General features: G+C 46.9%; 1 long non-coding RNA gene across 1 annotated transcript; it reads left to right on the forward strand.

Annotated features, from left to right (window-relative positions):
* Positions 1-13,878: 13,878 nt before the first annotated feature.
* Positions 13,879-50,205, forward strand: LOC130362925 (uncharacterized). The gene is made up of 3 exons (XR_008891633.1): positions 13,879-13,957; positions 14,412-14,541; positions 49,983-50,205. It is a non-coding gene; the product is annotated as an uncharacterized LOC130362925 (long non-coding RNA).
* The last annotated feature ends 21,884 nt before the right edge of the window (positions 50,206-72,089 follow it).

Consider the following 72,089-nt stretch of genomic DNA (forward strand, 5'->3'; position numbering starts at 1 on the left):
TCTCTGAAAAATTCCGATTTTGAAATTTTTGTTAAAAATTGCTGCTGAACTTTGAAGCCCTCTGATGTCCTCAAAAAGTAAAAACATGTCAACTTTATGATGCAAACATAAAGAAGCCATATTGTATTTGTATCCTTACAAGCAGAGAGCTTCAAAGTTAGAAAAAGGCAAAATTTTCTAATTTTTCATCAAATTTTTGAATTTTTCACCAAGAAATGATGCAAGTATCGACAAAAATTTACCACTACCATAAAGTAGAATATGTCACGAAAAAACAATCTCGGAATCAAATTTATAAGTAAAAGCATCCCAGAGTTATTAATGCTTAAAGTGACAGTGGTCATATTTGCAAAAAATGCTCCCATCCTTAGGGTCATAATGGGCTCCGTCCCCAAGGGGTTAAGATTTCCCATGAAATCCACATCCTTGATATTTGCGACATTGTCTGACAGAAACAATCAAAAAAAGCTGCATATCCTCTTTGCTTACTCAGGCCGCTCACGTGTTGCCTAGCAACTGCAAGGGCCCGAAGATAAAAGATTTCTAACCAGATACGGCAAAGAAATAAAGCTGGCAGATGCCCCTATGTCCCGCAGAATGGTGTATATTCCAGTTGATAGCCACTTTAACCCCTTAACGACAATGGACGTAAATGTACGTCATGGTGACGTGGTACTTAGCGCACCATGACGTACATTTACGCGCCGACATGATCGCGAGCACTGGAGCGGTGCGTCATGTCCGGCAGGTCCCGGCTGCTATCAGAAGCCAGGGACCCGCCGGTAATGGCGGGCATCCGCGATCGCGCGGATGTCCGCCATTAACCCCTCCGATGCCGTGATCAATACAGATCACGGCATCTGCAGTTGTGCGGTACTTTGCACAGATGATCGGATCGCCCGCAGCGCTGCCGCGGGGATCCGATCATCCAGCACGTCGGCCGAGGGTCCCCTCACCTGGCTCTGGCCATCTCCCGGGGTCTTCTGCTCTGGTCTGCGAGCGAGCAGACCAGAGCAGAAGATGACCGATAATACTGAGCAGTGCTGTGTCCTATGCATAGCACTGAACAGCATTAGCAATCGAATGATTGATATAAATAGTCCCCTATGGAGACATAAAAAGTGTAAAAAAAAAAAAAAAAAAAGTAAAAAAATGTAAAATAAAAAAGTAAAAAAATTAGAAAAATCCCCTCCCCCAATAAAAAGGTAAAACGTCTGTTTTTCCCATTTAACCCCCCCCCCCCCCCAAAAAAAAATTATTAATACACATATTTGGTATCACCGCATGCATAAAAAGTCTGAACTATTAAAATATATCGTTAATTATCCCGTATGGTGAACGGCGTAAACGTAAAAAAATTTAAAAAAGTCCCAAATTGCTGCTTTTTTGTCACATTTTATTCCAAAAAATGCTATAAAAATGAATAAAAAGTAAAACCTAATCAAATGTGGTACTGATAAAAACTACAGATCATGGCGCAAAAAATGAACCCTCATATCGCCCCATATACGGAAAAATTTGAAAGTTATAGGTGGTCAAAATAGGGCAATTTCAAACATACTAATTTTGTTAAAATGGTTTGAGATTTTATTTAAGCGGTACAATTATAGAAAAGCATATAATGATGGGCATCATTTTATTCGTATTGACCCACACAATAACAAAAACATGTCATTTTTACTGGAAAGTGTACAGCGTGAAAACAAAACCTTCCAAACTTTGCAAAATTTCGGTTTTCTTTTCAATTTTCCCACATAAATAATATTTGTTTGGTTGCGCCGTACATTTTATGGTAAAATAAGTGATCTAGTTACAAAGTAAAATTGGTGACGCAAAAAACAAGCCCTCATATGGGTCTGTGGATGGAAATATAAGAGAGTTATGATTTTTAGAAGGCGAGGAGGAAAAAACGAAAATGCAAAAATAAAATTGTTCTGGTCCCTAAGGCCAAAATGGGCCTGGTCCTTAAGGGGTTAAAGGGGTTATAAAACATGTTATTAACCACTGAGGAGGTGTTTATTGGTCTATGCCTTTGCCTTTATTACAATTCCAATATACCTTGCTAAGCAGGAGTGGTGCTTGAATTATTAATGTGATGTGTCACGGAGACATTTTTACTATATAGCCAAGGACAGCGCTCGGCTTAATGACCCATTTCTGGTATAAACACATCTTTACCTCCTGTCTCCCAGGTCCCGTAGATAGTGGACATTAAGGAAGGTGTGAATTTTACTTGCAAAATATTTTTATGGGTGCTATGCAAGATTAGGAAATAGCCACAGACTTATTTTTCCAAAAATAGCTCTCCTCCTGTCTGAGTCTGGTATTGCCGAGTTTAGAGTGATTCATATAGCAATGAAAGATGTTTACTTAATTCTTGGAAATTGTCTCACCCCCCCCCCCCCCCCCTAATCGCCCCCCCCCCTCCCCCAGTGAATCTGGGAAGATATTTTTTGTCCTCTTTTAAAGGGATACTTTAACATTTTTTTATATATATCAACTGGTGCCAGAAAGTTATACAGATTTGAAAATTACTTCTATTTGAAAATCTTAATCCTTCCAGTACTTAGCAGCTGCTATATGCTCCACAGGAAGTTCTTTTCCTTTTGATTTTTTTTTTTCTGTCTGACCACAGTGTTCTCTTCTGACACCTCTGTCCATGTTGGGAACTGTCCAGAGTAGGAGCAAATCCCCATAGCAAACCTCACCGGCTCTGGACAGTTCCTAACATGGACAGAGGTGTCAGCAGAGAGCACTTCCTGTGGAACACAGCAGCTGTTGGGTGTGTCTGATTTCCAGGGCTTTCCAGAGAGAGGGGATTGAAGCAGATTTTCCTACAGCCTTTTTCCCAGGAGGGTGGCAGCCTCCTTGGGAGAACCTCCTGCTATGGAGCCCCAGACTTCCACCCCTCGAACTAGGCCGGAGGGGGGTGGGAGTGAGAGAGCTACGGCCGATTCTCAGGACGGGGTGAGAAGATCCAGCAGGCTCCGCAGAAATGTGGAGCCCACTCCCCCGTCCGTCGCTGGAAACCGCAAGGCGTCCGGTAAGAAAATTACAGTTATGTCTTCAGGGACTGTTGTTATGGAACCCCAGCAATGGGGGGTGAAGGGACCCAGGGAGTCGCTTGCCACCTTTGGATCCCGCATGCAGGCAAAGCTGGTGGAATATGAGCAGCTGGGAAAGAAGCTGAAGGTGTTAAGGGAAGATCTGAAGTTTGCTCGCTACCAGACAGATAACTCTGCCAAGGCCATGAGGGCTAAGTTTGCTGCCAGGGTGTGTGAACTGAAGGCAGAGGAGCAGGAGGTGGTGAGAGCCCGAATGCAGATCGTAGAGGGAGCGGGTATATTTAAGGAAAAGTTAAAAAATGACGACCGCTATAAAATCATGAAGACCCCTGTGAAGGAGGAAGAGGATAGTCAGGGGGAGGAAGAATGCCTGTTTGATACAGAGGAGAAGATGGAGGAAGGTGGTGAGGGAGATGGCGGCAGTGAGGGTGATGAGAGTGAGGGGGATGTGTGTGATACCCCATGTACCCCTAAGACCTCTGTCACCCCAAGTGCAGAATATATTAACCCTGCCCAAGTCGCCTTACCAACCACCTCAGAGGAAAGTGACAGCAGTGATGGCGGTGACAGCAGCCCGGTCGGTGGGGGGCTCCTGCGGGCCATAGTGATGCAGGAGTCACCCACCCGTCTTGAAAATTTCAGTTTTGGCCAGGACCTGGGCCCTGAGGAGAATAAAAGGAAGAAAAAGAAGAAGAAAAAGGCTGGGAAGCAAGTGAAGTTTGTTTTCTCTCCTATCCAGCAGTCTGGGCTACCTGAAAAGTTGGTTCAGGCTGCTGGGCCCCCCACCCTGCCAGATCCCGCTTCTGCTGTGGAACGGGACCAGCACGGGGGGTACAGTGCTGCATCCAACATGGCCGCGGGTGCTACAGTCATGCGTCCTGCTGGTAGGGAAGAGCAGGACGGGCTAATGGTGGGCAGTAGTTATGCGGCAGTGTGCAAGGGGAGCGGTTCCCCGAGTATTGTGGGCAATGTCACCAGCTCTGCAGGGCACTCCCCTGAGAGGGGGGGGAGTGTCCAGGCACCGGGACCTACTGCTGAGCCTGTGCGGTCGGGCGCAGTGTGTAGCGCGGATGCTGCAGGGATCTCCCCTGATGGGGAGGGGAGTCCCTGCACATCAGTGGCAGAAGGAGGGGTGGAGGTGCGCCCGGAGGGGCAGCCTCGGGATTTGACGTCTACGGTGGCGTCTCGTATAGAGGAGGAGTCAGTGTCGGCAGCCGCCGGTGACCTAAGAAGGAGCAAGAAGCCCAAGCTAAAACACATCCAGGCCAGCCCAGAGGTAGTGGGTGAAGCAGCTGCTGATCCCATATATACTGTAAATGAAAGCAATGTAAATACAAAGAGTGTGAATGATGAGAGTGGTAGTGCTGTGGATGAGAGGGGTGTATGTGGGAGTGGTAGTGGTGTAGATGGGAAGAGTGGTAGTGGTGCAGATGGGAGGAGTGGTAGTGGTGCAGATGGGAGGAGTGGTAGTGGTGCAGATGGGAGGAGTGGTAGTGGTGCAGATGGGAGGAGCGGTAGTGGTGTAGATGGGAGGAGTGGTAGTGGTGCAGATGGGAGGAGTGGTAGTGGTGTAGATGGGAGGAGTGGTAGCGGTGTGAATGGGTGGAGTGGTAGTGGAGTGAATGGGAGGAGTGGTAGTGGAGTGAATGGAAGGAGTGGTAGTGGTGTGAATGAGAGGAGTGGTAGTGGTGCAGATGGGAGGAGTGGTAGTGGCTTTTGTGGCAGTACAGGTGGCCTAGGCAGGGACATAGGGACGGTGTCTGGTCCGGCTGCCCCCCCGGTCGCCAGGAGTTATGCGAGTGTGGCGGCTGGGGGTTCAGTGGGATCTTTACCTCCTGCATCTGGTGACGGTCAGTTGCAACGGCGCCTCCTGGAGGCACTGAAGAGAGGAGAAAGGACGCTCCAGGTAGAGGGAAAGGAGATGGACCTGTCTTTTTGGGTGGAGAGACATGGTCTGGGAGCGTTCCGAGAGAGGAATGGGGAGACCGTATGGTCCCTCCAGACACCCGGGCAGGAGATAGGTCGCAGGAATGTGGCCCGTCTGGTCTGGAAAGGCGAAGATGCGTGCCCCCAAAGGGGCAAGGTGGTGGAGCTTCTTTTCCAGATGGGTTTCAGGGCTAGGGACATCTTTGCCCTGATTCACCCCTTCGGCTCCTCCGAGTTTGACGTCAGCTTTGTTAGGCCGGAGGGACTAGATCTCTTTTGGTCTAATTATGAGCTGATGAAAAACGAGCCCGGATGGCGAGATTTCGCTGTAAAAGCGGTATCTCGCCAGAGTATGGTAAAGAAAGTGACCGTTTTGACACGTAACGAGTCACTTTCTTGTTATGACATTATGACCTGGTTGGGCAGGTACGGGGAGGTGACGGACATCCCCCGGAAGAACTTTGATGAGCACAATATATGGTCAGGGGCCTGGACGTTTTCCGTCCGTCTCAGGCGTTCAGGGAACACGGTCACCCACATCCCTTCGGCCGCCTTCCTGGGACGCGACAGGATTCAGATCTTCTACCAGGGGCAGCCGAAGCTGTGCCACAGGTGTGGTGACCCAAACCACTTTAGTGCCAACTGCACTCAGCAGATATGCGCCCTCTGCTGTGGGGTGGGTCACCTGGTGGCCACCTGTGGACAGATTCGGTGTAACTTGTGTGGTGACTTAGGTCACCCGTTCAGCCGGTGTCCGCGCTCGTTCTCTAATGCTGTGACCGCCCCGGCTGGGGAAAGCCTAACGGTTGCCCCGGCGGGGGAAGGGACCAGTGGAGGAGAGGGGGCACCAAAGCCAGTGAAGGAAAAACATAAGACCCCCTCTATGCGGAGGCGAGAGGAGAAGCGCAGGTTGGAGAGGGCCCTTGAGAATGCCCAGGTGCCAGGGGTAGCTCGGGGTCCCACTCCAGACACTGGCTCAGAAGGAGGTCAGAATAACTCTGAGGCTTTGGGTGAGGCCAAACTGGACGAGGAGATGGGGAGACTGCGTAGGGAAGAAGGTCAAGATGCTCCTTCCTCCAGTCATGCCTCTGAATCCGAAACTGTGAATGAGGAGGAGGAGGAGGGGCAGACAGTAAATGGTGGCCAGAAAAAGAAGAGGAGGAAAAAGGGTAAGAGTAAGGTGGCGCCATCCTCCTCTTCAGTTGTAGCCTCAGACCATAGAAGGAACAATTCAGTCTCCGACCCTCTGATCGTCCATTCAAATCGGTATGAGGCCCTCGGGGGTACTACCTTCCCTCCTCCTCTTGAGGTTCAGGAAGCAGTGCGGCCTCCAGGAGGTGCCGAGCCTCCTTCCTCTGGGACAGTTTCCTCAGGGGTGGAGGTAACACCAGATGCCAGAGGTAAAGATCCTGGGATGGATATGTCTCTGAGCCTAAAAAGGGGTAAAGGGTCTTCCTCTGATTCAGATGGGGATAGAGGGAAGGAGAGGAAGAAGGTATAAGGGGTGAGGCCATCTAACTCAATCACCCAGGATGGCGGCACTCACCCCACTGACGCTGGCATCTATTAACTGCGCCAGCATTAAGTCGGATACGGCTAGATTCGCAGCCTTTGATTTTCTCGGCCGTGTTGAAGCCGACATTTTCTTTTTACAAGAGACCAGGTTGTCAGATCTAGCCTCTCTGGTAAAAGCCAGAAGAGAGTGGAGGCGCGGTCCCTCCCACTGGTCTCTTGCGGCTGAGCCGTATAGTGGGGTGGCGGTCCTTTTTACCGCTCCAGTTGAATGCAGACGGGTTATTGAGTTAGAAATGGGGAGGTGCCTGATCTTAGATGTCCTCATGAAGGGACAAGAGCTCCGGCTCATTAACATCTACGCCCCACAAACCAAGTGGGGCCGCAAAGATCTCTTTATGAGGATTAAGCCCTTTCTTTTTACGAGTCGGCAAGTGATCTTTGGAGGGGACTTCAATAATGTCACGAGGTCCCAGGATAGGAGAGGCTCCAATGGTCCGCTGACTTGCGATAGTGTGGCACTGATTAGCATAGCTAGAGAAGCTCGCCTAGAGGACGCCCACATCCGGAGCCCCTCGGGCCACGCGGGTTTCACCTATCATCAAGGTAGTCGCAGGTCTAGGATAGATAGGTTTTATTTAAAGGAGGAAGCCGTCTCTTCCGCAGTGTCCGTGGTTGAGGTGGAGTTCTCCGATCACTGTATGATTTTGTTTTCCCTGAATGTTTCAGAGACCCCCCGGATGGGTAAAGGTTATTGGAAGCTGAATTCGTCCCTCCTGGAGGAAGCAGAGGTGAGACAGTCCTTTGAGGATTTTCTTCAGAGTCAGGTACCTTTACTGGGCCTCTGTAGTAATAAGCTGGAGTGGTGGGAGATATTCAAGAAGCGGGTTGCGGGGTTCTTCCGCCAGCTCTCGAGCCTCAGGTCCCTGAACAGGTATCGCCTGTATCAGGGTCTGAGGAGGAAACTCGAGCTCCTTGTCTCGACTGGAGGTAGCCGAGAGGATATCTCCAGAGTGAAATCCTTGCTGATGAGGTGTCAGTACGATAGGCACGCATCTTTGGTTTTTGAGAGGGATTTCGGGAAGTACCGCTCGCCCGACCCTTACAGAAACTGTAAGATGTCAGTGAGTAGTAAAGTCATTTCAGGACTGATTGATAGTACAGGATCTCTGAATCGGTCCAGATCAGGGATCTTGGAGGTTGTCAGATCCTTCTACTCGCACCTCTTGGGGAGGAAGGATCTGGATCGAGACAAGATGTCGGTTTTCCTGGCTGAAACCATTCCTGAGCCAGGGGTAGACCCTTCTCTTGATGTTTTGGCAGTAGAAATCAGGGAAGAGGAAGTGAGACTGGCGATCGAGGGGCTCGCCCCTAAGAAGTCGCCAGGTCCGGATGGCTTAACATCCGAGTGGTACAGGACCTTTAAGGAGTCTTTAGCTCCCCTCTTGACTGAGGTATTCAATGAGTGTCTCTCCTCGGGCACTCTGCCGAAGTCAATGAGGAGGTCAGCCCTGATTCTCCTGTCAAAGGGTAAAGATCCCAGCCGTATTGAGAATTGGAGGCCCATAGCTCTTCTCAATACGGACAGGAAACTTCTGGCCAAGATACTGTTTAATCGGCTGGTGAAGTTTGCACCCCGGCTCCTTTCGGGGGCCCAGCACTGCTCTGTTCCAGGCCGAAGCACCTTAAGTGCGGTCCTTAGTGTCAGGGAGGCAGTGGAGCGGAGTAGTGCGGGTCTCTGGAAGGGGTACTTGCTGTCCTTGGATCAGGCCAAAGCATTTGATCGGGTGAACCATGAGTACCTCTGGTCTGTCCTCCTGAGATATGGCTTACCGAGTACTTTTGTTAATTGGCTTAAGATCTTGTATGCAGGGGCAGAGAGTTTCCCGCTAGTGAACGGGTGGTCTGGCCGCTCTTTTGAGGTGGGGTCCGGAGTCCGTCAGGGTTGTCCTTTGAGCCCGCTTTTATACGTGTTCGCAATCGATCCCTTCGTCAGGAGGGTAGATTGTGGGCCGTTGGCGGGAGTCGGGATGAGTCTGGTGGAGCTGGATGTCCCCCAGAGAGTAGTGGCGTACGCTGATGATGTCACCATTTTCGTGTCCTTGAGAGAGGAGGTCGATGTGGTGATGTCAGAAGTGGACCGCTACTCGGAGGCATCCGGGTCTAAGATCAACCGGGATAAGTGTGAGAGTCTCTGGCTGGGAGGGGGAGATCCCACGTTTGATCTCCCGGACACCCTTCCAGGGCCCCAAGAGTCAGCAAAAGTTTTGGGCATCACATTCGGTCAGGATGATTATTCCACCAAAAACTGGGATGGTAAGCTCCAGGATGCCACTCAGAAGGTGAACCAGTGGAAGGGTTGGTCTATGACCCTCAGGGAAAGGGTACACCTGATCAAATCGTACCTGCTCCCCTTGTTTATCTATCTGGGCAGCGTATGTATCTTGCCAGAGGCTTACTACACTAAGATCTACAGCCTGTTTTTCCAACTGTTATGGGGAAACAGGATGAACCTAGTCAAGAGGGAGGTTACGTACCGCACGAGGAGACTAGGGGGTTTATCTATGGTAAACCCTGTGGTGTTCTTAACAAACACCTTCTTGAAAGCTAACATCTCAAACCTCTGGTCAGAGAGGGCTCCTCCGTGGGTACTCTCCTGCAGGGAATGGTTTCGGCCTTTCTTCCAGGAATGGGAGAGAGGAGGGCGAGTGAAGGACCTCCGTACGCCACACGGATATCTTCCGGCTTATGCTACCCCGACTCTGAAGGCGATACGTCGGTGGGGTCTGGGAGTGTGGGAGATCAGGACCCAGTCAAGGCAGTTCCTTGACAAACGGGTTCTGTTGACCCACTTCCAGAAGCCTCTGGCGCTCAGGGACTGCCCAGGTCGGGATCTGAGGGTGGGGTTGTACCTTTTAAACATGAAAAGGATCCCCCAGAAGTTTTGGGACTTGGCCTGGCGCTGCTTTCAGGGGAAGCTATATGTAAAGGACAATTTGAAGTGTAGGAGCTCTGATGACCGGGGATGTCCCCGAGAAGAGTGCGGGGACACGCTGGAAAGCATGGACCATTTCCTGCTTCATTGTCCTTTTAATGTAGGGGTCTACAACCGGGTGGGCGCTTCCATTGGCTGGAGTCACCTTGCTGGCCTTACCTATCCGGAGTGGGCTTATGGGGCATTCAGGAACCTGGGTGGCCGAGACCGGGGCACTTTATTTGTAGTCAGTTTAGTGGTTAGGTACTACACGTGGAATGCACGGTGTCTAGTATCTACACAGCGGAAAGTCCTCTCCGAGGTGGAGGTCTGTAGGAACATCACCGGTGACCTCGGGAAGATCAGGTCTTTGGAGTATGGCAGTCTTGGTAACAGTAGGGCTTCTCTCCTGTGGAGAGGTTTTTCATTTGATGTGCCCTAGGTACTAGACCTCTTGGGTAGAGTACCCCTGTTTCTGGTTAGGGATAGCAATATAGGGACAGAGAGAGGGTGAGTGCAGGGTCAGTTTGTTGAAGGGATAACGGTAGGGTGAGTCGAAGGGAAACGTTAGTGGAGAGAGTTTAAAAAAGTAATATCAGGATTGCCATCCTTCTTCCTGGTGGTGGGCTATGCATGTACACCCTAGTATTTTTGTTTTGTTTTCAGAATATGTATTGCCTAAAGGGCTTACAGGCGACCGAACTTGGGCCTAAGGTGGGTTGTATTGTTTTGTATTTGTATATGATGTTATGTTGTGTTTTGAAGTTGTATTTGTATAGTTGGTTTGGGTATAGATTAGGTTGGGTGGGGGAATTGGTGGGTTGGTGGATGTTTGGAGGGGCTTGCATGGGTCAGTTATGGACTGGATTGGATATCCATGGACTATGGACTCTGACCCATGTCAAGGTGGGTGGTTGTGTGGGTGATGGGTTAGACTAGTGTAGGATGTCATGTGTTTTGTAGATGTATAGTTTGGTTTTTGGTGTATATGGTTTATGTATATATTTGCATTTAGGTTATGTATTTGTATTTTTATATTTGTATTGTATATATTATTATATAGTATGGATTGATTATTTTATTTTATGAGGGGATGGGGATAGGCAGTCGGATCAGATTTAGTTAGCATTTTTATATTACTTTAAATATTGGTTATATTATGGTAGTGTAGATAAAAAAAAAAAAAAAAAAAAAAAAAAAAAAAAGTATATGTATGTATATGTATGTGTAGGTGTGTGTATGTATATATATACATGTATATATATATATATATACATGTGTATGAATAAAAAAGTAAAAAAAAATAAAAAAAATTATAAAAAAAAAAAAAGTGTATGTGTGTATGTGTATATATGTAGATATGTGTATGTATGTATATATATATATATATATATATATATATATATATATGTGTATGAATAAAATAAAAAAGTTAAAAAAAAAAAATTATAAAAAAAAAAAAAAAAAAAAAAAAAAAAAGGGTGGATGTTAGTTGTGAATGTAATGTGCAGTTGAGTTTTTACCAAGTTTGGTTGTTTAGTTTAAAGCTAAGTAAAGCTATTTTTATGTTTATGTAAAGAATGCGTGGGTATGTGTGTGTGTGTGTGATAGTATTTTTCATAATTTATATGTAGGTAATTTATATGTAGGTATAATGTTATGTGTTTTGTTAGATTAGCTAAGCTGGGCTGGCCGGTTAGGCAGGTTTTGTTGTGTTGTGCTTTGTTATTGCTAGTTAAGCCTGTTTTTCGGTTTTGTTAAGTTTTATATATTTATAATAAAAAGAGTGTCAGCAGAGAGCACAGTGGTCAGACAAAAAAGAAGATGAAAAAGAAAATAACTTCCTGTGGAGCATACAGCAGCTGATAAGTACTGGAAGGGTTAAGATGTTTAAAGAGAAGTAATTTACAGATCTGTTTAACTTTTGGCACCAGTTGATTAATAATTTTTTTTCCCCATCGGAGTACCCCTTTAAGGCAAAATTGGCAAACAGCTAGATCTAAGAAGGACTGAAATAGATAGAATTGAATAGGTAAAATGTGATTTATGCCACTTATTTGTTTATTTTATTCCTAATAAGGGCTTTTTGTATGGGGAGATTATCATCCAAATGAGTCAGATCACACGATCAGGTTTTTAATGTGTACCTGTCATGTCAAAGAAAAAAATTATGCAGATATATGTTGCTCTGTTATAGGGATCGAGTGATATCGATTTTTTAGGGCCGATACCGATAATCTGTGAAGTTTCAGGCCGATAGCCGGTAACTTATACCGATATTCCAGTATAAATTATCGGCTATTCACCGCTCCCCCCCCCCCCCCCCCCCCGCCCCGCAGAAGTCGCTGCAGAGCAATGATTTAAAGCGGGCGCTACATCGGCTTTTGCGGGGCCAGAGACCACTGCCTGCTTCTCTCCCCCTGCCTGTTCTGGGGTCCTCCCTAGTCCAACCACCACCGCCGCTGCCGCATTGCCTCCCCCATCCCTGGTTTTATAATTACCTGTTTCCGGGGCCCGGAGTCTGCGCTACTTCTGGCTCCGGCGGCGTCCTGAGCTGTCACTGTGCGCACCCGTCGCGTTGAGGATGTCACTCATCACTGCACTGCGCAGCTCGGATGACGATGCAGGACATAGAAGTAGCCCGGACCACGGGCCCCGGGAACAGGTAATTATAAAACCGGGGATGGGGGAGGCAATGGGGCAGCAGCAGTCGTCTCTGGCCGGGGGGCAGGGCATTATTGGCATATCGGCAAGGTAATTGCCGATACCGATAATGTCCAAAATCGTGAATATCGGCCGATAATATTGGGCAAACCGATAATCGGTTGATCCCTACTCTGTTATGAGTCCAGCTTCTGTATTTTGCTCACATATCCCTCTGTTCTGCTGCTCACTCATTCTGACATACACTGTTCACGAGGCAAACATTAACCCCGCCCCCACTCACTATGCATTCACTTCCACCCTGAGTCTGCAGTGCTGTGCTGGGTTTCTTCATTCAATCACCGCAGGCTGCTCTGTAACCTTCTTGTTACGCCGAGCGCTCCAGGTCCCCGCTCCTCCCCGGAGCGCTCGCAGCGTTTACGTGCTCGCAGCGCCCCGGTCAGACCCGCTGACCGGGAGCACTGCGATAGTGTCTCTAGTAAGGATGCGATCCGCGATGCGGGACGCGCCCGCTCGCGGTTCGCATCCCAGCCTGCTTACCAGACCTGTCCTCCATCTGTCCAGTCCCGGCGCGCACGGCCCCGCTCCCTAGGGCGCGCGTGCGCCGGCTCTCTGCGATTTAAAGGGCCAGTGCGCCGCTGATTGGCGCCTGGCCCAAATTTGTAATTTCACCTGTGCACTGGTCTATATTATCTCACTTCCCCTTCCCTGTATTGCCGGATCTTGTTGCCATTGTGCCAATGAAAGCGTTCCTTGTATGTCCCAAGCCAGTGTTCCAGACCTCCTGCCGTTGCCCCTGACTACGATCCTTGCTGCCTGCCCTGACCTTCTCCTACCTCCGACCTTGCTCTTGCCTAATCCCTTGTACCGCGCCTATTTCAGGAGTCAGTCGGGGTTGAGTCACTATCGGGTGGAATGACCTGGGGTTTACCTGCCGCAGCAAGTCCATCCCGCTTTGCGGCGGGCTCTGGTGAATACCAGTAACCCCTTAGACTCCTTTCCCCTGGTACGGCCCACGTCATCACCCCACTGACACAGAGGATCCACCTCCAGTGTCCTCTCAGTACCCAGATCCTGACACTTCTCCTCTCTGTTTTCATGCTGCAGTCTGATAGGACCGGACAGAAGTGAGCACAGAGGAGTGCTAGTCCTGCCCTCACTTCCTGGAATTTGTCCCAGCCCGTGCTTCAGCTGGGACAAAGATTAGGCTGCAGCCAGACAACCCAGTAATCAGCCAACAAACCAACCAAGTCATTGTTAGGTCCATATAGTTTTTTTTTTTTAATGTATCACCAGTGAAAGGGGTATTCCAGGAATTTTTTTGATTATGCTACAGGGGCTGTAAATTTAGTGCAGTTCATAATATAGTGTCTGTACCTGTCTCTGATGGCTGGTCTCGCATTCTTATGTGATCTTTGCTCTGGATGTTCATTTTTAACAGCATACGAAATGACTCCTGTCTCAGGTATTCCCAGGATACAGTGCGGTGATGACTAGTCAGGTGATGACAGGGAGCCTGTGTGCATCAATGGGTTTAGCAAACACAGGGAATTAGCAACAGCTGGTGGCACCCTAATTAGAAAACACTGACCTTTTTCATTGAATCTAGCTTGTTTGTTGTTCATAGGTGGGGTTGCTGATGTGCAGGAGGTAGGAAAGTGGAATTCTGGGATTTGTAGTAAAAAAAGAAAACTTCAACAGGAAATAGTGAGGTTCACAAAAAAAAAACACAGCTTTATGGTTATCTCACCACATCACCATTTAACTCAAAGACAAGCGCAGATCCTTCCTAAGCATGTCCATTACTATTTGGCAGGTAGGTGCTAAAATCACTTTATGGTGGATAATCCCTTTAAGCAATACAAATAATAAGATACAAAGTGACAAAAAATGAGCATACACAAAAAAAATTAGCCTCGAGTAAATGACAATGTCAAGGAGAAATAATGGTGCATCTTTTCAATACACAAACATAATTGGAGTAAATCCAAACAACCACCAAATCCCTCCCCTGGTCCATATTTTTAGCCTTTTTTGCATAAGGGCATATGTTGTCGCACATTTTAAATTTTTTTCAATTTTTTTTTTTGCTGCTGGTCCATTCTTTTCAGCCATTCACATTTTAAAAAAGAAGTCAAAATATGGTATGGGACTAAGGCTAGGTTTACATGTGTCCAGCATCCATCTCAGTGAACCCGAGACATCAGATGAATGTAAACTGTCCCATTCCAATGAATGGAATCTGTTTTTCTCCGATGCTTTTTCTACAGCGCCGGAGACTCTTTCCTAGAACTGTATCCACCTTTTCCAGCCCACCGGAGCACCTGAAGGCTGAACTAATTTACGCAAGATAAGTCATCAACTGCCGAGCCGAGAAGTTCGTGACGAGTCGAATTTACTGTAAGTTCGCTCATCTCTAGTGCACATATGTGAAGGAAGCATACAGGTTTCACACAAGCTTATTAAATATACATTTTGGCATCATTAACCCCTTAAGGACTCAGGGTTTTTCCGTTTTTGCACTTTCGTTTTTTCCTCCTTACCTTTTAAAAATCATAACCCTTTCAGTTTTCCACCTAAAAATCCATATTATGGCTTATTTTTTGCGTCGCCAATTCTACTTTGCAGTGACATTAGTCATTTTACCCAAAAATGCACGGCGAAACGGAAAAAAAAATCATTGTGCGACAAAATCGAAAAAAAAAATCCATTTTGTAAATTTTGGGGGCTTCCGTTTCTACGCAGTGCATATTTCGGTAAAAATTACACCTTATCATTATTCTGTAGGTCCATACGGTTAAAATGATACCCTACTTATATAGGTTTGATTTTGTCGCACTTCTGGAAAAAATCATAACTACGTGCAGGAAAATTTATACGTTTAAAAATGTCATCTTCTGACCCCTATAACTTTATTTTTCCACGTACAGGGCGGTATGAGGACTCATTTTTTGCGCCGTGATCTGAAGTTTTTATCGGTATGATTTTTGTTTTGATCGGACTTTTTGATCACTTTTTATTCATTTTTTAATGTTATAAAAAGTTACCAAAATACGCTTTTTTGGACTTTGGAATTTTTTTGCGCGTACGCCATTGACCGTACGGCTTAATTAATGATATATTTTTATAGTTCGGACATTTACGCACGCGGCGATACCACATATGTTTTTTTTTTTTGTTTTTTTTACAGTTTTTTTTTTATGGGAAAAGGGGGGTGTTACGCCGAGCGCTCCGGGTCCCCGTTCCTCCCCGGAGCGCTCGCCTCATCCTCGTTGCTGCAGCGCCCCGGTCAGATCCACTGACCGGGTGCGCTGCGGTACCGCCTCCAGCCGGGATGCGATTCGCGATGCGGGTGGCGCCCGCTCGCGATGCGCACCCCGGTCCCCGTACCTGACTCGCTCTCCGTCGGTCCTGTCCCGGCGCGCGCGGCCCCGCTCCCTAGGGCGCGCGCGCGCCGGGTCTCTGCGATTTAAAGGGCCACTGCGCCGCTGATTGGCGCAGTGGTTCTAATTAGTGTGTTCACCTGTGCACTCCTTATATATACCTCACTTCCCCTGCACTCCCTCGCCGGATCTTGTTGCCCTTGTGCCTAGTGAAAGCGTTCCCTTGTTTGTTCCTAGCCCGTGTTCCAGACCTCCTGCCGTTGCCCCTGACTACGATCCTTGCTGCCTGCCCCGACCTTCTGCTACGTCCGACCTTGCCTTTGTCTACTCCCTTGTACCGCGCCTATCTTCAGCAGTCAGAGAGGTTGAGCCGTTGCTAGTGGATACGACCTGGTCACTACCGCCGCAGCAAGACCATCCCGCTTTGCGGCGGGCTCTGGTGAAAACCTGTAGTGACTTAGAACCGGTCCACTAGCACGGTCCTCGCCAATCCCTCTCTGGCACAGAGGATCCACCTCCTACCAGCCGGGATCGTGACAGTAGATCCGGCCATGGATTCCGCTGAGGTGCCGCTGTCAAGTCTTGCCGACATTTTCACGATGATCACCCAACAAAATCACCAGCTGGCATACTTGTCCTCCGTGAAACAGCAACTGAAGTCACAGTTACAGCAGCTGCTGCCACTGACACAGCAGCTGCAACTGCAACAACCATCTCCTCCGCCGTCTCCTGCAACTCCTCCGCAGCGTCCGGCCATGGATTCCGCTGAGGTGCCGCTGTCAAGTCTTGCCGACATTTCCACGATGATCACCCAACAAAATCACCAGCTGGCATACTTGTCCACCGTGACACAGCAACTGAAGTCACAGTTACAGCAGCTGCAACTGCAACAACCATCTCCTCCGCCGGCTCCTGCAACTCCTCCGCAGCAACCGGCCGCTCCTAACCCCTGCTTGTCCCTGCCGGACAAATTTGATGAGGACTCTAGACTCTGCCGTGGTCTCCTTTCTGGAAAGGCCTTGTCTGGGGCCACACCACTCTGGGACCGCAATGATCCTGCCACAGCCACAGTCCAGTCCTTCTTCGCTGAGGTCCGTGGTGTCTTCGAGGAGCCTGCCCGAGCTTCTTCTGCCGAGACTGCCCTGCTGAACCTGGCCCAGGGTGTTTCTTCCGTTGGCGAGTACGCCATTCAGTTCCGTGCTCTTGCTTCCGAGTTGTCCTGGAATAGTGAGGCTCTCTGCGCGACCTTTAAAAAAGGCCTATCCAGCAACATTAAAGATGTTCTGGCCGCACGAGAGACTCCTGCTAACCTGCATGAACTCATTCATCTAGCCACTCGCATTGACATGCGTTTTTCCGGATGGCGTCTGGAGCTCCGCCTGGATATGGACTTTGTTCGCACGAGGCGTTTTTTCTCCCCGGCTCCTCTCTCCTCTGGTCCTCTGCAAACCGTTCCTGTGCCTCCCGCCGTGGAGGCTATGCAAGTTGACCGGTCTCGCTTGACACCTCAAGAGAGGACACGACGCCGCATGGAGAATCTTTGCCTGTACTATGCCGGTACCGAACACTTCCTGAAGGATTGTCCTATCCGTCCTCCCCGCCTGGAAAGACGTACGCTGACTCCGCACAAAGGTGACACAGTTCTTGATGTCAACTCTGCTTCTCCACGCCTTACTGTGCCTGTGCGGATATCTTCCTCTACCTTCTCCTTCTCTACTATGGCCTTCTTGGATTCCGGATCTGCAGGAAATTTTTTTTTGGCCTCTCTTATCAACAGGTTCAACGTCCCTGTGACCAGTCTCGCCGGACCCCTCTACATCAATTGTGTTGACAATGAAAGATTGGACTGTGCCGTGCGTTACCGCACGGAACCCCTCCTAATGTGCATCGGACCTCATCACAAAAAAATTGAGTTTTTTTTCCTCAGGTTCTTTGGCCCCAAGAAGAGGGGGAGACCCAAGGGGGGGGGGTACTGTTACGCCGAGCGCTCCGGGTCCCCGTTCCTCCCCGGAGCGCTCGCCTCATCCTCGTTGCTGCAGCGCCCCGGTCAGATCCACTGACCGGGTGCGCTGCGGTACCGCCTCCAGCCGGGATGCGATTCGCGATGCGGGTGGCGCCCGCTCGCGATGCGCACCCCGGTCCCCGTACCTGACTCGCTCTCCGTCGGTCCTGTCCCGGCGCGCGCGGCCCCGCTCCCTAGGGCGCGCGCGCGCCGGGTCTCTGCGATTTAAAGGGCCACTGCGCCGCTGATTGGCGCAGTGGTTCTAATTAGTGTGTTCACCTGTGCACTCCTTATATATACCTCACTTCCCCTGCACTCCCTCGCCGGATCTTGTTGCCCTTGTGCCTAGTGAAAGCGTTCCCTTGTTTGTTCCTAGCCCGTGTTCCAGACCTCCTGCCGTTGCCCCTGACTACGATCCTTGCTGCCTGCCCCGACCTTCTGCTACGTCCGACCTTGCCTTTGTCTACTCCCTTGTACCGCGCCTATCTTCAGCAGTCAGAGAGGTTGAGCCGTTGCTAGTGGATACGACCTGGTCACTACCGCCGCAGCAAGACCATCCCGCTTTGCGGCGGGCTCTGGTGAAAACCTGTAGTGACTTAGAACCGGTCCACTAGCACGGTCCTCGCCAATCCCTCTCTGGCACAGAGGATCCACCTCCTACCAGCCGGGATCGTGACAGGGGGTGATTCAAACTTTTATTAGGGAAGGGGTTAAATGACCTTTATTAACACTTTTTTTTAACTTTTTTTTTGCAGTGTTATAGGTCCCATAGGGACCTATAACACTGCACACACTGATCTCTCATCCTGATCACAGGCGTGTATTAACACGCCTGTGATCAGCATTATCGGCGCTTGACTACTCCTGCCTGGATCTCAGGCACGGAGCAGTCATTCGTCGATCGGACACCGAGGAGGCAGGTAAGAGCCCTCCCGGTGTCCGATCAGCTTTGACCGCCGCTTCTAAAGGGTTAATACCGCACATCGCCGCGATCGGCGATGTGTGGTATTAGCCGCGGGTCCCGGCCGTTGATTAGCGCCGGGACCCACGCGATATGATGCGGGATCGCGGCGCGATCCCGCTTCATATCGCGGGAGCCGGCGCAGGACGTAAATATACGTCCTGCGTCGTTAAGGGGTTAATAAGACACAAAAATTTGCGAATTTGAAACGCTTGTGTGAAACTAACCTTAAGCTTAAAAAGGTCCCTGCAAAATGAAAGGAGTGATCTGATTGGTTGCTATGTGCAACTAGTCATCTTTTCCTCTGCACAGGTTTTGATAAATCTCCCCCGCGGGGAGATTTATCAAAACCTGCGCAGAGGAAAAGATGACCAATTGCCCATAGCAACCAAGTGGGAAGGAAAAGATGATCAGTTGCCCATAGCAACCAAGCAGATCCCTTCTTTCATTTTACAGAGGCCTTTTTAAAAATGAAAGAAGCGATCTGATTGGCTGCTCTGGGCAGCCGGTCATCTTTTCCTCTGCACAGGTCTGAACAGTATTATGGCCAAAACATGTCAAAAACAGGATCAAAAATGTTGAACATTTTCAGACATCTGTTTTTTTGTAAAAATGGCCATTCTTTGAGGCTCAAAATGAGCATGTGAACATGATGAGAGTTGTAGTTTTGCAACAGCTGGAGGCACTTTGGTTGGGAAACACTGACTTAGGCTGGGTTCACACGGCAGAAAATCCGCACGAAATTCAGTGTGAATTTTCCTGCAGAATTCCGCCTAAATTTATTGCCCATTAGCTTTAATGGGATTCCGCATTGTCATTCAAACAACCAGAATGTCTCCTGCGGAATGATTGATTGTAAATCCCAATTTCCGTGGTCTGGAAAAATATGTCTGATCTTATATTTTTCCGGACTTCGGCTGCAGAATCCCATTGAAGTCAATGGGGCTTAATTTCTGCCGAATTTTTGCTGAATTCTGCATGCATGCAGTTTCCGGGCATAACATTGAGTGTTCTATTAAAGTGTACCTGTCGTCAACATAAACTTTTTATATAATGTAGATATTACAATTAAATGTATATTTGAAATGTACATTAGTTAAAAAATGGGTATATTTTTGGGTGAAAAAGTGCTTTCCCTGAAGCTATTGCCTGTGTGTGAGGTGTCCAAATACAGGGAGTGAGGGCAGGACTAGCAGGGCTCTGTGCAGGTTCCTGGCATGTCAATCATCCTGATGTGTGGTCACAGAGCCTCACTGCACAGAGCCATGCTTGTTCTCAGTGCACAGAGCCCTGCTTGTCCTCGATGTACAGAGCCCTGCTTGTCCTCAGTGCACAGAGCCCTGCTTGTCCTCAGTGTACAGAGCCCTGCTTGTCCTCAGTGTACAGAGCCCTGCTTGTCTTCGGTGTACAGAGTCCTGCTTGTCCTCAGTGTACAGAGCCCTGCTTGTCCTCAGTGTACAGAGCCTTGCTTGTCCTCAGTGTACAGAGCCCTGCTTGTCCTCAGTGTACAGAGCCCTGCTTGTCCTCGGTGTACAGAGCCCTGCTTGTCCTCGGTGTACAGAGCCCTGCTTGTCCTCGGTGTACAGAGCCCTGCTTGTCCTCAGTGTACAGAGCCCTGCTTGTCCTCGGTGCACAGAGCCCTGCTTGTCCTCGGTGTAAAGAACCCTGCTTGTCCTCGGTGCACAGAGCCCTGCTTGTCCTCGGTGTACAGAGCACTGCTTGTCCTCACTCGCCAGAGCCCTGTTTGTCCTCAGTGTACAGAGCCCTGCTTGTCTTCAGTGTACAGAGCCCTGCTTGTCCTCAGTGTACATAGCCCTGCTTGTCCTCAGTGCACAGACCCCTGCTTGTCCTCGGTGTACAGAGCCCTGCTTGTCCTAGGTGTAAAAAGCCCTGCTTGTCCTCGGTGCACAGAGCCCTGCTTGTCCTCGGTGAACAGAGCACTACTTGTCTTCGCTGCACAGAGCCCTGCTTGTCCTCACTGCACAGAGAACTGCTTGTCCTCAGTGTACAGAGCCCTGCTTTTCCTCAGTGTACAGAGCCCTGCTTGTCCTCAATGTACAGAGCCCTGCTTGTCCTCAGTGTACAGAGCCCTGCTTGTCCTCAGTGTACAGATCCCTGCTTGTCCTCACTGCACAGAGCCCTGCTTGTCCTCACTGCACAGAGAACTGCTTGTCCTCAGTGTACAGAGCCCTGCTTGTCCTCGGTGAACAGAGCCCTGCTTGTCCTCAGTGTACAGAGCCCTGCTTGTCCTCAGTGTGTGTTGTCCCGGTACCGCATCTTATACGGTACCTATGTATGTGTGGATCCCCATAGCCAGAGTCCCTAGGACATAGGGATCCCTGTTGTTTAGCCTACCCCTTCTTGCCTCTATTCCAACTAATAGCCTAGTAATTTATGTAAGGGTGATGTAAATATAGTAATATATGTAAATAAATGGTTAATTACCAGTTCCATAGCGTTGCAGGACCTGCGGGTCACGTGACTAGGTAAACTCTATGGTATTCTGCTTAAGGACCTTTGGAGGCCCGGTGACGTATGCAATCCCATTACTCTGTGTAGTGGTGAAAGACAGATGTTCGGACCAATCGGATTCACCCCGCCTCCTGCCCATATAAGGGAGCGGCGGCCATGTTTTCTCTCTCTTGTTCCTGGGCTGTCAAACGAGAAGGACCTGTACCGCAGCTAACGCAGTGAGTTAGGCCCGAGCCTTGCGGCAACGGCCGGATCAATCAAAATTTAGAGTGTATCAATCCCCAGACACTCTGCAGCATCACCGGACCTAATAATACCCCTAAATCCGGACGGATCTGCAAATATCTACCCTAAATTCAGAGACTGTATAAATAGCTCAAGGTCCGCAACAACTGTCAGTCACTAAGCAACATAAGGACTGTTTGCACGAGACTGTTACTGTGCCTTGGATGTATCGCAAGCACTTAAGTAAAGTTGTTCAAGTGCAAGTTCAATCTCCTTGTGGACCTTCAGTCATTTCATGCAACTATCGTTACTGGGAAGGGCGGCGCTAGGCCGGAGCATAGCCTCAGCATAACAACCCTCAGCCTGGCATCACGAACTATAGGGTTAACCTTAACCCCTCATATACCGATATCATACCACCACTACCATACACCCCCCAAGGGTTACCACAAGTGCACAGAGCCCTGCTTGTCCTCGGTGCACAGAGCCTTGCTTGTCCTCGGTGTACAGAGCACTGCTTGTCCTCACTGCACAGAGTCCTGCTTGTCCTCAGTGTACAGAGCCCTGCTTGTCCTCAGTGTACAGAGCTCTGCTTGTCCTCAGTGTACAGAGCCCTGCTTGTCCTCAGTGTACAGAGCCCTGCTTGTCCTCAGTGTACAGAGCCCTGCTTGTCCTCACTGCACAGAGCCCTGCTTGTCGTCACTGCACAGAGCCCTGCTTGTCGTCACTGCACAGAGCCCTGCTTGTCCTCACTGCACAGAGAACTGCTTGTCCTCAGTGTACAGAGCCCCGCTTGTCCTCAGTGTACAGAGCCCTGCTTGTCCTCAGTGTACAGAGCCCTGCTTGTCCTCAGTGTACAGAGCCCTGCTTGTCCTCAGTGTACAGAGCCCTGCTTTTCCTCACTGCACAGAGCCCTGCTTGTCCTCACTGCACAGAGAACTGCTTGTCCTCAGTGTACAGAGCCCCGCTTGTCCTCAGTGTACAGAGCCCTGCTTGTCCTCAGTGTACAGAGCCCTGCTTGTCCTCAGTGTACAGAGCCCTGCTTGTCCTCAGTGTACAGAGCCCTGCTTGTCCTCAGTGTACAGAGCCCTGCTTGTCCTCAGTTACAGAGCCCTGCTTGTCCTCAGTGTACAGAGCCCTGCTTGTCCTCAGTGTACAGAGCCCTGCTTGTCCTCAGTGTACAGAGCCCTGCTTGTCCTCAGTGTAAAGGACCTTTGACGTTAGTCACATGATAATGTTTGTCATATTGTCACGATGCCGGCTGGCAGGTAGTGGATCCTCTGTGCCAGAGAGGGATTGGCGTGGACCGTGCTAGTGGATCGGTTCTAAGTCACTACTGGTTTTCACCAGAGCCCGCCGCAAAGCGGGATGGTCTTGCTGCGGCGGTAGTGACCAGGTCGTATCCACTAGCAACGGCTCAACCTCTCTGACTGCTGAAGATAGGCGCGGTACAAGGGAGTAGACAGAAGCAAGGTCGGACGTAGCAGAAGGTCGGGGCAGGCAGCAAGGATCGTAGTCGGGGGCAACGGCAGGAGGTCTGGAACACAGGCTAGGAACACACAAGGAAACGCTTTCACTGGCACAATGGCAACAAGATCCGGCGAGGGAGTGAAGGGGAAGTGAGGTATAAATAGGGAGTGCACAGGTGAACACACTAATTGGAACCACTGCGCCAATCAGCGGCGCAGTGGCCCTTTAAATCGCAGAGACCCGGCGCGCGCCCTAGGGAGCGGGGCCGCGCGCGCCGGGACAGGACAGACGGAGAGCGAGTCAGGTACGGGAGCCGGGATGCGCATCGCGAGCGGGCGCTACCCGCATCGCGAATCGCATCCCGGCTGGAGACGGTATCGCAGCGCACCGGGTCAGTGGAGCTGCCCGGAGCGCTGCGGTAGCGAGAGAGAAGCGAGCGCTCCGGGGAGGAACGGGGACCCGGAGCGCTCGGCGTAACAGTACCCCCCCCCTTGGGTCTCCCCCTCTTCTTAGAGCCTGAGAACCTGAGGAGCAGACTTTTGTCTAGGATGTTGTCCTCAGGTTCCCAGGATCTCTCTTCAGGTCCACAGCCCTCCCAATCCACCAAAAAGAACCTTTTTCCTCTGACCGTCTTGGAGGCCAGTATCTCTTTCACTGAGAAGACGTCAGAAGAACCGGAGACAGGAGTGGGAGAAACTAATTTGGGAGAGAAACGGTTGATGATGAGTGGTTTAAGAAGAGAGACATGAAAGGCATTAGGAATACGGAGAGAAGGAGGAAGAAGAAGTTTGTAAGAGACAGGATTAATTTGGCACAAGACTTTGAAAGGACCAAGATAGCGTGGACCCAGTTTGTAACTGGGGACACGAAAGCGGACATATTTAGCGGAGAGCCATACCTTGTCTCCGGGAGCAAAAATGGGGGGAGCTCTTCTTTTCTTATCGGCAAACTTTTTCATGCGAGATGAAGCCTGTAAAAGAGAATCTTGGGTCTCTTTCCATATGGTGGAAAGATCACGAGTCACTTCATCTACAGCAGGCAAACCAGAGGGCAAGGGAGTAGGGAGGGGGGGAAGAGGGTGACGGCCGTACACCACGAAAAATGGGGATTTGGAGGAAGATTCAGAGACTCTAAAGTTATACGAGAATTCGGCCCATGGTAGAAGATCTGCCCAATCATCCTGGCGGGAGGAAACAAAATGTCGTAAATAATCACCCAAGACCTGGTTAATTCTTTCTACTTGTCCATTGGATTGAGGATGATATGCAGAAGAAAAGTTTAATTTAATCTTGAGTTGTTTACAGAGAGCCCTCCAGAATTTTGACACGAATTGGACGCCTCTATCCGAGACTATCTGTGTGGGCAACCCGTGAAGACGAAAAATGTGTACAAAAAATTGTTTAGCCAACTGAGGCGCTGAAGGAAGACCAGGAAGAGGGATGAAATGTGCCATCTTGGAGAATCGATCAACGACCACCCAAACAACAGTGTTGCCATGGGATGGGGGTAGGTCTGTAATAAAATCCATACCAATCAGAGACCAAGGCTGTTCGGGGACAGGCAGAGGATGAAGAAAACCAGCGGGCTTCTGGCGAGGAGTCTTATCCCGGGCACAGACAGTGCAGGCTCGCACAAAGTCCACGACATCCGTCTCCAGAGTCGGCCACCAATAGAAGCGAGAGATGAGTTGCACAGATTTCTTGATGCCTGCATGACCTGCGAGATGGGAGGAGTGACCCCATTTGAGGATTCCGAGGCGTTGGCGTGGAGAGACGAAGGTCTTTCCTGGAGGAGTTTGCCTGATGGAGGCTGGAGAAGTGGAAATCAGGCAGTCAGGAGGAATGATGTGTTGCGGAGAGAGTTCAACTTCCGAGGCATCCGAGGAACGAGAGAGAGCATCGGCCCTAATGTTCTTATCGGCAGGCCGAAAGTGAATTTCAAAATTAAATCGGGCAAAGAACAGAGACCACCTGGCCTGGCGAGGATTCAGCCGTTGGGCAGACTGGAGATAGGAGAGGTTCTTGTGATCGGTGTAAATAATAACTGGAAATCTTGATCCCTCCAGCAGATGCCTCCATTCCTCAAGTGCTAATTTAATGGCTAGAAGCTCTCGATCCCCGATGGAGTAGTTCCTCTCCGCCGGAGAGAAGGTCCTAGAAAAAAAAACACAAGTAACAGCATGCCCGGAAGAATTTTTTTGTAGAAGGACCGCTCCAGCTCCTACAGAGGAGGCATCAACCTCCAATAGGAAGGGTTTAGATGGGTCAGGTCTGGAGAGCACGGGAGCCGAAGAAAAGGCAGACTTGAGCCGTTTAAAGGCGTCTTCCGCTTGAGGAGGCCAAGACTTGGGATTGGCATTTTTTTTGGTTAAAGCCACGATAGGGGCCACAACGGTAGAAAAATGTGGAATAAATTGCCTGTAATAATTGGCGAACCCCAAAAAACGTTGGATAGCACGGAGTCCGGAGGGGCGTGGCCAATCTAAGACGGCAGAGAGTTTGTCTGGATCCATTTGTAGTCCCTGGCCAGAGACCAAGTATCCTAGGAAAGGAAGAGATTGGCATTCAAACAGACATTTCTCTATCTTGGCATAAAGTTGATTGTCACGAAGTCTCTGAAGAACCATACGGACATGCTGGCGGTGTTCTTCTAGATTGGCAGAAAAAATCAGGATATCGTCCAGATATACAACAACACAGGAGTATAAGAGATCACGAAAAATTTCATTAACAAAGTCTTGGAAGACGGCAGGGGCGTTGCACAGGCCAAAGGGCATGACCAGATACTCAAAGTGTCCATCTCTAGTGTTAAATGCCGTTTTCCATTCATCCCCCTCTCTGATGCGGATGAGATTATAAGCACCTCTTAAGTCCAGTTTGGTAAAGATGTGGGCACCTTGGAGGCGATCAAAGAGTTCAGAGATGAGGGGTAGGGGGTAGCGGTTCTTTACCGTGATTTTATTAAGACCGCGGTAGTCAATGCAAGGACGTAGAGAGCCATCTTTTTTGGACACAAAGAAAAATCCGGCTCCGGCAGGAGAGGAGGATTTACGGATAAAGCCTTTTTTTAAATTTTCCTGGATGTACTCCGACATAGCAAGAGTCTCTGGGGCGGACAGAGGATAGATTCTGCCCCGGGGTGGAGTAGTGCCCGGGAGGAGGTCAATAGGACAATCATAAGGCCTGTGAGGAGGTAGAGTCTCAGCTTGTTTTTTGCAAAAAACATCCGCAAAGTCCATATAGGCCTTAGGGAGACCGGTTACAGGGGGAACCACAGAGTCACGGCAAGGGGTACTGGGAACCGGTTTTAGGCAGTCCTTGAAACAAGAGGGCCCCCAACTCTTGATCTCCCCAGTGGACCAATCCAGGGTTGGGGAATGGAGTTGAAGCCAGGGTAGTCCAAGGAGGATTTCAGAAGTGCAATTGGGGAGGACCAAAAATTCAATCTTCTCGTGATGAGGTCCGATGCACATTAGAAGGGGCTCCGTGCGGAAACGTATGGTACAGTCCAATCTTTCATTGTTTACACAATTGATGTAGAGGGGTCTGGCGAGACTGGTCACTGGGATGTTGAACCTGTTGACGAGAGAGGCCAAAATAAAATTTCCTGCAGATCCGGAATCCAAGAAGGCCATAGTAGAGAAGGAGAAGGCAGAGGCAGATATCCGCACAGGCACAGTAAGACGTGGAGAAGCAGAGTAGACATCAAGGACTGTCTCACCTTTGTGCGGAGTCAGCGTACGTCTTTCCAGGCGGGGAGGACGGATAGGACAATCCTTCAGGAAGTGTTCGGTACTGGCACAGTACAGGCAGAGATTCTCCATGCGGCGTCGTGTCCTCTCTTGAGGTGTCAGGCGAGACCGGTCGACCTGCATAGCCTCTGTCACGATGCCGACTGGCAGGTAGTGGATCCTCTGTGCCAGAGAGGGATTGGCGTGGACCGTGCTAGAGGATCGGTTCTAAGTCACTACTGGTTTTCACCAGAGCCCGCCGCAAAGCGGGATGGTCTTGCTGCGGCGGTAGTGACCAGGTCGTATCCCCTAGCAACGGCTCAACCTCTCTGGCTGCTGAAGATAGGCGCGGTACAAGGGAGTAGACAGAAGCAAGGTCGGACGTAGCAGAAGGTCGGGGCAGGCAGCAAGGATCGTAGTCAGGGGCAACGGCAGAAGGTCTGGAATCACAGGCAAGGAACACACAAGGAACGCTTTCACTGGCACTAGGGCAACAAGATCCGGCGAGGGAGTGAAGGGGAAGTGAGGTGATATAGGGAAGTGCACAGGTGTAAACACTAATTGGAACCACTGCACCAATCAGCGGTGCAGTGGCCCTTTAAATCGCAAAGACCCGGCGCGCGCGCGCCCTAGGGAGCGGGGCCGCGCGCGCCGGGACAGAACTGACGGGGAGCGAGTAAGGTACGGGAGCCGGGGTGCGCATCGCGAGCGGGCGCTACCCGCATCGCGAATCGCATCCCGGCCGGAGGTGGTAACGCAGCGCCCCGGGTCCGTGGAACCGACCGGGGCGCTGCAGTGAGGGAAGTGTAGCGAGCGCTCCGGGGAGGAGCGGGGACCCGGAGCGCTCGGCGTAACAGTACCCCCCCCCTTGGGTCTCCCCCTCTTCTTGGGGCCTGAGAACCTGAGGATCAGACTTTTGTCCAGGATATTGTCCTCAGGTTCCCAGGACCTCTCTTCTGGACCACAACCCTCCCAATCCACTAAAAAAAAAGTTCTTCCCCTGACCTTTTTAGAGGCCAAAATCTCTTTGACAGAGAAGATGTCCGAGGAGCCGGAAACAGGAGTGGGAGGAACAGATTTAGGAGAAAAACGGTTGAGGATGAGAGGTTTAAGAAGAGAGACGTGAAAGGCATTAGGGATACGAAGAGAAGGAGGAAGAAGAAGTTTGTAAGAGACAGGATTAATTTGACACAAAACTTTAAAAGGACCAAGATAGCGTGGTCCCAACTTATAGCTCGGGACACGGAAACGGACATATTTAGCGGAGAGCCATACCTTGTCTCCAGGGGAAAAAATGGGAGGAGCTCTTCTTTTCTTATCTGCGAATCTCTTCATGCGAGAAGAAGCCTGTAAGAGAGAATTTTGGGTCTCTTTCCATATGGTGGAAAGATCACGAGAAATTTCATCCACAGCGGGCAGACCAGAGGGCAAGGGGGTAGGGAGGGGGGGAAGAGGGTGACGGCCGTACACCACGAAAAACGGAGATTTGGAGGAAGATTCAGAGATTCTGAAATTATACGAGAATTCGGCCCAAGGTAGAAGATCTGCCCAGTCATCCTGGCGGGAGGAAACAAAATGTCGTAAATAGTCACCCAAGATCTGGTTAATTCTCTCTACTTGTCCATTGGATTGAGGATGGTATGCAGAAGAAAAATTTAATTTAATCTTGAGTTGTTTACAGAGAGCCCTCCAGAATTTAGACACAAATTGGACGCCTCTATCCGAGACGATCTGTGTAGGCAACCCGTGAAGACGAAAAATGTGTACAAAAAATTGTTTAGCCAACTGAGGCGCTGAAGGAAGACCAGGAAGAGGGATGAAATGTGCCATTTTGGAGAATCGATCAACGACCACCCAAATAACAGTGTTGCCATGGGATGGGGGTAAGTCAGTAATAAAATCCATACCAATCAGAGACCAAGGTTGTTCGGGGACAGGTAGAGGATGAAGAAAACCAGCGGGCTTCTGGCGAGGAGTCTTATCCCGGGCACAGATAGTGCAGGCTCGCACAAAGTCCACCACATCAGTCTCTAGAGTCGGCCACCAATAGAAGCGAGAGATGAGTTGCACAGATTTCTTGATGCCCGCATGACCTGCGAGATGGGAGGAGTGACCCCATTTGAGGATCCCAAGGCGTTGGCGTGGAGAAACAAAGGTCTTTCCTGGAGGAGTTTGCCTGATGGAGGCTGGAGAAGTGGAAATCAGGCAGTCAGGAGGAATGATGTGTTGAGGAGAGAGTTCAATTTCAGAGGCATCTGAGGAACGAGAGAGAGCATCGGCCCTAATGTTTTTATCAGCAGGCCGAAAGTGAATTTCAAAATTAAATCGGGCAAAGAACAGAGACCACCTGGCCTGACGAGGATTCAGCCGTTGGGCAGACTGGAGGTAGGAGAGGTTCTTGTGATCGGTGTAAATAATAACTGGAAATCTTGATCCCTCCAGCAGATGCCTCCATTCCTCAAGTGCTAATTTAATGGCTAGAAGCTCTCGATCCCCGATGGAGTAGTTCCTCTCCGCCGGAGAGAAGGTCCTGGAAAAAAAACCACAAGTAACAGCATGCCCGGAAGAGTTTTTTTGTAGAAGGACAGCTCCAGCTCCCACTGAGGAGGCATCAACCTCCAATAGGAAGGGTTTAGATGGGTCAGGTCTGGAGAGCACGGGAGCCGAAGAAAAGGCAGACTTGAGTCGTTTAAAGGCGTCTTCCGCTTGAGGAGGCCAAGACTTGGGATCGGCATTTTTTTTTGTTAAAGCCACAATAGGAGCCACAATGGTAGAAAAATGTGGAATAAATTGCCTGTAATAATTGGCGAACCCCAAAAAACGTTGGATGGCACGGAGTCCGGAGGGGCGTGGCCAATCTAAGACGGCAGAGAGTTTATCTGGGTCCATTTGTAGTCCCTGGCCAGAGACCAAGTATCCTAGAAAAGGAAGAGATTGGCATTCAAACAGACATTTCTCTATTTTGGCATAGAGTTGATTATCACGAAGTCTCTGAAGAACCATACGGACATGCTGGCGGTGTTCTTCAAGATTGGCAGAAAAAATCAGGATATCGTCCAGATATACAACAACACAGGAGTATAGTAGATCACGAAAAATTTCATTAACAAAGTCTTGGAAGACGGCAGGGGCGTTGCATAGACCAAAGGGCATGACCAGATACTCAAAGTGTCCATCTCTGGTGTTAAATGCCGTTTTCCATTCATCCCCCTCTCTGATGCGGATGAGATTATAAGCACCTCTTAAGTCCAGTTTGGTAAAAATATGGGCACCTTGGAGACGATCAAAGAGTTCAGAGATGAGGGGTAGGGGGTAGCGGTTCTTAACCGTGATTTTATTAAGACCGCGGTAGTCAATGCAAGGACGTAGAGAGCCATCTTTTTTGGACACAAAGAAAAATCCGGCTCCGGCAGGAGAGGAGGATTTACGGATAAAGCCCTTTTTTAAATTTTCTTGGACGTATTCAGACATGGCAAGAGTCTCTGGGACGGACAGAGGATAGATTCTGCCCCGGGGTGGAGTAGTGCCCGGGAGGAGGTCAATGGGACAATCATAAGGCCTGTGAGGAGGTAGAGTCTCAGCTTGTTTTTTGCAAAAAACGTCCGCAAAGTCCATATAGGCCTTAGGGAGACCGGTTACATGAGGAAGCACAGGGACACGGCAAGGTTTACTGGGAACCGGTTTTAAGCAGTCCTTGGAACAAGAGGGCCCCCAACTCTTGATCTCCCCAGTGGACCAATCCAGGATTGGGGAATGGAGTTGAAGCCAGGGAAGTCCAAGAAGGATTTCAGAAGTGCAATTGGGGAGGACCAACAGTTCAATCCTCTCGTGATGAGATCCGATGCACATTAGAAGGGGCTCCGTGCGGAAACGTATAGTACAGTCCAATCTTTCATTGTTTACACAATTGATGTAGAGGGGTCTGGCGAGACTGGTCACCGGGATGTTGAACCTGTTGACGAGAGAGGCTAAGATGAAATTTCCTGCAGATCCAGAGTCCAAGAAGGCCACAGCAGAGAAGGAGAAGGCAGAGGCAGACATCCGCACAGGCACAGTAAGACGTGGAGAAGCAGAGTAGACATCAAGGACTGTCTCACTTTTGTGCGGAGTCAGCGGACGTCTTTCCAGGCGGGGAGGACGGATAGGACAATCCTTCAGGAAGTGTTCGGTACTAGCACAGTACAGGCAGAGATTCTCCATGCGGCGTCGTGTCCTCTCTTGGGGTGTCAGGCGAGACCGGTCGACCTGCATAGCCTCCACGGCGGGAGGCACAGGAACAGATTGCAGGGGACCAGAGGAGAGAGGAGCCGGGGAGAAGAAACGCCTCGTGCGAACAGAGTCCATATCCTGGCGGAGCTCCTGACGCCGTTCGGAAAAACGCATGTCAATGCGAGTGGCAAGATGGATGAGTTCATGTAGGTTAGCAGGGATTTCTCGTGCGGCCAGAACATCTTTAATGTTGCTGGATAGGCCTTTTTTAAAGGTCGCGCAGAGTGCCTCATTATTCCAGGATAATTCTGAAGCAAGGGTACGGAACTGTACGGCATACTCGCCAACGGAAGAATTACCCTGGACCAGGTTCAACAGGGCAGTCTCAGCAGAAGAGGCTCGGGCAGGTTCCTCAAAGACACTTCGAATTTCCGAGAAGAAGGAGTGTACAGAGGCAGTGACGGGGTCATTGCGGTCCCAGAGCGGTGTGGCCCAAGCCAGGGCTTTTCCAGACAGCAGGCTGACTACGAAAGCCACCTTAGACCTTTCAGTGGGGAACTGGTCCGACATCATCTCCAAGTGTAATGAACATTGGGAAAGAAAGCCACGGCAAAACTTAGAGTCCCCATCAAATTTATCCGGCAAGGATAGTCGTATTCCAGAAGCGGCCACTCGCTGCGGAGGAGGTACAGGAGCTGGCGGAGGAGATGATTGCTGGAGCTGTGGTAGTAACTGTTGTAGCATAACAGTCAGTTGAGACAGCTGTTGGCCTTGTTGCGCAATCTGTTGTGACTGCTGGGCGACCACCGTGGTGAGGTCAGCGACAACTGGCAGAGGAACTTCAGCGGGATCCATGGCCGGATCTACTGTCACGATGCCGACTGGCAGGTAGTGGATCCTCTGTGCCAGAGAGGGATTGGCGTGGACCGTGCTAGAGGATCGGTTCTAAGTCACTACTGGTTTTCACCAGAGCCCGCCGCAAAGCGGGATGGTCTTGCTGCGGCGGTAGTGACCAGGTCGTATCCCCTAGCAACGGCTCAACCTCTCTGGCTGCTGAAGATAGGCGCGGTACAAGGGAGTAGACAGAAGCAAGGTCGGACGTAGCAGAAGGTCGGGGCAGGCAGCAAGGATCGTAGTCAGGGGCAACGGCAGAAGGTCTGGAATCACAGGCAAGGAACACACAAGGAACGCTTTCACTGGCACTAGGGCAACAAGATCCGGCGAGGGAGTGAAGGGGAAGTGAGGTGATATAGGGAAGTGCACAGGTGTAAACACTAATTGGAACCACTGCACCAATCAGCGGTGCAGTGGCCCTTTAAATCGCAAAGACCCGGCGCGCGCGCGCCCTAGGGAGCGGGGCCGCGCGCGCCGGGACAGAACTGACGGGGAGCGAGTAAGGTACGGGAGCCGGGGTGCGCATCGCGAGCGGGCGCTACCCGCATCGCGAATCGCATCCCGGCCGGAGGTGGTAACGCAGCGCCCCGGGTCCGTGGAACCGACCGGGGCGCTGCAGTGAGGGAAGTGTAGCGAGCGCTCCGGGGAGGAGCGGGGACCCGGAGCGCTCGGCGTAACAGCCTCCACGGCGGGAGGCACAGGAACGGATTGCAGGGGACCAGAGGAGAGAGGAGCCGGGGAGAAAAAACGCCTTGTGCGAACAAAGTCCATATCCTGGCGGAGCTCCTGACGCCTTTCGGAAAAACGCATGTCAATGCGAGTGGCAAGATGAATGAGTTCATGTAGGTTAGCAGGGATTTCTCGTGCGGCCAGAACATCTTTAATGTTGCTGGATAGGCCTTTTTTAAAGGTCGCGCAGAGGGCCTCATTATTCCAGGATAATTCTGAAGCAAGAGTACGGAATTGTACGGCGTACTCGCCAACGGAAGAATTACCCTGGACCAGGTTCAACAGGGCAGTCTCAGCAGAAGAGGCTCGGGCAGGTTCCTCAAAGACACTTCGAATTTCCGAGAAGGAGTGTATAGAGGCAGTGACGGGGTCATTGCGGTCCCAGAGCGGTGTGGCCCATGACAGAGCTTTTCCAGACAGAAGGCTGACTACGAAAGCCACCTTAGACCTTTCAGTAGGAAACTGGTCCGACATCATCTCCAAGTGCAGGGAACATTGGGAAAGAAAGCCACGGCAGAATTTAGAGTCCCCATCAAATTTATCCGGCAAGGATAGTCGTAGACCAGAAGCGGCCACTCGCTGCGGAGGAGGTGCAGGAGCTGGCGGAGGAGATGATTGCTGAAGCTGTGGTAGTAGCTGCTGTAGCATCACGGTCAGTTGAGACAGCTGTTGGCCTTGTTGCGCTATCTGTTGTGACTGCTGGGCGACCACCGTGGTGAGGTCGGCGACAACTGGCAGAGGAACTTCAGCGGGATCCGTCGCCGGATCTACTGTCACGATGCCGGCTGGCAGGTAGTGGATCCTCTGTGCCAGAGAGGGATTGGCGTGGACCGTGCTAGTGGATCGGTTCTAAGTCACTACTGGTTTTCACCAGAGCCCGCCGCAAAGCGGGATGGTCTTGCTGCGGCGGTAGTGACCAGGTCGTATCCACTAGCAACGGCTCAACCTCTCTGACTGCTGAAGATAGGCGCGGTACAAGGGAGTAGACAGAAGCAAGGTCGGACGTAGCAGAAGGTCGGGGCAGGCAGCAAGGATCGTAGTCGGGGGCAACGGCAGGAGGTCTGGAACACAGGCTAGGAACAAACAAGGAAACGCTTTCACTGGCACAATGGCAACAAGATCCGGCGAGGGAGTGAAGGGGAAGTGAGGTATAAATAGGGAGTGCACAGGTGAACACACTAATTGGAACCACTGCGCCAATCAGCGGCGCAGTGGCCCTTTAAATCGCAGAGACCCGGCGCGCGCGCGCCCTAGGGAGCGGGGCCGCGCGCGCCGGGACAGGACAGACGGAGAGCGAGTCAGGTACGGGAGCCGGGATGCGCATCGCGAGCGGGCGCTACCCGCATCGCGAATCGCATCCCGGCTGGAGACGGTATCGCAGCGCACCGGGTCAGTGGAGCTGCCCGGAGCGCTGCGGTAGCGAGAGAGAAGCGAGCGCTCCGGGGAGGAGCGGGAACCCGGAGCGCTCGGCGTAACACATATGTTTAAGTCATATGTTTGTTATCCAGAGAGCACCAGGTGACCAGGTGATTTGCAGGTAGCCTATGGGCTCTTTGCTCAGCCCCCCTTTATAAGATAGGGAGAAGCTGCAATCTCTCTCTTGTGATTCTTTCCTGCTGAGGTTCAGTCCAGTCCAGACGTCCAGCTAGTGTCAAGCACATCTGGAGGCCTAAACCTGAATTGCAGCCACAAGTCAGTAAGTCAAGTTGTCTTCATCATCTGTCATCATCTTTAGTCCAATTGTAGTCAGCCTGGCCTTCACCTATAGTCTGTCAAGTCACTGCAAGTCCCAGCAAGCTGCGAGGTCCCCCGTGTTACTGGTCACCTCTCTAGGATCCTGGCCGAACTGTATAAACTGTACCATCTGTCTACCTCAGTAATGCCTAACGTTACCCATAACCTGGCCTTGGACTATTATTTGCCCCTGCCTAACCTAGGACTAGCGGTGCTACCTTCGGGTGATTAAGGTTAAATCACCCCCTGGCATCATGAACACGAAGGGGTTACCATCTGTAACGATGCTGGATGAGGATCAACTGACCTGAGTGGCTGATGACATGGGCCGTAATGGGGAGCGAAGTCTAAGGTGCCACTGGTCTTCACCAGAGCCCACTGCAAGGCAGGAAGGATTTGCTGCGACAGGCGACACCCAGGTTGCTACCCCCGATACGACTCGACCACACAGGTAGCTGGGCGAAGAACAGTAGGATGAGGCAGAGGCATAGTCAGACTTAACAGAAGGTCACGGCAGGCGGAAAAGGTGCGTAGTCAAATAACATAATGGAAGGGTCAGAACAAGGGCAAGGCAAACCATATGGAATGCTTAATCTCAGGCAAAGAGTGGGAGGTGCAGGGACTTATAGAATAGTGTCAGGTGTTTCACATAATTATGGGTACTGGCCCATTAAATTTCAGAGCTCCGGCGCGCGTGAGACAGGGAGATGGGGACATGCAGAGAGGCAGAGGAAGAAGCAGCAGAGGAGTGTGGTCAGTGATGGGCTGGGAATCCTAGCCCGCCAGCAGCATGGGAGAGCGGGACAATGGGCTCGCAGCCAGGGGAAGTAGCCAGAACGCAAGGTGTAACACCATCTACCCCTGGGCAACACCATCTGCCCCTTACACCTCCCCTCACACCCATACCCCGTGGCTCACTACAGTATTATCTACATTATATAAAAAGTTTTTGTTGATGGCAGGTACACTTTAAATAAAGTCTTTTTACTGATTTGCAGAATTATGCAGAATTCGTACAGAATTTACGAATTTCGCATCGATAAAGCAAATGTTCAAATACTGTAGAGTTCTGGGGAAAATCAATACGGATGCAGAATTCATGCAAATAGGCAGAATTTCTGTCGTGTGAACAAGACCTAAGAAGATACTTATTCAGCAGCAGAATCTAAGTCCAAGCAGTTGGGTACCACAGCGGGTCCACACCCATTTAGATGTTACACTTGTATGACAATTTACCGTCTCGTTGTTAATTAAATTGGGAGGAAGTTCTGTCCCCGTCTGACACTTCTGCTGTTTGGAATTAACCTGCAATTCATCTCCAGCTCTGCAATTACTCCACGGAGCATTTTGTTAAGCTGCAACACAGACAAACCTTATTGTCCCCCCTAAGGTTTGCTGACAGCTTTATTATACTACACAAAACGTATTAATTGTCAATGCTCCTAGTCCCAGTGGCCCTAATAATCTAGCTTCCCTGTGATGGATGCCCACATTACGGCCAATTTTGCACAAAATCTTAGCCAATGGTTTTGTGGAAGAACTTGCATTAAATAGGACGGGCGTTTATAAAATGCTTATACAGAGGTTATGCTTAACCCCTTAAAGGACAGACCCATTTTTTACCTTAATGACCAGGCTCTTTTTTAAAACTTGACATGTGTCTCTTTAAGGCTGGAATTCCACTTGGATTTTTTTCCAGCATTTTTTTCAGTGGAAAAAATGGCAGTGCAATTTCCTGCGTCTGACGTTTTTCTGGCATTTTTGCATTTGAGTTGAAATAGCATTTTTGGTCCCTTTGGCTTTTTTTTTTTTTTTTTTTCAAAATGTGTTGGGTACCAAAAAAAAAAAAAAAAGGATGCAGTAGGGATGGAAATTTTTTTATTTAAGGACATTTTCATCTTTTATAATTAACTTTTCATTAATTTTAATAAAGTGTGTATGTGTGTTTCACGTTTTCTTTTCTCAATTTTTTTTCCCATTTTTTAGGTAGTGCTACTCCCAGCATGGACCAGTACTGTAGTAGTACCTGTACTAATAGACACATCACCCAGGTGTCAGTCCGGACACCCGGTGCGATCGTCCATAATATAGCAAAGATGCTGAGCGGCTCTATACAGCGCTCGCATCTCGGCTCTGTACTCCGGACGGCAAGGGATGGGAATAGAAAGTCACTCATTCATATTTTCCGCCCAGAGTGGTGATTGGCCGGATGGTTGCAGCCAATCACAGCTCTCAGAGCGAAATATGAATCAGCGATGTTCTATTCACATCACTGGCCGGAGTGTAGTGCAGAGATGCGAGCGCAGGAGAAAGCCGCTCCACATCTCTGCAATAGATAGGACGATCACAGCGGATGTCAGGAGTGATACCCACTGTGATCTGTCCTTAACTGCAGGTACTACACACTCTGCTCCATGTTGGGAGCTGTAGAACCTGCAGTTAAGGAAAGATCACAGTGAATGTCACTCCTGCACCCTGAATGTGAATGACAGCCGGGTCCTGCTGACGATCTTCTGAATTGCCCGTGGCAGCGCAGGAGATTGCAGAGATGTATGCATACGTCCCAGCGTGCGAACGTGTCAGGTGCTGGGACTTATGCATATGTCCCATAGCGGGAAGGGGTTAAAGCGTAGCTGTAATAGTGAAAAAAAAGTGATATGTTACTCATTACCTAATCCTGATCATGTGTTTAGGTGTCTAGGACCTATAAATCCCTAATAAATAGCATTTAAATGTTGCTCACTTGCTTTTTGTTCTTGCCTTGTGGAGGGGGCGTGTCCATCTCTCTCGCTCAGCCTGGCAGTCTGCTAATCACTGCACAGTAGTTTTTATGCATACATTTTCTATCTGTTCCTAGTACAGCTGGATGCTAATCAACATAGCTGCCATTGTGTGTGTCATTCAGCTTTCACAGACTCCTGAATGTCTGATCAGCTTCTTTTTCATTCAGGAGTCAGAGTAAGCTTTGGCTGTTCAAGCATGCTGGAAATTGTTGTTTTCCTTTGCAACAGCTGGAGCTACAGTGTTTGTAAAGCACTATGTTAGAGCAATGCTGACTTTAGCTGTTACAAAACTACAACTCCCAGAATGCCCACACATCCTTTGTCTGTAGTTTTGCAAGAGCGGGAGGCTACACAGCTCTTAAACAGAGTTTTACAAAGATTGTACCCCCAGCTGTTGCAAATCTACAACTCCCATAATGGAAGTTGTAGTTTAGGAACAGCTGAAGGCTGTAGTGGTGCAATGGTGATCTCCTATACTGGATACCAACACACTTTACGGCCTGTATCCAGTATGCTGCAAAATACAAAGTAGTCTGTCTGTATAAAGATAGATGAACCCTTAGTGGCGGCTATTTTCATTTTTTATTTTTTAGTAAAATTCAAATTTTTTTAAAATAAATGTATATTTTAAAAAAGTCATCTTATCAGTAGTACTGTGTCATACTGACAGTGCCTCTTTAACCCCTTAAGGACGCAGGACGTACTCAAACGGCCCCTTTTCAGAGTCCTTAAGGACTCAGGATGTCTGAGTACGTCCTGTCAAATCCCGGCCCCCCGCCGCTAGCCGGAGGGGAGCTGGTGCTCGATGCCTGCAGAAATCGTTCAGCAGGTATCGCGGCATATCACCCAGGAGGGTCATGATGACCCCCCATGTCGGCGATGGCCGCAGATCGCTGGACAATTCAGCCCAGCGATTTGCGGCAGATTCCGGGTCCATCGGGTCTCCAGTGACCCGGTGACCCGGAATTACAGGCTGTTCGGGGCAGTCTCTGACGGCCCCGAACAGCCATAGCCAGCAGGGGTGAGGTGGCACTGGTGCAACCTCACGATCGCCCTGATTCGTCGGCCTGTTTACCAGCCGACCAATCAGGGCACCTGCTGCGGTTGTCACTCCCGCAACCCACTCCGCCCCTCTTCCGGAGCACGTGAGCGGGTGCGGGACATGGACCCCGGGAGCTGGGGACCCCGATCCCCGGCGTCAATGTTGGGATCGGGGCCCCAGGAGCGGTGGCGGCGGCGAGGGACTGACCTGTGTCCCGGAGCAGCAGTAGGAGGTGAGTGACAGCCTCCTGCTGTTGCTTAGCAACAGCTCCCAGCATGCAAAAACTGCATGCTGGGAGCTGTAGTTATGCAACAGCAGGAGGCAGACCACCACAACTCCCAGCGTTCCCTTATGGGCATGCTGGGACTTATAGTTTTGCAACAGCTGGAGGTACATTTTTTTCTATGGAAAAGTGTACCTTCAGCTGTTGTATAACTACAACTCCCAGCTTGCACAATCAGCTAAAGTGCATGCTGGGAGTTGTAGTGGTGCATCTGCTGGTTGCATAACTACAACTCCCAGCATGCCCGTTGGCTGTCGGTGACTGCTGAGAGTTGTAGTTTTGCAACAGCTGGTTGTGAAACACTGAGTTAAGTAGCAAACCAGCGTGTCTCAGCTGTTGCATAACTACAATCCCCAGCATCCCCAGCCAAAGTAGTATGCCTCCAGCTGTTGCATAACTACAAGACCCAGTATGCCCTTCCGCTGTCCGTACATGCTGGGGGTTGTAGCTTTTGCAACAGCTGAAGGCACACTGGTTGCAAAACACTGAGTTTGTTACCAAAATCGGTGTTTCACAACCAGTGTGCCTCCAGCTGTTGCAAAACTACAACTCCCAGCCTGCACTGATAGACCGTACATGCTGGGAGTTGTAGTTTTGCAACACCTGGATGTTTCTCCCCCCCCCCCCCCCCGCCCCCCAATGTGAACGTACAGGGTACAATCACATGAGGTTTACAGTAAGTATCCAGCTGCAAGTTTGAGCTGCGGCAAATTTTCTGCCGCAGCTCCAACTGCCAGCGAGAAACTACTGTGAACCCCCTACACTAAGACACATTAAAATAAAAAGTAAAAAACACTACATATACACATACCCCTACACAGCCCCCCCAATAAAAAGGAAAAATGTCTGGTACGCCACTGTTTCCAAAACGGAGCCTCCAGCTGTTGCAAAACAACTACTCCCAGTATTACCAGACAGCCACTGACTGTCCAGGCATGCTGGGAGTTATACAACAGCTGGAGGCACCCTGTTTGGGAATCACTGGCGTAGTCCACCCCTATGCAATCCCCAATTTAGGCCTCAAATGCGCATGGCGCTCTCACTTTGGAGCCCTGTCGTATTTCAAAGCAACAGTTTAGGGCCACATATGGGGTATCGCTGTACTCGGGACAAATTGTGTTATAAATTTTGGGGGGTATTTTCTGCTATTACCCTTTTTAAAAATGTAAAACTTTTGGGAAACCAAGCATTTTAGGGAGAATTTTTTTTATTTTTTTACATATGCAAAAGTCGTGAATCACCTGTGGGGTATTAAGGTTCACTTTACCCCTTGTTATGTTCCCCGAGGGATTTAGTTTCCAAAATGGTATGCCATGTGTTTTTTTTTTTTTTGCTGGTCTGGCACCATAAGGGCTTCCTAAAGGTGACATGCCCCCCAAAAACCATTTGTCACTCCTTCCCTTCTGAGCCCTCTACTGCGCCCGCCGAACACTTTACATAGACATATGAGGTATGTGCTTACTCGAGAAAAATTGGGTTTCAAATACAAGTAAAAATTTTCTCCTTTTTACCCCCTTCAAAAATTCAAAAATTGGGTCTACAAGAACATGCGAGTGTAAAAAATGAAGATTGTGAATTTTCTCCTTCACTTTGCTGCTATTCCTCTGAAACACCTAAAGGGTTAAAACGCTGACTGAATGTCATTTTGAATACTTTGGGGGGTGCAGTTTTTATAATGGGGTCATTTGTTGGGTATTTCTAATATGAAGACCCTTCAAATCCACTTCAAACCTGAACTGGTCCCTGAAAAAAAGCGAGTTTCAAAATTTTGTGAAAAATTGGAAAATTGTTGCTGAACTTTGAAGCCCTCTGGTGTCTTCCAAAAGTAAAAACACGTAAATTTTATGATGCAAACATAAAGTAGACATATTGGAAATGTGAATTAAATTTTTTTTTATTTGGAATATCAATTTTCCTTACAAGCAGAGAGCTTCAAAGTTAGAAAAATGCAACATTTTCAAATTTTTCATCAAATTTTGGGATTTTTCACAGGGAAAGGATGCCCCACAAAAGTTACCACAAAATTTTACCACTATGTTAAAGTAGAATATGTCACGAAAAAACAATCTCGGAATCAGAATGATAACTAAAAGCATTAACCACTTAAGGACCAGGCCATTTTACACCTTAAGGACCAGAGCGTTTTTTGCAATTCTGACCACTGTCACTTTAAACATTAATAACTCTGGAATGCTTTTAGTTATCATTCTGATTCTGAGATTGTTTTTTCGTGACATATTCTACTTTAACTTAGTGGTAAAATTTTATGGTAACTTGCATCCTTTCTTGGTGAAAAATCCCAAAATTTGATGAAAAAAATGAAAATTTTGCATTTTTCTAACTTTGAAGCTCTCTGCTTGTAAGGAAAATGGATATTCAACATAAAACATTTTTGGGTTCACATATACAATATGTCTACTTTATGTTTGCATCATAAAATTTATGAGTTTTTACTTTTGGAAGACACCAGAGGGCTTCAAAGTTCAGCAGCAATTTGGAAATTTTTCACAAAATTTTCAAACTCGCTATTTTTCATGGACCAGTTCAGGTTTGAAGTGGATTTGAAGGGTCTTCATATTAGAAATACCCCATAAATGACCCCATTATAAAAACTGCACCCCCAAAGTATTCAAAATGACATTCAATAAGTGTATTAACCCTTTAGGTGTTTCATAGGAATAGCAGAAAAGTGAAGAAGAAAATTCACAATCTTCATTTTTTACACTTGCATGTTCTTGTAGACCCAATTTTTGAATTTTTGCAAGGGGTAAAAAGGAGAAAATTTTTACTTGTATTTGAAACCCAATTTCTCTCGAGTAAGCACATACCTCATATGTCTATGTTAATTGTTCGGCGGGCGCAGTAGATGGCTCAGAAGGGAAGGAGCGTAAAATGGTTTTTGGGGGGCATGTCACCTTTAGGAAGCCCCTATGGTGCCAGGACAGCAAAAAAAAAAACACATGGCATACCATTTTGGAAACTAGACCCCTCAGGGAACGTAACAAGGGGTAAAGTGAACCTTAATACCCCACAGGTGATTCACGACTTTTGCATATGTAAAAAAAAAAATGTTTTACCTAAAATGCTTGGTTTCCCAAAAATGTTACATTTTTAAAAAGGATAATAGCAGAAAATACCCTCCAAAATTTGAAGCCCAATTTCTCCCGATTCATAAAACACCCCATATGGGGGTGAAAAGTGCTCTGCTGGCGCACTACAGGTCTCAGAAGAGAAGGAGTCATATTTGGCTTTTTGAAAGCAAATTTTGCTCTGGGGGCATGCCGCATTTAGGAAGCCCCTATGGTGCCAGAACAGCAAAAAAAAAAAACAAATGGCATACCATTTTGGAAACTAGACCCCTCGTGGAACGTAACAAGGGGTAATGTGAACCTTAACACCCTCCAGGTGTTTCACGACTTTTGCATATGTAAAAAAAAACATTTTTTTTACCTAAAATGCTTGGTTTCCCAAAATTTTTACATTTTTTAAAAGGGTAATAGCAGAAAATACCCCCCAAAATTTGAAGCTCAATTTCTCCCGATTCAGAAAACACCCCATATGGGGGTGAGAAGTGCTCTGCTGGCGCACTACAGGTCTCAGAAGAGGAGGAGTCACATTTGGGTTTTTGAAAGCAAATTTTGCTCTGGGGGCATGCCGCATTTAGGAAGCCCCTATGGTGCCAGGACAGCAAAAAAAAACAAAAAACACATGGCATACCATTTTGGAAACTAGACCCCTCGGGGAATGTAACAAGGGGTAATGTGAACCTTAATACCCCACAGGTGATTCACAACTTTTGCATATGTAAAAAAAAAAAAAAATGTTTACCTAAAATGTTGGTTTCCCAAAAATTTTTGATTTTTAAAAAGGGTAATAGCAGAAAATACCCTCCATAATTTGTAACACAATTTCTCCCGAGTACGGCGATACCCCATATGTGGCCCTAAACTGTTGCCTTGAAATACGACAGGGCTCCAAAGTGAGAGCGCCATGCGCATTTGAGGCCTGAATTAGGGACTTGCATAGGGGTGGACATAGGGGTATTCTACGCCAGTGATTCCCAAATAGGGTGCCTCCAGCTGTTGTAAAAGTCCCAGCATGCCTGGACAGTCAGTGGCTGTCTGGTAATACTGGGAGTAGTTGTTTTGCAACAGCTGGAGGCTCCGTTTTGGAAACAGTGGCGTACCAGACGTTTTTCATTTTTATTGGGGAGGGGAGGGAGGCTGTGTAGGGGTATGTGTATATGTAGTGTTTTTTACTTTTTATTTTATTTTGTGTTAGTGTAGTGTAGTGTTTTTAGGGTACAGTCGCACGTGTGGGGGGTTCACAGTAGTTTCTCGCTGGCAGTTTGAGCAGCGGCAGAAAATTTGCCGCAGCTCAAACTTGCAGCCGGATACTTACTGTAATCCTCCGCCCATGTGAGTGTACCCTGTACGTTCACATTGGGGGGGGGGGGGGGGACATCCAGCTGTTGCAAAACTACAACTCCCAGCATGTAGGGTCTATAAGTGCATGCTGGGAGTTGTAGTTTTGCAACAGCTGGAGGCTCCGTTTTGGAAACGGTGGCGTACCAGACGTTTTTCATTTTTACTGGGGAGGGGGGCTGTGTAGGGGTATGTGTATATGTAGTGTTTTTTTTACTTTTTATTTTATTTTGTGGTAGTGTAGTGTTTTTAGGGTACAGTCACACGGGCGGGGAGTTCACAGTAGTTTCTCGCTGGCAGCTTGAGCTGCAGCAGAAAATTTGCTGCAGCTCAAACTTGCAGCCAGATACTTACTGTAATCCTCCGCCCATGTGAGTGTACCCTGTACATTCACATTGGGGGGGGGGGGGGGGGGAACATCCAGCTGTTGCAAAACTACAACTCCCAGCATGTACGGTCTATCAGTGCATGCTGGGAGTTGTAGTTTTGCAACAGCTGGAGGCACACTGGTTGTGAAACACCGAGTTTGGCAACAAACTCAGTGTTTTGCAACCAGTGTGCCTTCAGCTGTTGCAAAAGCTACAACCCCCAGCATGTACGGACAGCGGAAGGGCATGCTGGGTGTTGTAGTTATGCAACAGCGGGAGGCATACTACTTTGGCTGGGGATGCTGGGGATTGTAGTTATGCAACAGCTGGAGACACACTGGTTTGCTACTTAACTCAGTGTGCCTTTAGCTGTTGCAAAACTACAACTCTCAGCAGTCACCGACAGCCAACGGGCATGCTGGGAGTTGTAGTTATGCAACCAGCAGATGCACCACTACAACTCCCAGCATGCACTTTAGATGTTTGTGCAAGCTGGGAGTTGTAGTTACACAACAGCTGAAGGTACACTTTTCCATAGAAAGAATGTGCCTCCAGCTGTTGCAAAACCATAAGTCCCAGCATGCCCATAAGTGCATGCTGGGAGTTGTGGTGGTCTGCCTCCTCCTGTTGCATAACTACAGCTCCCAGCATGCCCTTTTTGCATGCTGGGAGCTGTTGCTAAGCAACAGCAGGAGGCTGTCACTCACCTCCTGCTGCTGCTTGATCGCCGCTGCAGGTCAGTCCCGCCGCCGCCGCCGTCGTCGCTCCTGGGGCCCTGATCCCAACATTAACGCCGGGGATCGGGGTCCCCAGCACCAGGGGTGCACGTCCCGCACCCGCTCACGTCCTCCGGAAGAGGGGCGGAGCGGGTGCGGGAGTGACACCCGCAGCAGGCGCCCTGATTGGTCGGCCGGGAATCCGGCCGACGAATCAGGGCGATCGTGAGGTCGCACCAGTGCCACCTCACCCCTGCAGGCTCTGGCTGTTCGGGGCCGGCTCTGACGGCCCCGATCAGCCAGTAATTCCGGGTCACCGGGTCACTGGAGACCCGATTGACCCGGAATCGCCGCAGATCGCTGGACTGAATTGTCCAGCGATCTGCGACCATCGCCGACATGGGGGGGCATAATGACCCCCTTGGGCGATATGCCGCGATGCCTGCTGAATGATTTCAGCAGGCATCGGGCACCGGCTCCCCTCCGGCTAGCGGCGGGGGGCCGGGAATGGACAGGACGTACTCCTACGTCCTCGGTCCTTAAAGACTCGGAAACGGGGGCGTAGGAGTGCGTCCATTGTCCTTAAGGGGTTAAAGGGTTAATATAAAAAAAAAAGAATTAATAAAAAAATACTGACTAAGGCTGCGTTCACATCACGATTTCTCCATCCGACTTGAGTACACGATTTAAAGGCAAAACAAGAGTCTTCGTATTATACTATTTAACTTCTTTACTGAACTTCAGCAGCAAATAGGTATGGTAAGTATAAAGACATTTTTTATACATGAAAACAGTAGATAAACATATAAACTAGGGTGCAGCCTAGAAGGCTGTCCATATCAACAATCAATCAGGTAGCATAACAAGTGATATCAGTAACTGTCACATATGTAACTTCCTTCTTCTTTGCTGCTCAGCAGTCAGACAAGGATAAGTAATTTTTCTCTCATATTATTTTGTTAATTTATATATATTTAAAAAATGTATGTATCAAATTAATTAATATTTATTTCTCTTCATTATTGTTATTTTGTCAATGTTTCACCCTTATTTTCACTATTCATATTTCTGTTTATTGCCTTATTCCATATATGTGTATTTATAGATACTGATCTCTACCTTATAATTTATCTTTTATATCCTACATCTTATTATACCCTAATTTCCTGTGTTTTTTCTCCCTGCTCAAATACATATTTTTTCCTTTATTATAATTTCCATATTTCGCCGTTTATCCACCATTCAAATTTCCCCCTTTTGGTCCCATCTTCATTGTTTTTATTTCTGTTTTTCATAGCCTCTTTTCATTCCCCCTGCACTCATAATCTTCTTACATCTATATTGCGTATTATCTTACCTTATTTCTTCACTGCGTCATCACCGCCATTGACTGTCTCGAGCGCTTTCTTCCTCACTGCCGTTTTTCCGCTCGAGCGCACGTCCTGGATCTCGCGATATCTGCTAACAGCGAGGTCCTCTCCTGTCAAATGTTCGCGGGCTCTGTCATTCTCCTCAGAGACGTCAGAGCCTGCGGACGCATTATGTGATTGTCTACAATTCATATACAGCTCGCTACTGATATACTGTATCATATCCTTTTTTACTAAAAACCCCCCAAAATCCCCTCTGTTTTTCCTCTATTGCTATCCGGTGACCACCCTGTGTATATAGATAAAAGTTCATTTATTTTACATACATTCTTATATACTTATATGAATTTTATTATATACTTTAATTCATTATTTATTCAATATTTAATTAATTCATCATTAGTTCATTGTAATTCATCTATTTACACATATAATTATTGAATTAAGTAAATTTTTTATTACCTTACTTATCTACAATATTTACATATTCCACTTATGTTACCGATATTTCTCCTTAATTAATTTTTTACAGCTCTCCTTTATTTATTTTTCCTCTATTCCCACATTTTATTTCATATTAAAAAATGTCTGAGGAAAATAGAACCAATGTGGCAGAAAATGCCTCTCATGAAAACATTCAATCTATAGCAGATGCTTCTGTATCAAAATCAATCCATATGGCGGTGCAATCAGCAGTTTCTGCACTGCAATCTTCCATTGAAAAGTCCTTCTCTATGGTCCTAGCCCGCTCTAACACTGTCCCCTCAGGAGCACTACCTCCTTTTACTCCATCCGACCAATATTGGTCTCCACAAGAGTCAGTGTCCCAACTGGCGAAAGGTTTCAAGGGTCCTGGTAAGGCTAAGTGCAAATCTCGCCATACCACATATGAGGGCCCATACCCCTCAAAACACCCCAAAACTTCTTCTGAAGTTCATATTGATTCCAATATATCTCAATCCTTGGACCCTAAACATGGTTCCGTTGCTAGTGGTACACACAAACCACACAATTCACCCTCTGCCCAAGAGGAAGCACAACCTATAAGGGCAAAGAAGTCAGCTTTGAGAGCAAAACCAGACTCCTTTAAGGTTTTTTCCTCTGAGAAATCTGAAGATTCCGACATACAGGATGTGGAAGAAATACTTTATGTATCAAATGAGGAAAGTTATTCCAATCATGAGGACCCTGCTACGCAGGAAGACACTTTAGTGACTGAAACGGGGGAATCCTATTTCGACCCCTCACTCATATGCCACCCAAGATCTGGGGAATGGCTACCGAATACAAAAGTGGCAGAATTTCTAGCCACATGGGCAAACAAATCTTTGGACCGCCCATCTCGTAGTAAGCTTAAGGCCGAGAGCCCTCGTCCCACTTTACCCAACAATGCCTCCTGCACTCCTGAGCTGGACCCACTTCTATCCAAATTTATTTTCAAGACTGGAAAGAACCCTAAAGAGGTGTGGATAGAAGCTTTAAATCTTGCCAGGATAAATTGATGGATCTTCTTGGTCCACTGACCAAAATCTTAGACTTGGCCGATGAAGCATCAACTTCCAACACCTCGGTTGATACCGAAACATTAAAAGGCTGGGCTCAACGAGCCATTTGCTTATTTGGCAATGCCAACTCTTCCCTTTCAACAGAAAGGAAAAGATCTATTCTTTTGAAGATAGATCCACAGTTGACAAACTTAGCTACTGTGGAAACTCCTAATCCCACCAATGGAATGTTCTTTGGTGAAGATTTTATTAGAGAACTAAATAAGTATGTATGACTTTTCTCGTCCTTAAATAAGGTACAAGTATCGATGAAAAAGGTATTCTCCCAAAGAATTTTTGGGAAGGCCGGAAGAGAACGGAACCGCTCTTCCGGCCGTTTCTCTCAATCAAGATATTATAGAGGTTCCTTTGCCCAACCATCTACACAATATGGAGGACCCTCCACTGTCTCCACTCCTTTTTTCCCATACAGGAGCAGATCATGGCGCTCACATGGTCAGAGAGGATACCCTCGTTCCAGAACTCCAACAGGTAAGTCCACCTCTGTCTTCTTTCCAATACATCCCATTAGGGGGCAGACTCCTTTATTTTTCTCAAAATTGGACTATGATTACAACAGTCTCTTGGATACTAAACACTGTCAAGGGTTATCAAATAAAATTTGTCACCCATCCAGTCCAATATTATCTTCCTCATCCAATTCAATTTTCCCTCTCAGGCAAAATTCTGATAGATCAGGAAGTCAAGGAACTTGCTTCCAAACGGGCAATAATTCCTGTTCCCTCCAGTTCCCCAGGCTTTCTAAGCATTTTATTTCTTGTCAAAAAGAAAGACGGAGGTCACAGACCAGTGATCAATTTAAAAATATTGAACAATCTGGTTATTTATCGCCACATCAAAATGGAGGGCATACATCTCTTAGGAGATTTACTACTAAAACAAGATTGGTTAGTAAAAATAGACCTAAAAGACGCATATCTAACAATACCAATTCATACCTCATCTCAACCTTTCCTTCAATTCCTTTGGAAGGATCAAAAATGGCAGTTCACTTGCCTTCCTTTCGGTCTTTCATCGGCTCCTTGGTGCTTTACAAAACTACTGAAACCAGTGGTTGCTTCTCTCAGGAGTCGCGGGGTTCACCTTATGATTTACCTTGACGATATCCTTCTCATGGCTCAATCAAAAGAGTTACTTTTGATTCACATGAATTGGACATTATCCCTTTTACAACATCTCGGTTTCCTCATAAACTTGAAGAAATATGTTCTGATCCCATCTCAAGAACTAGAATTCTTGGGCTTCATGATCAATACTCAACTAACCACTCTAAGCCTTCCTCCGAGAAGATTGAAAACCATTTGGAAAGAAATCCGTCAAGTTCTCCGCAAAGATCTAATATCTCTGAGGACTATAGCTCAAATTGTGGGTCTCCGCCTCCATTCAAGCCATCTTTCCAGCTCCTCTTCATTACAGAGCTCTTCAACGTTTGAAGATTCGACACCTGAGATAAGGTCTAGGCTATTCCCACGAAATTCCCCTTTCTTTGGAAGCAAAAGAGGAACTTCTTTGGTGGCTCACTCACATAGAACCGTGGGACGGGGAAACGATTATCAATCCGAATCCAGACATCATTATGGAATTGGACGCGAGCCTTTCAGGATGGGGTGCTCATTGTGGTCCCCATCAGAATCTCTCCTTCACATAAACTGTCTAAAACTACTTGCGGAATTTTTTGCCTTAAAAAGTTTTTCAAAAAAATTCCTCCCATTGTTGTATACTTCTTCGTATGGACAACATATCCGCTGTCCAATACATCAATTATTTGGGAGGTACTACTTCAAAAATTCTTGCAGATTTTGTCAAGGATTTTTAGCATTTTTGTCTGGACAGGAATATCATCCTGAAACCGGAATACCTGCCGGGAATCTCCAATTCGGTGGCAGATTGGTATTCTCGATATCTAGCAGATTGCAGCGACTGGAAACTTCATCATCAAACTTTCCAATCGATCAATTATTTGTGGGGTCCACTTCATTTGGATCTCTTCGCTTCCTGTCTCAACACCCAATTACCTCTGTACTTCAGTTGGCGCCCGGACCTGGAAGCTCTAGGCGTGGATGCCTTTCTTCAATTTTGGCCTCAGAAGACGTTATACACCTTTCCTCCTTTCAATCTCATTCCTCGAGTTCTCTTTCAAACCTCGATTTAGAAATCCACACTTGTTCTCATTACCCCACTTTGGCCAACTCAACCTTGGTTCCCTCAACTTTTACATCTTCTCATAGATTTCCCTCATCTCCTCCCTTCTTTTCAGAATCTCCTTCTGGATCCTCAAGGGAATTGTCATCCTCTAGTTCTTTCCAACCAACTACCTCTGGTTGCATGGTTAATTTCAGGTCGTCAAGATCTGACCTCCAATTTTCAAAATCTACTCAGGACATCCTCTCCGATGCTTGGGCCCCAGGTACCAAATTGGCTTACAGATCAGCCTGGAAACTTTGGTCTCATTGGTGCGATAGACGACATCTGGATCCCTTACAAGCATCTATTTGTCATATCCTGAACTTCTTATCGGCCTATTTTGACGACGGTAAAGCATACAGAACCATTAACCTTTATAGTTCAGCTATCTCTTCTAGACATCCTCCTATAGATTCTATTCCTATTGGTAGACATCCTTTAGTCTGCCAATTATTGAAAGGCATTCGCTTTCGTAGACCTCCTCTACCTAAATACACTTCTACTTGGAATGTGAATACTGTTTTAGATATGTGCACTTCATGGGAGGATAATGATTCATTACCTCTAAAATTTCTCTCTTAAAACTTACCACTCTTTTATGTCTCATTTCTGTCAAACGAGTTTCTGACGTTAAATCTCTTGACATTTCCCCTCAGACAATACACACCGCAGGGAGTTGTATTCTCTATACATCGACGTACCAAAACAAATCTTCAATCTGTCTTTTATCCTTCTTTTCCTCATCACGAGAAACTCTGTGTTGTCCGGTGTCTTCGCTCTTATGAATCTAAAACCGAATCTCTCGGATCTTCTTCCTCTTCTCAATTATTGATTTCATTCTGTAAACCTCCTGCACCTTTTTCTACTCCCACTCTAGCCAGATGGGTTAAACAATCCATGCATCTAGCTGGCATCGATACTTCAAAGTTTACAGCCCATTCTACTAGAAGTGCTGTCTCCACTAAACTTTTCCAATCCGCGGTTTCTCTTTCAGCTCTACTTAAAGCTGCCAATTGGTCTTCTGATTCTACTTTTAAAACCTTTTATTTTAGACCAATCACATGTATCTATGTTATTATTATAATTATCGTTTATTCTTACTAGTTAAATTATTAAATATGTATAATATTCTTTTTATGCCTAGCTTTGAACTAGCATAATACGAAGCGTCTTGTTTTGCCTTGAAATTGAGAATTTTCCTATCCTTGGTGAAGGAAAATATAGATTTTAATAAAAACAAGACGCGAGTATTATCCCTCCCAGAATCCATCCCTTTAATTATTTCTTCTCTTTTCAGCTCAACAGTGATCAATTCCTCTCCGACCTTCATGACATTCCTTACTCGTTGAGATGTTACGTCTTCTCTCCGACTGTACATTATCTTCAAGTTCTATTCGACATTTGATCCGGTTTATTCACTTCAACTGATTCTACTTCGCAAAGAAGAAGGAAGTTACATATGTGACAGTTACTGATATCACTTGTTATGCTACCTGATTGGTTTTTTGACATGGACAGCATACTAGGCTGCACCCTAGATAATGTTTATCTACTGTTTTCATGTATAAAAAATGTATTTATACTTACCATACCTCAGTGGCGTTGCTAGGGTTGGTGTCACCCGGTGCGGTAGAAAATGGTGTCACCCCATACCCCCCCCCCCCCCCCCCAGCACGTTTTAAGCCTGTTGTGACAGACACCACTGTTGTAGCGCATTGTGAGAAATTCCAGTATAATAATCAGATATACCAGTTGCCACAGAATAGGAAAGTGTTAAAGAAGTTTTCACCATTTAAATATACAGCTCCGAGAATTACTTAAAGGGGTACTCCACTGGAAAACATTTACTTTTATATCAAATGGTGCCAGAAAGTTAAACAGGTTTTTTAAATTACTTCTATTTAAAATCTTAATCCTTACAGTACTTATCAGCTGCTGTATGCTCCACAGGAAGGTGTGTAGTTCTTTCCAGTCTGACCACAGTGCTCTCTGCTGACACCTCTGTCCATGTCAGGAACTGTCCAGAGCAGGATAGGTTTGCTATGGGGATTAGCTCCTACTATGGACAGTTCTTGACATGGACAGAGGTGTCAGCACAGAGCACTGTGGTCAGAAAGAAAATAAATTAAAAAAGAAAGAACTTCCTGTGAATCACTTATACAGCAGCTAATAAGTACTGGAAGGATTAAGATTTTTAAATAGAAGTAATTTACAAATCTGTTTAACTTTGTAGCACCAATTGATTAAAAAAAATGTTTTCCAGTAGAGTACCCCTTTGAGCAGTGGTGAGGTTATGCTGGGAGTTGTAGTTTCACTCACCATAACTGTAGAACTTACAAGTGACTACAGCTCTGAGAGGACACAGAGAGGAGAATGTACAATGATATCAGTGACTACAGGTGACGTCTTCTCTATAGTGAGGAGGATACACAATGATATCAGTGACTACAGGTGACGTCTTCTCTATAGTCTTCCCTTATCTAATTCAGATGGTACATACCGCCTGGTCCAGCTAAAACTTCTGTCTGTAGAATGTGACGCCCAGACGTCTCCTCACTATGTCAGCGCATTCTCATCCTCTATATGAAAACAAGTATTATTATAAACCTGCCAGACACTGTATCCTCTAAATATAATACTACTATACACTATAGTCTTTGATTATAAACCTTCCATACACCATACCCACTGAATATAATGCTACCACACACTGTACATTCTAAATATTATACCAACACATACTGTACACTCTGAATATAAATCTGCCACATACTGTACCCCTGAATATAATACCACCACACACTGTACCCTCTGAATATAATACTACCACACACTGTACATTCTGAATATAATACTACCACACACTGCACCCTCTGAATATAATACTACCACACACTGTGCCCTCTGAATATAATACTATCACACACTGTGCCCTCTAAATATAATACTACCCCACATCTGTACATTCTGAATATAATACCATCACATACTGTACCCTCTAAATATAAATCTACCACATACTGTACCCCTGAATATAATACTACCACACACTGTACATTCTGAATATAATACCATCACATACTGTACCCTCTGAATATAAATCTACCACATACTGTACCCCTGAATATAATACCGCCATACACTGTACCCCTGAATATAATACTACCACAAACTGCGCCCTCTGAATTTAACGTTGCCATACAGTGCATCCTCTGAATATAATACCACAACCGCAGTAACACCCCTCAACATCCGTTAGCTGATGCTATTACCAAGGGAGGGGGGTTTTGGTGGTGTTGCTAGTGGATGATGGGGGGTGCTACTACTGGGGGGGTGTTGCTGTAGGATGATGAGGGTGCAACTGGCCATCCCCCCTGGCAGTATCACCCCCATCATCCATCGGCAGGATCATCCTCCTGGCAGGAGCACCGCCATCATCCACCATCAGGATCTGCTGATGGAGGTGCTACTGCTGGGGGGGGGGGGGTGTTGCTGGTGGATGATGAGGGTGCTACTGCCAGGGGGAGCATTAGGTAGGCAGCAGTTCCCCCACTTTAGGTAGGCAGCAGTTCCCCCACATTAGGTAGCATATTTTCCCCACATTAAGCAGCATAGATTCCCCACATTTGGTACGTGTTCCCCCACATTAGGTAGCAATTCCCCACATTAGGTAGCACAGATTCCCCACATTAGGTTGCAGTTTCCCCACATTAGGTAGCATAGATTCCCCACATTAGGTAGCATAGACTCCCCACATTTGGTAGCACAGATTCCCCACATTAGGTAGAAGTTTCCCCACATTAGGTAGCAAAGACTCCCCACATTAGGTAGCATAGAATCCCCACATTAGGTAGCATAGACTCCGCACATTTGGTAGTAGTTACCCCACATTAGGCCGCAGGTTCCCTTGCAGGTTCCCCACAATGGGTCAAAGTCTCCCCACATTAGATTGCTGTTTAACCCCCCCACCCACACACACACACACAAAAAAAAACACATACAACACAGAGAGACACACACAAAAACACACACACAGTCAGAGAGAAACACTCACAGACACACACACAGTCACAGTCACACACACAGTCACAGTCACACACACACAGTCCCACACAGTCACACACACACAGAGTCACACACACACAGAGTCACACACAGAGTCACACACACACACACACAGAGTCACACACACACAGAGTCACACACACACACACACACACAGAGTCACACACACACACAGAGTCACACACACACACACAGAAAATAAGGCATTCTTGGCACACCAGAAGGCCTCCTACATAATTCCAATACAAGAAATGATTGTGGGCAGGGGTGTAGCGCTCCTGGGTCCCCCTGCAACACACACAGACACACACACAGTCACATACATACACACACACACACAGAGTCACACACAGTCACATACAGACACACACACACACACATACATACACAGTCACACACAGACAGTCACACACAGACAGAGATAGAGACAGACAGAGAGACAGACACACACACTCACCCATCCAGCGCAGCGATCCTTCTCTCCGGGCACCCTGCGAGTGACGTCACTGACGTCCCATGCGGTGGTGCTGACGGACTGGCGCACAGCGGCGATGAAGGGCGGGGGGAGGATGGGTGCTGACGGGCGCACAGCGCAGGTGAATGCTGTTGGACGGGCGCACAGCGCTGGTGAATGCCGGGGGGGTGCGGTTGGACGGGCGCACAGTGCTGGTGAATGCCGGGGGGGGGGGGGGGTGCTGCCGGTGACCGGGGGTGTCGGTGGAGCTGGGGAGGGGGGTGCTGCGGACCGTCTTGGTGTCACCCCATTAGGTTGGTGTTACCCGGTGCGGCCCGCACCCCCCGCACCCGGGTCGCAACGCCACTGCCATACCTATTTGCTGCTGAAATTCAGTAACGAAGTTAAATAGCATAATACTCGCGTCTTGTTTTTATTAAAAAGGATAGGAAAATTCTCAATTTTATAACTTAAAATCGTATATCAATTCGGATATATTGACCTCCATAAAAAAATCGGATCAATTACACACATCCAATTTGATCCACATCCGATTTCCCACGATTTTTGTTCGCGTCTGAAATCGAGTTTGACCACGATTTCAGACCTGAACAAAAATCGTGTGAAATCGGATGCGGATCAAATCGGATGTGTGTAATGGATCCGATTTTTTAATGAAGGTCAATATATCCGACTTGATATAAGATTTTATATGATTTTAAGTTATAAAATCGTTTACTCAGGTCAGATAGAGAAATCGTGATGTGAACGCAGCCTTATCAAAAAGGAATTTTAATCATATAACCCACAACTATCATTTAGTTCTGGTTTTGAGCAAACTATCATGTTGCAATGCCACCATGACCACCAATAATGCCCAAACATGCTAAGTATGCCTTTTTTGATGGCCATACAGTGCTTAAATGGGTACTCCAGAGGAAAAACATGTTTTTCATATCAACTGGTGCCAGAAAGTTTAACATATTTGCAAATTATTTCTATATAAAAAATCTTCCAGTACTTATCAGTTGCTGTATACTACAGAGGTATTTGTGTAGTTCTTTCCTGTCTGACCACAGTGCTCTCTGCTGACACCTCTGACCATATAGGGAACTGTGCAGAGCAGGAGAGGTTTGCTTGGAGTACTGTTATGCTCAAACCCTTCCTTTCTGCAGATGATTTTGCTCTGCAACACTGCAAATATTCAAGAGTATTCAAGAGAGAATTGCAATGGAAGAAATTAACAGCAGACAGATCCCAGAAGCTCACAGATGGTACAAAATGTTTAGGGACATCAGTGTTGCCAAAGGTTGTGTAACCAGGTATTAGGAAAGGTGCCTTTAATTCTGTCCATGTCATATACTATGTTTATTCTTTTTCATTTAAACACTTACATGCACGTGAACAGGTCCACTCCTTTTATTGAATGTATGTGGACATGCTATTAAAATATTTTAAGGATACAAAATTATTTATTTCTGTACACAAACAGAAGAATACAGCAGCACGCTGCTAGCACAAAGATACAAATAAAACATGGAATGCTATATTGCTACAATGAAAAATTGAGGTGCTTCGCTCACCATTTGGCCAAATAGTGTGGACCATCCCACCGTGATAAGGTGACCTCATTGGGACGGACCCTACCCTACTGTGAATGTGCCTCTGTGCAGTCAGTTACCAGGATTGTAAGGTCCGAGACATTAAGCCCCTTATAAGATGGGTGGGGTGCAGGAACCAACATGGAGGTAGCCACTCCCCCATATATATGACACAAAAAAGGATAAGTTGGCCAGCACATACTGATACCAAACTATTGCATGGACCTGGCATTCGGGTGCATGCTGTTAGGATAAATATACACAAACAGGAGAATATAACAGCACACTGCTAGTACAAAGATACAGATAAAACATGAAATGCTATATTGCTACAATGAAAAATTGAGGTGCTTCGCTCACCATTTGGCCAATAGTGCAATAGTTTGCTATCAGTATGTGCTGGCCAACTTATCCATTTTTGTGTTATACATATGGGGGAGTGGCTACCTCCATGTTGGCTCCTGTACCCCACCCATCTTATAAGGTGCTGGATGTTTCAGACCTTACAAGGCTGGTAACTGACTGCACAGAGGCACATTCACAGTGTAGGGCCCGTGCCAATGAGGTCACCTTATCGCGGTGGGATGGTCCAAACTATTTGATGAGTGAGCGAAGCACCTACATTTTTCATTGTAGCATTATAGCATTTCATGTTTTCTGTATCTTTGTGCTAGCAGTGTGCTGCTGTATTCTCCTGTTTGTGTATATTTAGCCTAGCAGCGTGCACCTGTATTCCGGGTCCATGTAATAGTTTGGTATCAGTATGTGCTGGCCAACTTATCCTTTTTCCTTTATTTCTGTAGATACTGACTTTTTTTATTTTAAATACTTACAGGTGCTTATAATGTTGGCCACATATATATATATATATATATATATATATATATATATATGCCTTACACAGACTAGGACAGTGTTTTTCAGCTGGTGTGCCGGGCCCTTCTGTAGGTGTGCTGCACACCTAAGGGTGCTCATATACTGCAATCTGTCTGCTGCCATGATCTTTGTTAAAATATATTCCCCATTCTCCTGTGCCTGCATGATGGTTGGACAACTTCTGTAAGGTGGCGTCCCATGGAGAAGCATGTGATGGTACATGTAACTCTGACCCCTCTCCACTGCACCTGCGCTTCTTGTTGAGCGCAGTGTAATGCTATAGAGGAAGCGGAAGAACGGTGTGTAATGCCATCTTCTGAACAGGGAAGTCATCCAGCCAACACATGGTTGTGGGGGAACAAAGCTACATTTTTACAGAGAACAGGGCCGGAGAGAGGGTGCAGTACGCTACAAGTAAGTGCTACGCTACATACAGGGGGCAAACTACCCACAGGAGCAAACCGCTTACATGGGGGTTATACCAACAGGGGGCAAACTAGCTACAGTGGGGTCTACCTACTAAGGCCAAACTACTCTCAGGGGGATCCTACCTACAGAGGAAAACTGCCTACAGGGGGCACTACTTACAGGTGACATACTACTTATGGGGGGCCGAGTAGTTGTGCTCCATGGTAAAGGATGACCCAAAACAATTATATAGTTAGTACATTTGAAAAAAGAACATATGTCCATCAAGTTCAAGGAAGGAATTGAAGGGAAGGGGTATGGTTGAATGAAGAGGATATATGTAAAGACTAATTCTAGTCTTTAAATATGTGCAGCAAAAAGTAGGTAATAAGTATACTATCAGTATATGCAAAATAACAAAAAAGCACATTCATTAATGGCAATGTTATGCTAAAGTTCTAAAAATAATGGTGTGCTTCCCATGCTGCTTAGCTCTGGCGCATCTTGTGCAGTCAGTGAATTGATCTACTAATTGCAGCAGAGAAAGGCTCGGCATAGCTCCATGACAATACTCTATGACAATACTCTATTAAGTCGTCCATTCATACAAGATAATAATTATCTGCTCATGTCTTGGAGCTATATAATGCACACAACTCCTGGCTGCACAATTCTTTACCTAATCTCTGGTCAATATGTTAAGATAACATGGCAGATCAGAATGATTCCAGAAAGTTGAAGTCATAATCAATGGGTCTAGAATGATATAAGATCCAAAACAACCAAGGAAACTCCATTCCATTGATTATAATTCATTATTATACATTTTAGAGTATTATTTTAATACTTTAATCGAGTTGTTATTAGTGGTAAAACCTTAAAGGTGTACTCTGCCCCAAGACATCTTATCACCTATCCAAAGGATAGGGGATAAGATGTCTGATCGTGAGGATCCCGTCGTAGGGGATCCCCGCAATCTCGGGTGCAGCACCTTAGACATCCATTGCATCCTAACTCAATGATTGGCGATGCGGGGCCAAGGCTCGTGACATCAGAGTCACGCCCAGCTCGTGATGTCTCGGCCATGCCCCCTCAATGCAAGTCTATGAGAGTTGGTGAGACGACCGTTACGCCCCCTCCCATAGACTTGCATTGAGGGGATGTGGCCGTGACATCACGAGCGGGGCACGGCCGTGATATCATGAGCCTCCGGCGCTGCACCCGACGCTCTAAATGAACGCCGGGTGCCGCAGGGAGATCACGGGGGTCCCCAGCGGCGGGACCCCCCCCAATCAGACATGTTATACCCTATCCTTTGGATATCCCCTATCCTTAGCGATGGGTTCCTATGTGGTTATGAATGACTTGGCTGTAGGAAAGGTTGGCTGGTGTACCATGCACTGTTTCACTCTATTAAAATCCCCTTATATCAAAGTTATAGGGTACTTGTCAAAAACATGATCAAATAATGTAAAATATTATGCAGCTCACGCTGAACTAAAATTACCGAGGTGTCTGAAATATACACTACTGAATACTGAAAAGAAAAATCTTCAGACGTTTTAGGTAAACCCGAGTGTAGTGTAACGTTACTGGGAAAATATGTAGTCCTTGCAACATTCACGTTTCAGAAGACAGGAACTCCGGTGGATGTGGATCCGCTGGACCTGTGTGGCAGATGACTCAGATCGTACCAGGGAGCGGAGTCTAAGGTGCTGCTGGTTTTCACCAGAGCCCACCGCAAAGCGGGATGGACTCTCCCTGGCAAGGCTCGACCACACAGGTGGCTGAGGAGATGCGAAGCACAGGAGGAATAAGACAGCTGGTAGTCAGGATAGCAGAAGGTCAGGGCATGCAGCAAAGTAGCGTAGTCAGGATGTAGCAGGAGGTAGGAAGGCAGGTGGCAGAGGAGCAAGGTCAAGTCACAGAGCAAAGGATCAGATACACGGTTAGGCAACTTTCAGGAATGCTTTCTCTCAGGCACAAGGCAACAAAGATCCGGCAGGGAAGTGAGGAGGATGGAGGAATTTATCAATGAGCCACAGGTGAATTACACTAATGAGCGCACTGGCCCTTTAAACCTTAAAGCTCCGGTGCGCACACGCCCTAGGAAACAGGGACACGCGCGCTGGAGAAGAGAGGCAGAGGCTGGGGCAGGAGAAGCACCAGGTGACTAGGACTAGGACTAGGGCTCGCATGTAGGCGCATCCCGTGATGCGAGTCCCAGCCACAGCAGCAGCCGGTAACAGGACCATGCAGTCACGGTCAGCGTGTGCGGCCGGAGCACATAACATAACAGTCCTAAATAAAGTCAGAAATATAGAACAAAGGTGGTGCGCGCCTGGTGCAGATTGTCAATGGGAAAGAAGCTGAGAGTAGATGGATAAGGATGGCACCTTACCAAGTTGTGTTATGCTGAGGGCACAACATCTGTATGTGCCTATAAATGATGATCCGCAGCCACCAGGTCATTTCGGTTCCAATCACAAGTCACTGATATAAAATCCCCAAGGAAGACCAGCATGTGCCGGGAAAGGACCATCAGTCGGGGCGCAGGATCAGTCGAAACAATTGAGACCAAGGTCCAAAAGTAATTGGTGCTTTATTGAGGAGATATGCAATGCATTAAAAAGCGTTTCCAGCCAGGACCGGGCTCTCCGTCAGGTCCCTTTTCCTCTTTAAAGTAAGCTGATAACAGTTTCCAACTGTTGGGATCCCCAGAGAATAGTTGTAATCTACCGGGGACTAAATTATTTCCTTTACAGCGCCACCACAGGGATTCAGAGACCATTACATTGTACCCATTGAAATCATGGACGGACCTAATGGATCCTTTAATGACTGAGATGCTCCTGAATAAGGGGGCACCTACAATTAATTCAAATAAGGTTTTAAAATGGTTCTTTCTAAACCAGATCCCCTGTCAAAAAGGGGTTAGATGTTAGTAGTGTTGCCACCTGGCCGGTATTTTACCAGCACAGATGGTATTTTCGCCGCCCTGCCGGTATTTTTACATTAAAAGTACCGTCCATGCAATGGCTGGTATTTATCCAACCAATCCGCCAACTCCCAGAATGTTGCACCATATACTATACCAGTGTTTCCCAACCAGAGCGCCTTCAGCTGTTGCAAAACTACGACTCCCAGCATGCCAGGACAGCCAACGGCCCGGCCTCTAGAGTTGTTAGAGGCCGGGCCCAACCCGCTATGTGGCCCTGCATTATAGAAAGGGAAAGGACTTAGGACGTACCGGTACGTCCTTGGTCCTTAACAGGTTAATCTCATTATGCTTTTTCAACAGTGATATAAAATATTGAACCAAGGCTGGGTTCACAGCACGTTTTTCCCCATACGGGAGCACATACGGCAGGGGAGAGCTAAAAACTTGCGCTCCTGTATCCCTGCGTATGCAGTCCCGTATGTAATTCATTTCAATGAGCCAACCGGAGTGAACCGGTCGGCTCATTTTTCCCCGTATGCGGTTTTCTACCATACCTAAAACCATGGTTGACTATGGTTTTAGGTACGGTAGAAAACCGCATACGGGGAAAAATGAGCCGTCCGGTTCCCTCAGGTCAGCTCATTGAGATGAATTACATAAGGGACCGCATACGGCAGAGATACGGGAGCGCAAGTTTTTAGCTCTCCCCTGCCGTATGCGCTCCCGTATGGGGAAAAAAGTGATGTGAACCCAGCCTAAGCAGCAAGAACAATGAGAAAAACAGCAACAAGGTATCCTGTCAGCAGGGATAATCCAGGGGTGAGAGGGGTACCGGATTCCTGAAGGATTGCACTGTGTGAACCTGGTGCTGGGCTCCATCTCTGATACCCTCACGCTGGAGATATAGGTCTTCTGTAGTTTTCTTTAATCCTGTTAATACTTGTCTCGGAAGCTTTCTGCTCAATGGATTTAATAGATTTTATCAAAGCGTGATGGATTAAATCTACACGAAGGGTTAGTAACACCGGAATCCATATGGTAACATAGGCATTGGTGGCCATGTTTTACTGTTACAGGAATGGGAAAATTATATTGCAATACTGTCTGTGAAAAATGCTTTGTTTTTATTACCACTGAAGTCAATGAAAAAATGCAACATACTGTACATTCTGAAATTCCTTTATTTATTTATTTTTTTCTAATTTTCTTATGTTGCGGCCTTGTGCTAAAATCAACAAAATTCAAGTTTACCCTACGATTCTGCACTAAATACCCCACAATGAGGTAAATTAATTTAAAAACAGAATGTTAGATATTTTAGCAAATTTATTAGAAAGCAAAAACTAAAATATTGCATTGACATATATTGACAGATTGACATAAGTATTCAGACCCGTTACTCAGGACTTAGTTGAAACCCCTTCGGCAGAGATTCTAGCCTCCAGTCTTCTTGCAGATGAGGCTATAAGGTTTACACACCTAGACTTGGGGATTTTCTGAAATTATTTTCTCTTAATCTCTGTCAGATTGAAAGGAGACAGTCGGTGGAAGCCGTTTTTTTTTTTTAGCTTTCTCCAGAGATGTTCGCTTGAGTTCAAGTTGGGGCTCTGTCTGGGCCCCTCAAGGACATTTACACAGTTTTCCCTAAACCACTCTCCTGTGTTGTCTTGGCTGTGTTTAGGGTCACTGTCTTGTTGGAAGGTAAAGCTTCAACCCAGTCTGAGGTCCTGAGTGCTCTGGATCAGTTTTCATTAAGAATATCTCTCTACTTTGCTCTTTTCAGCTTTCCCTCAACCCTGACCAACACCCACACAGCCTGATGCTGCTTCCACCATGCTTTGTTGTAGGGATAGTATTGGGCAGGTGATGGGCAGTGCCTGGTTTCCTTCAGATATAACACTTAGAATTGAGACCAGAAAGTTTAATCTTGTTTCTTACAGTCTGAGAGTCCTTTAGGTTCCTTTTTGCATACTCCAGGCATCTTTCATGTGTCTGTTACTGAGACTTCTTTCTGGCCACTCCACCATAAAGGCTGCAGTGAAAGTTTCTCCCATCTAAACACAGGATCTTTGAAGCTTAGCCAGAGTGACCTTTGGGTTCTTTCTTAGTGAGCGTCAGGGGTTTCCGGTGTTAAAGTCAGTTTTCAGGGATAGATCTAGGTAAAGATTCTGGGCATGCTTGTTAGGGTCAAAGTTTGTTTCTAATCATAGTTCACCTGCTTTTAATACTGCCATCTTCATCATTCATTTCCACCATCATCACTTTTATTTATTGTGGAATTACTATACTTGTGGTGAGGGTGTTGGAAGGGCAGATGGTATTAACCCTTAGTGTTTGTGTCGCCAGGGCGTGGTTATCCTCTACACCACCCGAGGCATGGTCGCTGGTTCCTAGGCTAGGCGTGGGGCAAATAATCACTCCGATGCAAGGTCATGGAACAACAGCACTTTTCTGAGGCAGACAGATGGTAAAGTGTTTACAGCTCAGTTCAGGCCCAAGGAGGTGCTCAGTGAACTTTAGGGAGCTTGTAGGCTCGCTGGGACTTATTACAGACTTGGACTGACTTGTGCAACCCACGCTGACTTGAGCAATTGACACTTGACTATCTTGACTAAGCTTCTCCCCTGTATTTGTGCTTACCAGGCTTTGACCTTCACCTGCAGTGGTTACTGGTGGTAGATGCGTGGCTGCGTGGTTAGGCCTTGGTCTTCCTCAGGAACACCAGACAACAATCAGGTCTTCACTTGACTATACCTCAACTTCATCTGAACTGACTAGCGCCTCCCAAGTATGTAAGGGAGCAATATGGAGATGTCCCATTGATCACCAACAAGTCACCTGTTCACTTGCACCTTCCTTGGTAACAAAGGTCTGAACAACAATATTTAAAGTCACAAGTACCTCAAAAGAGTAACCAGCATATAGCATAATACATTATTAACACTTTAGAGTCTGTAGGAGGGATGTGAACCCAGGGGAACACTGAAAGGGAATCAGCGACAAAGTACGGACAGGTGTACAGGAGGACAACTCCTGTACTGGGCCACCACATACTTGTTATCCATCACCTGCTTACATTAGTACATACTCTCATATATTTGTGCTGATGACTGTCTGGTTGTTATACAATTCTGCCCTTCTGTAAGTCCTGGGGGTATTTTAGTAATGGTGCCACTTTTAGGACCCAGGAAAGGCAACTTTTATAGGCAAGACAGCACATCTGCTGTCTTGTGAGCAGTCGGAAGTGTTATTTAACATAAATCACAGAAAGGTCAGGATAACAAAAATGATTGTGCTGCAAGGATTTCAATGCTGTTGGTTTCAGAAAAGCAATTTTGCAAGTGGAGTTGGGCTATAAATGGGTTGTCTCATTAGAATCATAGAAGGGGGGCTCCTGTCTCAGGACCCACCCATATTAGCCAGGGCAGAGAAATGCTGCAAAGTGCTACTCACCATAATTAAGCATTACATTGCACATTTGAATGATTTACCCTGTCATACCTTATTTCTCCTGCAGGGGCCACTGTAGGAGAAATGTGCAGCTATCCACAGCTTTTCCGAACACAACAGCTAATCATCAGTAGGTAATCAGTAGGTAATAGGAAGAAATTCATCTTGGAAATTCCTGTGCAGCAGCCCTTCATTGTTTTCAATGGGACTCCGTTGCACTGTGCATATACGGCTGAATTTACACAATGCAGAAATTCAAATTCTGGACCTGTTTGTTCTTTTGGAGGATCCGCTCAGAAATGCATTCCCATCAATGGAGATGGCGCATGTCCGAACAGTTCTAGCACCAACTGAATCAGTTGGAATATACAGGTTAGACCAGGGCTGCCAAACTGCGCGCCTCAGCAGCAGCCACCGCTACTCACTGATGTAAAGTGGCAGCATGGCCGGCTGCCTGTGCAAGGTCAACAACACGGGCCACAGACACTTTAAAGAGGTACTCTGCTGTAAAACATGATTTTTGTAAATCAACTGGTGTCAGAAAGTTAAACAGATTCTTCTGTGGTGATCCAGTACAGAAATCACATGCTCCTCTGTACTCCTGCCCATCCTGTGTGGCCGATGCTGCTCAATGTCCATCATGGGTCCCCTCTTCTTTGAACTCTCTATATTGCACTAATGTCATGTTACCTAAGAGTTAATATATTGTATTTCTATGCACTGTTGCTTTAAGAAATCTATTGTTGTTAAGGACCTTTGTTGTTAGGGGAGTATGCAAGGTGAACATGTGACTTATCTCTAAACTGTCCTCTTATATAGTGAGGTCAGGGTTCAGCTCCTAGTCTTTGCTGAGGCCCAGCAAGTTATTAACCCCCGCACAGTGGGTGAAAGTCAAAGCCTAACGGTAGGAACTAAAAGTATTGGGAATTCTGCTGAAGTCCAGTCCAAGTAGTCAGTCAAGTCAGTCTGTTAATAAGCGTGGGCTGCATCAGTCAATACAATTGCAACTACAAGTCCCAGCAAGGCGATAAGCTTTCCTAAGTTCACCCTGCATCTCCTTAGTGCCAGTCTGAGCTGCATGGACTTTAACCCCTTATCTACCTCATTAAAGCATACCAGTTAACCATAACCATGCGTCGTAGTGATTATTTGCCCAGTGCCTGGCACAGGTGAAGCTGGTCTACCTCGGGTGGTGTATAGGTCAACTACGCCCTGGCATCACTAAGAGGTTAATACAAACATTACCCCGTCTGACACCACACTTCCAGTAGTTATCAGCTGCTGTATGCTCCAGAGGAAGTTCTTTTCCTTTTGAATTTCCTGTCTGACCACAGTGCTCTCTGCTGACACCTCTGTCCATGTCAGGAACTGTCCAGAGCAGGAGCAAATCCCCATAGCAAACCTCTCCTCCTCTGGAAAGTTCCTGAAATAGACAGAGGTGTCAGCAGAGAGCACTGTGGTCAGACTGAATGAAATTCAAAAAGAAAAGAACTTCCTTTGGAGCATACAGCAGCTGATAAGTACTGGAAGGATTAAGATTTTTTAAATAGAAGTCATTTGCAAATCTGTTTAACTTTCTGACACCAGTTGATTTAAAATGTCACTCATCAGTACCGCGCAAAAGATGTCGCTTGTCAGACCCTGCAAGCCCCTGCACCTGAGCCTGCCAGAGCACACTGGGGGACACAGGCCAGGTAAGAAATGCAATGGCACAGTGGGGAATCAGAGGGAGGGGGGCTAATATTGTGGCTCAGAGTGGGAGGTTTAAATGGCACAAGGGGGATGAAGGGGGAAATGAAATGGTACGGGGGGGGGGTCATAGGGGGAAATAATGTGGCACATGGGTGATAAAGGGGGGATTGAAATTGCTTAGAGGGGGGTAAAGTGGCACAGAGTGTAATAAAGGTGGGATTGAGATGGCACAGGGGGGATCAAGGAGGGGGATAAAATGGCACAGGGGATTAACAAGGGGGGTAATGATGTGGCACAGGGCGAGGTAAAGAGGGGGATGAAATGGCACGGGGAAGATCAAGGAGGGAAAAGATGTGGCGCAGGAGATGATAAAGGGGGGAATCAATTTGCCCAAGGGGGGTTCAAGGCAGGAAAGGAATGAAGTGGCATTTGGGGGATCAAAAGGGGGAATAAAGTGGCACAGGGGGTGATGAAGCGGGGATGAAATGGCACAGAAAGGTGATCGGGGGGGGGGGGGTGATAAAATGGTACAGGGGGTAGCAGACACATTTATGATGCTGATACTGGCGGTGCGGCGAGGATTGTGTCGCCAAACTATAGATGTCTAAATAGGGTGTCACCAACATGAAAAGTTTGGAAATCTCTGGGTTAATCAATTGTTTCCCAACTAGTGTGCCTCCTGCTGTTGCAAAACTACAACTCCCAGCATTCCGGGCATGCTGGGAGTTGTAGTTTTGCAACAGTTGGAGGCACACTGGTTGGGAAACACTAGGTTAGACTTATCACTCTATAAATATAACTATCACTATGTAAGATGGGGGCTGACAAGATGAGACGACCCCTTTCATCCGTAACTAGAAGAGATGCCGCAGTAATGTCTTTGCCATCGACAACCCCATAACATGGAGCCAAGTCTGAACATGGCCACGTCTTCCAGACTGCAGTAAATCACATCTCTTAAGTTGTGCTGTGATGTAATATGTATTCAACAACATGTCCCAGATGGCGGAGGCTTCCTCAATAAGGCAGCGCTGCATTGTCAATCTATTGTAATAGCTCATATTCCCATAATTTGATTTGTTGCGGGATCGAGAGCTTGTGCACCTGCGAACCTTCAATCTGGTGAACTCATTACCATGTGTCAGGTTACAAATGCAGCTGAATGGAAAAAGAAAAACGGAGGCAGCCCGACGCCTGCTGTAACGACGACGGCTCGGAAAAACCATTTACATCGCCGTGAATTTATCTGCGCAAATGGGGAATCTAATCTGCAGCAGTTAGCGCCGATTAAAATTTTATTTACTAAATTTATTATGCAGATTTATATATATATATATATATATTTTTTTTTATTATTTATTTTTTTTGTCTCGATCAATGTAGCATCACGGTATTCGAGGCTGATTTGTAGTCATTATTTAATCAACTTCATGCACACAAAGATAGCAATGCTGCTCTCCGCAACTAGATGGCGCCAAAGCTATCTGGCACGATTCAGGTCTGCAGGAAATTGTGGTATTTTACTGGATCATCCATCCCGACTACTAGATTTAAGGGTTCGTTCACACATGCGTATTTTCTGCTGCAGATCTGCTGCAGATTTGCTTCAGAAGATTTTGCTGCCCAAGTCAATGGGCAGCAAAATCTGCAGCAGCAAATCTGCAGAAGATCTGCAGTAAAAATAAGCACGTGTGAACGCACTCTAAAGGGGAATTAAAGGGGTTGTGCGCTGCCTTGCCTTTCGGAGCTCTACTCACATCGTCCGGAAGTTTATTACTCCGAACGCTGTGTGCGGGCTTCCGTGTTCGCGTTACGTCATGCCCGGCCCCTCGTGACGTCTCGCCCGCCCCCTTGTGAATTTGGTAGAGGGGCCGGACGTGACGTCACGAGGGGGCGGGCGAGACGTCACGAGGGGCCGGGCATGACGTCACGTGAACACGGAAGCCCGCACACAGCGTTCGGAGTAATGAACTTCCGGACGCTGTGAGTAGAGCTCCGAAAGGCAAGGCAGCGCACAACCCCTTTAAAGGGGTATTATAATGGAAAAAAAATTCTGTTTTAAATCAACTGGTGCCAGAAAATTAAACAGATTTGTAAATGACTTCTATTAAAAAATCTTTATCCTTTCAGTACTTATTAGCAGCTGTATGCTACAGAGGAAATTATTTTCTTTTTGAATTTCTTTTATGTCTTGTCCACAGTGGTCTCTGCTGGCACCTAATGCCCATATCATGAACTGTCCAGAGCAGGAGAAAATCCCCATTGCAAACCTATGCTGCTCTGGACAGTTCCTGACACAGACAGAGGTGTCAGCAGAGAGCACTGTGGACAAGACAAAAAAAGAAATTCATAAATAAAAGAATTTCCTCTGTAGCATACAGCTGCTAAAAAGTACTGGAAGGGTAAAGATTTTTTTAATAGAAGTCATTTACAAATCTGTTTAGCTTTCTGGCACCAGTTGATTTAAAAAAATAAAAATGTTTTCCACAGGAGTACCCCATTAACCGAAAAAAAGGAGGATTTATTTTCACACCGAAAAAACTCACTGAACAGTTTCTAGGCATTGGCATTTAATTTTCACAGTGGAATTTGCCCCCCTGATTTTTCACGCCCAAGACGCAGTTTTTGTCAATTTTTTCCAAAAAAAAGTGTTTATTGGTACAGATTTTTTTTTTTTTTTGGAGTTTTATCCCCTGCATTTATTTTTTTTCATTACAAGTCATTGTTTCATTAGGTTACTCTAGGATTTGGTTGAAAATTGAGAGGAAGGGACTTTTTTTTCTTCCCAAAAAAAAGTCTATGGAAGAAAAAAAACATTAGTAAATGAAAAAAAAAATAAAAAAACACCAACCCTCAGAATGCTGCGATTTTGGAAAACTGCCCCAAAGCCTAAAAACACCATGAAAAGGTTTAAAATAATGCAAAAAAAATTATATCTTTCATTTATAATTTTTTGGCCCCCTCAAAAATGTTCGGTAATGGCATTCATAGACTTGTGTAGAATGCCAGGTGCGGCACGGGTGCTGCACGGAGATCGCAGGGGTTCCCCGTGGTGGGACCCCGCGATCAGACATCTTATCCCCTATCCTTTGGATAGGGGATAAGATGTCTGTGGGCAGAGTACCCCTTTAACCCTTCAGATGCCATGATCAATACTCATCACGACATCTGAAGAATTAGGGTGGCGTACAGAAACTCATCGGACCACCCGCAGTGCAATCACAGAGATCCGATGAGTCAAAATAGGGGATGGGGGTCTCCAGGCCTTGCCGACCATAGAAGAAGATCACAGATATTACTGGACAGCACTAAACAGTATAAACAGTTAAAAAATAGCTATAAATAGCATAAATGTAAAGAATTACCATAGTCCAAAATTGCTGATTTTCAGTCACATCACATCCTAGAAAAAAGGAATAAAAAACAATTAAAACGTCACATATATGGAAAAGTGGTACCAAACACTACAGATCACGGGGATAATAATGAGCCCTCATATATGGAAAAATAAGAGAGTTAATGGGGGGTCAGAATAGGGTGATTTAAAATATACTTTTGTTTAAAAAGTAGTGTCAAACCGGGCCAAGTGTTTAGTCTCTACAGTGCCCCCATATGGGAAATGAAGCATCACACATTGCCCACTGAAATCAATCATTTGTCTGTGTAATACAGGAACAAGTCCTTCAGAGCGAAAGACACTGAGGGGTATGTATAAAACGTTGTACTCCATTATTTTGGCTGTAGTTTGTCTCTATTTTTTGGTGCAGTTTCTTTTTGCGACAATGTTTTGCGCCAAACCAAATAGAACATTTTTTACAAAGTGACATTGGAAGTCGTCATTTCATTTGAAATCGTGCAGTGGTCGGGAAGTTATTATTTGCCACTTTTCAGTTTGTCGCATAGTTTGGCGCAACTACGCTTATTTAGATGCAATTCTACACCGGTCCTCAGTTGGCTTAGAACACCGACTGTGGACAGCATTATTAAAAGGTCGCACATTTGTCGCACAGGTTAAAAAGTCGCACAAAAAGTCGCAGAGAAAAGTGAACAGCACCAGATTTATCCCATGCCCTGCGCCACGTAATACATTTGGTGCAGGTACACAGTTTCCACCACGAGAATTAATGGAGTAAAAAGATGCTCCACTCTGGACAAGAGATGAGGATCCTGAAAGAGGACCCTGGTCTATTAAAGGGGTACTCTGTCACTAGACATGTTATCCCCTATCCGATCTCTGGGCAGGTGCTGCAGCGCTACGGTCACAGAAACCTGGGGCTTCCATGATCGTGATGTCACGCAATGCCAGTCATCCGGAGTTCACTCCATGCACCAGAGATCACAGGGGTCCCCAGCGGCCGGACCCCCGCGATCAGACATGTCATCCCCTATGCTTTGGATAGAGGATAATATGTCTAGCGACGGAGTACCCCTTTAAAGGGGTACTCCAGTGGAAAACCTTTTTTTTTTAAATCAACTGGTGCCAGAAAGTTAAACAGATTTGTAAATTACTTCTATTAAAAAATCTTAATCCTTCCAGTACTTCTTAGCTGCTGAATATTACAGAGGAAATTCTTTTATTTTTGAAACATAGAGCTCTCTGCTGACATCTCTGTCCATTTTAGGAACTGTCCAGAGCAGCATATGTTTGCTATGGGGATTTTCTCCTACTTTGGACAGTTCTTAAAATGGACAGAGATGTCAGCAGAGAGCACTGTGCTCATGATGTCAGCAGACAGCTCTGTGTTTCAAACGGAAAATAATTTCCACTGTAGTACTCAGCAGCTAATAAGTACTGGAAGGATTAAGATTTTTTAATAGAAGTAATTTACAAATCCGTTTAACTTTCTGGCACCAGTTGATTTAGAAAAAAAAAAAAAAAAGTTTTCCACCGGGGTACCCCTTTAACACAATATCCCCTAATAGGGTAGCTCAGTGTTTCCCAACCAGGGGCCTCTAGCTGTTGCAAAACCACAACTCCCAGCATGCTAGGACAGCCGCACGCAGTTTTTGTGCATTTTTTTTCCCAAAAATTGTTTTTTAGTATAGATGTTTTTTTTACCTTGGAGTTTTATCCCCTGCATTTATTTTTTTCATTATAAGTAATTGTTTTATCAGGTGACTCAAGGATTTCAGTTAAAATTTTTTTTTTCTTCCCAAAAAAATTCTATGGAAGAAAAAAAACATTAGTTCATGAAAAAAAAACACCATACCCTCAGATCTGCGATTTTATGCTTTGGATAGGGGATAACATGTCTAACGACGAAGTACCCCTTTAACCCAATATCCCCTAATAGGGTAGCTCAGAGTTTCCCAAGCAGGGAGCCTCTAGCTGTTGCAAAACTACAACTCCCAGCATGTCCAGACAGCCGAAGGCTGTCTGGACATGCTGGGAGTTGTTGTTTTGCAACAGCTAGAGGCCCCCTGCTTGTGAAACACTTAGGTAGATACTAATGGTCCTATAAACCAAAGAATTTAGAAGGTGCTTAACCCCGTACATTTACATCCTTTGTCCTTAAGGGGTTAAAGGGGTACTCCGGTGGAAAACTTTATTTTTTTTTTTTTATCAACTGGTGCCAGAAAGTTAAACATATTTGTAAATTACTTCTATGAAAAAATCTTAATCATTCCAGTACTTATTAGCTGCTGAATACTACAGAGGAAATTCTTTTCTTTTTGGAACACAGTGCTCTCTGCTGACATCACGAGCACAGTGCTCTCTGCTGACATCTCTGTCCATTTTAGGAACTGTCCAGAGCAGCATATGTTTGCTATGGGGATTTTCTCCTACTCTGGACAGTTCTTAAAATGGACAGAGATGTCAGCAGAGAGCACTGTGGCCGTGATGTCAGCAGAGAGCTCTGTGTTCCAAAAAGAAAATAACTATATCTGTAGTATTAAGCAGCTAATAAGTACTGGAAGGATTAAGATTTTTTAATAGAAGTAATTTACAAATCTGTTTAACTTTCTGGCACCAGTTGATTTAAATAAATAAAAAGTTTTCCACCGGAGTACCCCTTTAAATAGAATGCTAGAAAAATATACTGCTATACTGAGACTAATAATAATAATGATAATTATTATAATTCTCTGCCCCAGGTCTTGCAGCACCTGAAATGCAGAATGCTTATCACTTAGATGGGTGTAGGTAGATTGGTCTAAACCGTCTTGAATTACCAGTTGTAAATGTAGTAAATAGCTGCAGTGTCCACCTTTGCACCCTAAGGGCAGTCATTACAATGAGACTAAAGATAATAAAGATGTTTTTTAGCGCACAAGTGACATCACCGGGAATCACCCGTCATTTCAAGCCTCCCAACTACCATTTCCATAAGTAATTCACTAGTTTCTAATCCTGGCCATGCAAATGAGAGTTCACCTGGCTCTCCGATATACAGTACATGACAGAGGTATTGCCAAGTCCGTACCCTCTCACCCCACCTACCAGTAATTAACACAGACACACAATGGAATGAATTGGCCACAGCAGCCGTTTTATTATAACAAACACATAACATTAATATCATCTTAAATAACATTAAATAATACAATCCAATCCCAAGGTGGTCCTCGAAGCCCAAAAACCACATGGTGGTTCCCCTACTTAGATCCCACACGGGCTCCTTTTATTTTGCCTCCAGCCGATCCCACTGGCTCAGTGACAGGACCCTCCCCCGCGGGGACCCACCCCCTAGAGGCCTAAGCCTCCCATTACTGACTTCCTCCACTGGAACCGCCATCCACCCAGATCAAACCTCCACCAAGGAGTCCAGAACCAATTCGGTTCCCTCCCTTTTAGGTTTTCCCACATCATTTTCCTCACCGACTTCGAGGACGCCCCTGCCACCACTGCTGTGACAAGTAAAAAAAAAAAAAAAAAACACAAACCCCAAAGCCAACCATCCCATTCCACCACAAAAACCCCACAACAACCAAAACAACCCACACAAAGGGCGGGAGGGTGGGAGCTTTCTACTTCTGTCCCTCAGTCACACTGAATCATCCCACCCGATACTTCTTCTATATATCCCTCCCCCCCCCTTTTCCCCTTAGATCTAACCCCCTTCTCCACCAATCCTCTAACCCTTCCATCCGTTACTCCTCCCCCTGTCCTTTCCCTGACCCCCATTTTACCCCATGTATCCTTTTCCCTCCACTTAACCCTTCCACTCCCTGGCAAACCCTGTCATGATGGCCTCCCCTTAGCTGCGCCCAAAAATTTTTAATCCTTCCTGTACTTATTAGCTGCTGAATACTACAGAGGAAATTATTTTCTTTTTGGAACACAGTGCTCTCTGCTGACATCACAAGCACAGTGCTCTCTGCTGACATCTCTGTCCATTTTATGAACTGTCCAGAGCATCATATGTTTGCTATGGGGATTTTCTCCTACTCTGGACAGTTCCTAAAATGGACAGAGATGTCAGCAGAGAGCACTGTGCTCGTGATTCAGCAGAGAGCTCTGAAAAAAAAAAGAATTTCTTCTGTAGTATTCAGTAGTTAATACGTACTGGAAGGATTAAGATTTCTTAATAGAAGTAATTTACAAATCTGTTTAACTTTCTTGCACGAGTTGATTTAAATAAATAAAAAGTTTTCCACCGGAGTACCCCTTCAATCTTAGCAGTTTGCCAAAAGTTAAAGGGGTTATCCAGGACAAAAACTTTTTTATATATATATATACAGTGACCACCTACGATGGCCCCGACATGATAAAATCGACATCCGATGCTTTTATATGTCGGGGCCATCGCATTAACTGCTATCCGACAGCGCAAAATGCTTAAGCTGCTGTCGGATAGCAGTTTAAGCATCCCGGACAGGTTCGCCTACCTATTCCCGCTGCTCCGGGTCCACTTCGCGATCCTCCGGTGTCTTGCGCATCTTCTCCAGGGTCCGGGCCTAGCTTTCCGGCGTCGT

This window comes from Hyla sarda, chromosome 3, assembly GCF_029499605.1.
Source record: "Hyla sarda isolate aHylSar1 chromosome 3, aHylSar1.hap1, whole genome shotgun sequence".
In the NCBI taxonomy this organism is placed as follows: Eukaryota; Metazoa; Chordata; class Amphibia; order Anura; family Hylidae; genus Hyla; species Hyla sarda.